The sequence below is a fragment of the Conger conger genome, chromosome 5 (genome assembly GCF_963514075.1).
Source record: "Conger conger chromosome 5, fConCon1.1, whole genome shotgun sequence".
NCBI classification, from domain to species: domain Eukaryota; kingdom Metazoa; phylum Chordata; class Actinopteri; order Anguilliformes; family Congridae; genus Conger; species Conger conger.
In genome coordinates, this window is record NC_083764.1 from 20566018 (window position 1) to 20637575 (window position 71558).

General features: G+C 40.4%; 4 protein-coding genes across 5 annotated transcripts in view; 3 read left to right on the top strand and 1 right to left on the bottom strand.

Annotated features, from left to right (window-relative positions):
* Positions 1-1314: 1314 nt before the first annotated feature.
* LOC133128818 (apolipoprotein B-100-like) lies at positions 1315-34521 on the bottom strand. The gene is made up of 33 exons (XM_061242626.1): positions 34467-34521; positions 32583-32627; positions 32226-32338; positions 31946-32091; positions 31568-31715; positions 31153-31305; positions 29816-29940; positions 29056-29141; positions 28409-28859; positions 28128-28242; positions 27878-28024; positions 27351-27562; positions 27055-27253; positions 26742-26918; positions 26400-26603; positions 25997-26161; positions 25673-25875; positions 25391-25567; positions 24578-24705; positions 24273-24474; positions 23990-24162; positions 23365-23528; positions 23128-23231; positions 22619-22974; positions 20193-21858; positions 16691-19769; positions 16273-16414; positions 16073-16184; positions 15625-15651; positions 15295-15463; positions 14241-15098; positions 13941-14155; positions 1315-1372 (listed from the first exon to the last, which is right to left on the bottom strand). The coding sequence occupies exons 1-33, from the start codon at positions 34519-34521 to the stop codon at positions 1315-1317; spliced, it is 10374 nt and encodes a 3457-aa protein (XP_061098610.1).
* A 10080-nt stretch (positions 34522-44601) lies between these two features.
* On the top strand, positions 44602-49935 carry mbip (MAP3K12 binding inhibitory protein 1). 2 transcript variants are annotated; one of them, XM_061243334.1, is made up of 9 exons: positions 44603-44783; positions 45238-45354; positions 45520-45675; positions 46657-46753; positions 47469-47534; positions 47828-47977; positions 48663-48760; positions 48888-48926; positions 49047-49935. In XM_061243334.1, exons 1-9 carry the CDS (start codon positions 44634-44636, stop codon positions 49152-49154), a joined length of 981 nt encoding a protein of 326 aa, XP_061099318.1. In that variant the 5' UTR covers positions 44603-44633; the 3' UTR covers positions 49155-49935. The 2 variants fall into 2 exon arrangements, with proteins under 2 accessions (XP_061099319.1, XP_061099318.1); XM_061243335.1 differs by lacking the exon at positions 47828-47977 and having other exon boundaries at positions 44602-44783.
* Positions 49936-50383: 448 nt separating this feature from the next.
* Positions 50384-53324, top strand: churc1 (churchill domain containing 1). Its single transcript, XM_061243258.1, has 4 exons — positions 50384-50561; positions 51453-51588; positions 51676-51746; positions 52820-53324. The coding sequence occupies exons 1-4, from the start codon at positions 50523-50525 to the stop codon at positions 52910-52912; spliced, it is 339 nt and encodes a 112-aa protein (XP_061099242.1). The 5' UTR covers positions 50384-50522; the 3' UTR covers positions 52913-53324.
* Positions 53325-56680: 3356 nt separating this feature from the next.
* The window catches only part of LOC133128005 (calpain-3-like), a 19125-nt gene continuing 4247 nt past the window's right edge, over positions 56681-71558 (top strand). Inside the window, exons 1-14 of the mRNA XM_061241183.1 lie at positions 56681-57262; positions 59596-59665; positions 65741-65859; positions 65983-66116; positions 66398-66566; positions 67540-67641; positions 68129-68212; positions 68385-68479; positions 69138-69215; positions 69322-69482; positions 69779-69948; positions 70046-70057; positions 70753-70961; positions 71459-71495. Coding sequence (XP_061097167.1) covers positions 56948-57262; positions 59596-59665; positions 65741-65859; positions 65983-66116; positions 66398-66566; positions 67540-67641; positions 68129-68212; positions 68385-68479; positions 69138-69215; positions 69322-69482; positions 69779-69948; positions 70046-70057; positions 70753-70961; positions 71459-71495 — 1755 coding nt within the window. The 5' untranslated portion in view covers positions 56681-56947. The remainder of the gene's footprint in view (positions 57263-59595; positions 59666-65740; positions 65860-65982; positions 66117-66397; positions 66567-67539; positions 67642-68128; positions 68213-68384; positions 68480-69137; positions 69216-69321; positions 69483-69778; positions 69949-70045; positions 70058-70752; positions 70962-71458; positions 71496-71558) is intronic.

Consider the following 71558-nt stretch of genomic DNA (forward strand, 5'->3'; position numbering starts at 1 on the left):
GGCCATGTTGAAGGCTGAGAGGTCAAGGAAGATCAGGACAGAGGAGAGAGAGGCTGCTCATGCAGCCGGAAGGGATTCATTGACAGAGAGGAGCACGGTCTCTGTCGAGTGGCTAGGTCTGAAGACTGGTGGGGGTGCAGCAGGTGATTCTGTGAGAAAAAGGGAGAGAGTTGGTTGGAGGCAGCTTGTTCAATGGATTTGGATAGAAAAGTCTGCATACAGACAGTAGTTCTGTATACAGGAGGGGTCCAGAGTGGGTTTCTTTAGGAGTGGGATGATGGAGGCCCTCTTGAAGGATGAGGGAAAGTGGCCAGAGGACAGGGAGGAGTTAACAAGGGAGATGATAAAATCTTAATGGATATATAGTTGAATCACTAGGGTATTCTTTCCTTCCCACAGTTAATACCATCTAACCTCTATTTGGTAAGGCATATACCTTAACTGCTCATGGATCTTATCGCACCTCTCTTGTGTAAAAATGCCAGTCTGTACTCTGTACTGCACATGTGAGAAAGATAGTTGACACCAAACTGCCTGCTCCTCTAGTGTTGTGTAAGGGCTCTTTCTGAGAAACCGCAGTTTCACTTTACATTCTGGGCAACTACGCAGTTGCACATGCACATGCACACAGTGCGCACTTTATTAGGTATTTATTACTTATTAGACTTCTACTACTGTAGCCTATCCACTTAGAGTTATGATGCGTTGTGTGTTCAGAGATGCTCTTCTGCATACCACTGTTGTAATGTGTTATTTGTGTTCCTGTCACCTTCTTGTCAGCTTTGACCAATCTGGCCATTCTCCTCTGACGTCTCTCATTAAGCTCTCTGGCAGCAGAACTGCTGCTCACTGCATATATATATTTTTTGTCTTTTGCACCATTCTTTGCAAACTCTATAGACTAGTGTGCGTGAAAATCCGCAGAGATCAGCAGTTTCTGAGATACTCAAACCACCCTGTCTGCCACCAACAATCGTTCCACGGTCAAAGTCACTTAGATCATATTGAAGTGCAAGTGTGGGGAGGGGGAGGTGCCAGGCATCCCGAAGTAGCGGAACGGAGGGGTCTTGCTGGTGCATATGTCTTCATAAGTGATTGAATACAGGGGCTGATCCCTTAACTGCCTGGTATGCAAGCACAAAAGTTTTACATTTGATGCGAGCCATAACAGGCAGCCAGTGGAGGTCGCTGATCAAGGGGATGACATGTGAATGTCTGGGGACATTGAGTACCAGACAGGCTGCGGCTTTCTGGATCAGTTATAGGGGTCTGATGGCAGATGCTGAAAGGCCAGCCAGCAGAGAATTGCAATAGTCAGGCGGGGTCCTGTAACAAGGAGGCCAGGGGTTGACACTCTTCCAGCCCAGGTCGCCTGGGAGGACCGATCAGAGAGATAGGATTTAATCCAGTCTAAGGCTGTGCCACAGATCCCTGTAGATGCCAGGGAGGATAGGAGGATGGAGTGGTTGGCCATGTTGAAGGCTGAGAGGTCAAGGAAGATCAGGACAGAGGAGAGAGAGGCTGCTCATGCAGCCGGAAGGGATTCATTGACAGAGAGGAGCACGGTCTCTGTCGAGTGGCTAGGTCTGAAGACTGGTGGGGGTGCAGCAGGTGATTCTGTGAGAAAAAGGGAGAGAGTTGGTTGGAGGCAGCTTGTTCAATGGATTTGGATAGAAAAGTCTGCATACAGACAGTAGTTCTGTATACAGGAGGGGTCCAGAGTGGGTTTCTTTAGGAGTGGGATGATGGAGGCCCTCTTGAAGGATGAGGGAAAGTGGCCAGAGGACAGGGAGGAGTTAACAAGGGAGATGATGGGTGTCTCGGTGGGGCAGCCTGTAGAGCACTGACCGCATGCTCATTGCGAGCCGCGACGTCGGCGGTTCGAATCCGACTGTCTGACATTTGTTGCATGTCTTCCCCTCTCTCTCGCTACCATTCTTCCTGTCTCTCTATACTATATACTGTCCAATAAAGCTGAAAAAGGCCTAAAAAATATCTTTAAAAAAAACAAGGGACATGACAAACGGGAGGATGTCAGGTGTGATTGCCTGAAGGAGGTTTGAGGGGATAGGGTTGAGGGCACCATGCTATATCCAGGTAAACATTGAGCTGTATTGGGGTTAAGCTAGTCCATCTATGTGTTGTATTTCCACCCCCTAGATGTCTAGATTCCAGTTTTGCTCAACGCAGTTACGTTAAAGGTACAATAGGTAAGATTTTCGTGTTCAAACATTGTTACAAGTCAATTGTAAATCCCTTCCTATCATTGAAAAAGGCCCACTGACATGTTGACTCACCCTCTGCCTGTGTTTATAGTCCTTAAATTTGGGTTTCAAAGTGTACATTTGTCGGGCATCACTCTGTATCAAAACATTGTGCAGCTGTACAACAATTCAAGTTCATTGGTTGAAAATTGGCCACAGCCAATGGCGTATTCTGATTGTTCGTGTAGCTGCCCAAATTAAACTCCAGGTAAGTGATCACTGAAACTCTGTACACTATTGCTTATTATCCAAGCAAAGACTACATATCTAGTTATAAAACAATACCAGTTTGTTATCGGTAGCAACAAACAAATTAGCTATAGTTAGCTTGACGAATTTACAAATATCCATTTGGGATAAAATATAGGCAATACAAAGATAGTAGCGATTGCACAGGCGTTCAGGTGGATATCCGTAAATTTGGGAAGTAATAGCTAATTTTCTTGTTGTTACTGATAGCTAACTGGTATTGTTTTCTAACTAGAAAAGCAATTGTATACAAAGTTTCAGTGATCACTTGTCTGGAGTGCAATTTGGGCAGCTACACATTCCTTTTATCTATTTACATGTTCAATCATCTGTGTTTAGCTAAACCTTTCCAACTGTAAGTTGCAGTTGCATCGTTCGTGGTAGACTATCATATCTTAGTTATATAGCCAGCTAGTCACGTAACCAAATAACTTGCTTCCTCACAATATATTTGGTTTGCTAAAGTGAAAACTTATATAAATGTAAATAGTGTTGTGTAGCACACCAAAGCCAAGATTTCATAAAGTCACCTGTTTGGCAAACATTTTCATTTCAGCTTTCCAAAACACAAGAACACTGAACTGTATAATTTAAGTTGTTGTTGCAATTCCTCTCTTGACAGTTAGGAGTCCGATATTACCTATTGTACCTTTAATGTGAGCTAACTTCATTCTTACATTGCTCGTAATCATTAATTAACGTTAGTCATAATCTGTAAATGTACTTAACTCGCATTGCATTCAAATTAGCCAAGGAAGCTGCTAATTCTCCCAGCAGTTACTGTGAATTTGATTTGTTTGTTCAATTGCTGGCTGTTTTTTTTAGTTTTATCAACTGGAGGAGGAGTTGTGTCCATAATAGGAATAACTACCTGTAATAAATAGCAATAATTGCAAATTGAGAGATAAAACAAAAGGTAAGAAAGTAACTGATTTTCATACATTAATTCATATTTTATTGTACAAAAATGCATTCTTTGAATTACGCATTAAGAACACAGTGAACAATACATTCAGTGAATTTATTGTGTTGTGCTTTTCCTCTGATACTGACATGAGCAGCATAGGCCTAAGCTTAATTATGTAAATATCCCAACTATCATTAGGTTATTTGTTGACTTGTTGATTTGATTCTATGACCATCCACGTTGGTCCGTGGTTCTGACTTGATTCATAAAAATGTTCTAAAGTATCGCAAACAATGTGTCCCAATAATTAAAGTTACTCATGAGCCAAATAAAAGTATTGTCTCTAAAATATCTGTGCTGTGCTGTGTGTGTATGTGTGTGTTTGTGTGCGAGCGTAGGTTATATGCATTTACATACGCAAGCCTGCATCAGGTGAAAGAAACAATCAGACATCTTTTATGTAATTGTTATTATTTTGAATGCTCTGACACCAACCTAAGGCTTTATTGCAGGGATCAGCAACTCATGATCCTAAAGGGATGAGACCTGCTGGTTTCCCACCCTCACTTTACCTGAGAGGGTAAAGTGAGGGTAGGAACTTTGTGATGACAGTCTGGCCAATTAGCAACATTTTAATGCAAAATTGTGTGATGCTACTATTTATAAGCAATGATATCTCGGCAATGAGTCAAATATCCAAGACTAGAAATTCTGGAAATGTTTTTTTTTTTTCTACTTTTGACTCATCGGTCCATAAAATATTATCTGATATCTGATATATTTCAACAACTTTTTTTCTCATCTCTTCTGGACTTTCCTTTGATCATGGCATAACAAACCTATGAATTTGTCTGAATTAATGCAGTTCTGCAAAGAAAAATGGGGTAAAATACCAATTTCAATTTACAGAGCAACCAGTCCTATGCTATGTCAGTTCCATGCCGTTGGGATGCTTGAATGTGAATAGCATTCTGGTATAGAGCTCATCCTTGAGTGTGAAACTCAATGGAAAGCTTTCACATCTTGAGGCTTCATTTTTGCTTCATGTTGAAAATGGCTCTGCTGCTGCGGTTTGCCAAAATGGTTATGTAGAGCTAGCAGAGCTAGCATAGCAACAGAGTGGGGCTGAATAAGCTTCTGCAATTAGTCATGCATCCTCCAGAGTGAGGTGAATGAAATAATTATAGTGTTTAAACAAAATACATTGAATCTTTTCTCATAGTTATCCAATCAATGTATTTTGTCAGTTATTGTCAGTATTTAGCAAATGTCACACACTTTATTTTCAAGTAAGTTGGGCTATAGTGATTTAAACTAATGTCATTTTGGTGAAAACCACCAAAATTATGCTTTTTAACCCTACAATCAAAGTAAATGAATTATGATGTGCATTTTGGAGGGCCGACAGTATGCAGGTTTTCATTCCAACCAATAAGTACACCAGCTCATTTCACAGATTTCACGATCTCCTTCAACCAGAGAGGAGGGAGCTGGTTAGTGAAGTCAGCTGGTGTAGAGATTGGTTGGAATAAAAACCTGCATACTCTTGGCCCTCCTTTGCACATGATTGGACACCCCTGTTCTATGGCAACATCACAAAAGGATGCAGTTCAACTTATTTTCCGCCAGGAGGCCCCAAAGCCCTGCCAAACATTCAATCAAAGAAGAGGATTACAAGCTTATTTAAATTTTCCATCCATTAAAATGTTAATAAAAACACAATTGGAGAAGAAACCATAGTGGTGAACTGAATGTCTTTTTCAAGTTTTGGAGAAACCATTTCAGAGTCCTTTGCCTGTTCAGTACCTTAAAGGTCATTCATAAATTAAGTGCAAATACAGATAGCAATTTTGTGCAATACTGGTTGCCTCTAAAAGCTCCAAAAGCTTTTTGATTGTGTCAACCAGTATTATGTGTTTCATTCACATTAATTCATTTTTCAGATTTTATGTCATAAAAAATCCACATTTCACCAGTTAATGGCCAAAACTGTCAAACAGCTGGGTTTTCTTCGGTGTAAAGTAAACTGCTTATCTCATGTAGCAGGATACTTTGCAATGTGCACTAAGATGTTGAGTCCAGAACAGAGTGTGAGTATCATGTTAAGATAACGAGTTCTAAGTAGAGCTTATTTAAGGATAAGGGTCCATGACTTGACAATCCATGATTACAGTAGGTGTGTGCTGTTTATCAGCCAGTTTTTGGCAAAATAAATTGCTTCATAAATATATTGTTACATTCAAGGAAGTACATTCAATGTCCTGATTTAAAATAAATAAATAAAATTACAATGTTTGTATTTTGCCTATACTGCAAAAACAGCAATATTCACAGAATCATATTTTATCCTTGATTTCTTTTGCTTTTTTTTCAATTTAGAAATAAGGATGACTGTTTAGAATTGTTTTTAAGAAATAATGCTTTCAATTTTTAAAAAGGGATTTTGTTTTCCGAAACATTTCTTTGTGCTTCTTCAACAGAGCTTGGACAGCACACCTGGAAACCCCTGTCTGCCTTGAAATTTCAGTCTTGCCATGGTGTATGAATTCTGACATTAAACTGTCTTCAGCAACCTCACCTTGTAAGCAGAGTTTGGCTGTTCCTCACCCTGTTTTAACCCTCCTACACAGCTGTTTCTGTTTCAGTTAATGATTGTGAAGTAGAATATAAATTCCATAAAACAAGTATGGGGCATGGCGTAGCCTATTATGCCCAAGAAACAACAAACGAAGAAACAACAATGTGAAACCATTTTCTTTTTGCCTGTTGCATAGTGCATGTTACTTGAGAAAGAGTTTACAACAGCTAGGCTATATTGCCCGCCTTTAGTTTTCCACAGCTCTGACAATTCATTGCTTACACTAAGGAAATTAAATACACCGATCAGCCAACCTGCTTTAACCAGTTTTTCATGATAAAAAACGCTTTAAACTATACACTTGTCTACTTAATATTTAATTATATAATATGTGTACTTATATAATCAGATTATCATAAGTGAATTGCATTCAAAAGTTTCTTTCTTAAATGAAAATGGAAGTCTTGTAAGCTCATTGGGAGGGCAGGGTGGTGTGCATGGTTTTGTTATTTAAATATCTTGGTACGTACTGGTATTCGCGATGACGTCTATCTTAACAAATGCTCCAGGACCAGTATAATTGTTCATATTTAAAAAGAAATAAAGATCACCTGCCGTATTTAAAAATGCATGGTATCTAATCTTACATCAGTTTCACCCTTCTTCCCTTGAACTACTTGGGATTGCATGGTACTGCATGTGGTGAAATTTATGTCAGAGTAGATTTGACATAATAGTATTTTTAAATATGGCGGGCCTTTATTAAATATGAAAAAATGTCCTGGCGCACTTGTTAAGACAGACGTGATAATTAACACCAGTCCGTACGAAGATATTGAAATAATGCACTATTATGCACTATTAAATGTATACAAAGCATTTTTAATCATGAAAAAACTGGTTTAACCAGGTGGTTTTAATGTTATAGCTGATCGGTGTATGCTTTTGGCTTGTTTTACTTCCATTAACAGAACTTCAATCTCCACTTCAGAGATGCTTTTTTTTTTCTCTCGACTATCTCTTTAAAAATTCCATATGTGGTGTTTTAGCGGCATCAATTTATGCTAATCACAAATTTTGTGCACGTGCCTTTGTTTTACGATTACTTGCTATTTATCAGCATACACAGGTGGATACAAAAAAAACTATGCGTCTTTCATGAATATGGCGAAAGTTTTTAGTTCGTTTCAGATCACACATACATTTGCACACGGATTTACGAAAATATTGATAAATGAGACCCAATGATTTCAAATTTAGAAACAAGGATTTAAATTCGGAAATAAGGATTTATTTTTTAGAAACAAGGATTGTTTCTTTAGAAATAAGGATTTCTTTTTAGAAACAAGGCTTTTAAATTTATAAACAAGAATTTTAATGAGAAATTAACTATATGCAACTTGTTCTTCTTTGCAGAGAACAGGACTACAAGTACTTTGGTCAAGAATTGGTCCTAAGCCAACTGATCAAGGATCTAAAAGATCTTGAAGTAAATGGCATCCAGATGGTAAGCCTGATGGCAAGATTCTCAGAGGGTCTGAATGGGCCATTTCTGGGCATAGTCTTGGCTCACATGGCATTGGTGGTTTCGTTGGGAACTTTAGCAAGAGTATGTATTTTTGCAGATACTGTGAAATAGACCGAGATATATTTCAGTCAGATCCACTTGTCAAAACTCAAAAACAGTACTGAGCAGTCATATAAAGACAATGCACAGAGGCATTATGCACACTTATTTGATTAATTGTTTAATAACTTCTCACTACCAATGCCTTGCCCTGATGCCTTGGTCATGATCTTTTTGAGGGTGTGGTATACCTTGATGTGGCATTATATATTACACATCCCATTTCAGTGGCGAAACATTTCACATACACAGAGGATAAGTCAATTCAACCATCTTGGCAATGATAAGAGTTAAATCCTAGAAATGATAAACTTGGGGGTCATTCAGCACAGAACTGGTGTCTCCTTTAACTGTCCTGATAGGCGAGAAGATTGAGAGTCCAGCTCATAAAGCTGTGTGGCAACTTCTGTTGCAACTTAGGCAGATAGTTGAGTATATCTGCGCACCTGCAATTTCAATTTCAGGTAGCCTACTTCAGGGTGCTGATAGATTAAGATTGTCTCCTTTCAAGCCAAAGCACAATTACGTGAATCATTACCCAGAGCTTATTGTCATATTTGGTGCTCTTATCCTTCCCTGGACTCTGGAGATTCCTTGCAGTATGCAAGGAAGTTGCATAACTTTAAGAATTTCTGCTCCACTCTTGCTGAGAGGCATCAGCTTCTTCAAGCATATTTAAGCCCTGCTAGTATATTTCCTCCACACATTGTGGTAGAAAGGGGGACTGACTTTTACCCTAGGTATTATAATGTGGATATTGCAATTGGCCACATAAACATTCAATCCAATACCATAATTATTCATGAGGTGATGGTAAAAGGAACTGAATACAGAAAGAACATATTTGCTGTGCATGACAGACATGAGGAGGGATCATTTTTGGCCAAATCAAGTTTATCCTTATTCAAGGGAACTTTATTTCACAATGTTATCAATCTGAAATTGTTATTGATCAGGGCCTTCATTGCCTGCAAGAAACCTGTGCATAAAATGTTGTGCTGTATTGGTCATGAAGGTTTACTTAATTATTATCCCTAACATATAAGTATAAGCTGGGTGGCTTGACAGTGCCGTTCATCACACGAATGATAGCAGAGGTGGGGGAGAAGATAAGGCAGGTCCTCGCCAAAGCTTTGCCAAATCTTCCTCGAGATAAGACGGACCAAATGTTGCAGAGGCTTCTTATTTGGGGAATGGAAAGTACAGAATTGGTACCAATAACATTATTTATAAATTTGAAATTTCATGCGGTTTCTGTTACTCTGCCGTGCAAACTGTTTATTATTGTTGTTTATCGCCCCCCGGGTCCTCTGGGGAACTTCTTGGATGACACCCCCCTGAACTTCTTCAATGACACCCCCCTGATCCTCCTGGGTGACTTCAACCTCAACTCAGAGTCCACCCAGTCTACCTTTTCTCTCCCTCCTCTCTTCTTTTGACCTTACTCTCACTCTTACCCCTCCCACCCACAAAGCAGGCAACCTTCTTGACCTCATCTTCACAAGGAGCTGCACAACAACCAACCTCTCTGTAACACCACTCCATATATCTGACCACTCCTTCATCTCTTTCTCTCTTCCACTCTCCTCTTACACCCATCCATCTCTCCCACCATCCACTGTCACCTGTCGACGGAACCTACGCCACCTGTCTTCCTCCACCCTCTCATCTACAATCCTCTCCTCCCTACCATCCGCGGAGTCTTTCTCTCGACTGTCTCCCGACGATGCGGCTACAACTCTCATGTCCTCCCTCTCATCTTCCTTTGACTCTCTGTGTCCCCTCACCACCAAACTAGCTCGGGCCTCCCCCCCCCAGTCCTTGGCTTTCTGATGCTCTACGAGCTGTCCGAACCGAACTGCAGGCGGCGGAGAGAAAATGGAAAAGGTCCTGTCTCCCCAGTGATATGGCTTCCTTCCATGCCCTCTTATCATCTTTCCATTCCTCTGTCTCTCTAGCTAAATCTTCCTTCTTTCATTCGAAAATTAACACGCCCGCCTCTAATCCCCGCAAACTGTTTTCAACTTTCTCCTCTCTTCTGGCCCCCCCTCCCTCCCCACCCCCCTCATCACTCACACCTGATGACTTTGTCTCCTTCTTTGAAAAGAAGGTCGATGCTATTCGCAATTCCTTCTCCCAACCCTCCACCCCTGCTGACCCTCCTACCCTCCCCAACTCCCTAACCTCCTTTTCTCCCCTCTCTGACGCCGACACACTGAAACTTCCCACCGCCCAACCACCTGTCCTCTTGACCCCATCCCCTCTCCCCTCCTACAATCTATATCTGATGACATTCTCCCTTTTCTCTCCTCTCTAATCAACACCTCCCTCTCTTCCGGCACCATGTCCTCTTCCCTGAAGACGGCCAGAGTCACTCCCCTGCTCAAAAAACCTACTCTTGACCCCTCTGCCCTGAACAACTACCGGCCTGTCTCTCTTCTTCCCTTTCTCGCTAAAACTCTGGAAAGGGCGGTCTGCTCCCAACTGTCCACTTATCTTCTCCAGAACAATCTCCATGACCCCAACCAGTCTGGCTTCAAGAGTGGCCACTCCACTGAAACCGCCCTGCTCGCGGTCACTGAGGCACTCCACTCTGCTAAAGCAAAATCCCTCTCCTCTGTCCTCATCTTCCTTTACCTGTTGGCCGCCTTCGATACAGTCAACCATGAGATTCTGCTCTCATCGCTGTCTGAGATGGGTGTCACAGGTTCTGCACTCGCTTGGTTTTCCGCCTACCTCTCTGGTCGCTCCTACCAGGTGACTTGGAGGGGCTCAGTCTCCGACCCTCACCCCCTACGAACTGGAGTCCCGCAGGGCTCGGTTCTTGGGCCTCTCCTCTTCTCGCTATACACCATGTCTCTTGGTTCTGTGATCTCTTCCCACGGCTTTTCTTATCATTCCTACGCTGATGACACCCAACTCTTCATTTCCTTCCCCCCCGACACCCAAATCACCACACGGATCTCTGCCTGCTTGGCTGATATCTCTGCGTGGATGACTTCCCATCACCTGAAGCTCAACCTTGCCAAAACTGAGCTTCTCTACATCCCTGCTAAGTCCTCTCCGTCAATCGACCTCTCATTCACTGTTGAGGACTTTGTAGTTTCCTCCTCCCGTACGGCAAAGAATCTTGGGGTGACTCTTGATAACTGCCTCACCCTGGCTCCGCAAGTATCCTCCATTGCCAGAACCTGCAGGTTCTTTCTGTATAATATACGCCGTATCCGTCATCTCCTGACTGAGAAAGCCACCCAGCTCCTAGTCCAGGCGCTCGTCATTTCCCGCCTGGATCACTGCAACTCCCTCCTAGCCGGTCTCCCAGCGTGTGCCATCAAGCCCCTCCAGCTGGTCCAGAATGCTGCAGCCCGCCTGATCACCAGTCAGCCCAGGTCGGCTCATGTCACCCCGCTTCTCATTGGCCTCCACTGGCTTCCTATTGCCGCACGCATCCGTTTCAAGGCCCTAGTGTTGGCATTTCAGGCTGCTAAGGGGACTGCCCCACCTTACATACAATCCCTGATCACTCCCTACTCCCCAGCTAGACCACTCCGGTCTGCCAGCTCTGGTCGCCTTACGGTTCCCTCTCTACGTGCACCTGGCGGTCGAGCTGCACGTTCACGCCTGTTTTCCGTTCTGGTTCCTCAGTGGTGGAATGACTTGCCTACCACTGTCAGAACAGCAGAATCCCTCCCCCTATTTAGACGCAGACTCAAAACCCACCTTTTCAAACTCTACTTTAGTCCTCCCTCCTGATTTCCCCTGCCCCTCCTTTCTGATATCCCTATCCTTGTCTAACCCCCCCCAAAAAAAAAAAAAAAAAAAAAAAAAAAATTCACTTATGATGACAACTATGTTTAAAACAGCATTTCATGTGTATTTTGCTAGTTTCTGGATGTGATGCTTTGACTTATGGTAGAGCCTATGCACTTGTAAGTCGCTTTGGATTAAAAGCGTCTGCCAAATGACTAAAATGTAAATGTAATAAATTTGGTTGGACTGGTTTGTTTCATATCATCATCATATTTAATGACAAAGACTATCCCTTGATTGGTATATGTTAGGGTTAATCCACTCCCTAAATGGTGGACGCAGTTCCCATTTCACCCACCCCTCAAAAAAGCACAAGAAATCAAGGATAAAATATGATTCTGTACATACTGCTGTCTTTGCACAGTATAGCCAAAATACGATCATTGTGACTTTTTTGTAGTGCTCTTTTTTCACTCTGATGTAAAAGGGACAGTAGTGTTTGTTGTGGTTGGATGACATCATGATGACATCACACTTGGCCAAATTCAAACACTTTAAGTCTCTTTGGCTATAAGGGGGTGTCACTCGCCTTGCCACACCCCTGAGAGGGTAGTTGAGCTGACACAGGGAGATCTCGAAAGTACGGATTGCACCCGCATTTTATTCAGTCTTATCAGATTGGGGAGTGGAGAGAGGTGCGACAGCGATCTTGTATATAACCACAAAGGTCTTCACCCGACACCCTCACAGGATCACGGGTTGGAACAACAAACAAAAATAATTAATGTAAACAAAACAAACTGTAGCTTTTGCTCTGTCGCTTGTCAGCTCTGTCTCTCTCGCACAACAGCTCTCTCATCCGTGGTTCCCCAAACTCACATGCCTACTGCACAAAAGAGCACATATTTAACAGCTTGGGCTAATTCGAATCCAGGTATGGAATTACTTAGTTCGGTTCAGATCACATATACATTTTCACGGTTTTCCAAAAATATTGAAGGATTTGCAACAAAATATTGAATATGATCTATGATGACTATTTCAGTTTGTGTTAATTTGTCCAATTAATTAGGCCCCTAAAATTGGCGGGACTATGTGTAAAAATATGTAATTCCTTCATGGTTTGTAAAAAAACATTTTTTACCCTCAAATTCAAGCTGGAAGTCTGCACTTTAACAACATAGTGATTGTTTTATTTCAACTGAGAACTGTTTATTGTACACTTTAACCACATATTGATTGTTTTACTGTCGAGGACTTTGCAGTATCCTCCTCCTGCAAAGCCAAGAATCTTGGGGTGACCCTTAATGACAGTCTCAGCCTTGCGCCACACATATCCTCTCCTGCCAGATCCTGCAGGTTCTTCCTCAATAATGTACACCGTATTTGTCATCTCCTGGCGGAGAAAGCCACCTGGCAGACCTGGATTACTGCAACTCCCTCCTGCCTGGTCTCCCAGCTTGTGCCATTAATCCCCTCCAGCTAGTCTAGAATGTTGCAGCCTGCTGGACCACCAGTCAGCCCAGGTCGGCTCATGTCACTCCACTTTTCATTGCCCTCCACTGGCTGCCAATTGCTGCACATCCACTTCCAGGAGCTAGTGTTGACATTCCAGGTTGCTAAGGGTACTGCCCCACTTTACATCCAGACTGCAATTGCTCCCTACACCTCAGCAAGACCACTCCAGTCTGCCCAATCTAGTCCGGCTGCACATCACTGGAGGTATTTGGCATCATTCTAGAGACGTTTTTACCCATTCTGATGGTTGATGTGAACATTAACTGAAGCTCCTGACCCATATCTGCATGATTTTATGCATTGCACTGTTGCCACACGATCGGCTTTACTGTATGTCATTGTATACATGTTCGATATGTTATTCCCTTTACCTTATTGGCAAATCTGGATAGTGGAGTTGGATTGACAATTGAAGATCAATCTTGAATTGTCACTAATTGCCTGATGTTGGTTGCATGCACCTGAGAGATTCAGCCTTGCTTTTAATTTATTTGATTGATAACCTATTTATATGGTTCCTTGGCAGTATGTATGAACCTGATGAAACAATATTTGGTTCTGAGCTTGTCAATAAACTCTGCTTTTTTTTTCTTTTTTTTTCTTCCAAATATGCAGTTTACTATATGCCCCTTGAAGTCAGCTTTATTTTATGTTTAATAATCTTAATCTTAAATATCTCCTACACACTATTTTAGCAAATTAGTGGTTATGTAGCTGGGGAAAAAATAATCATATTTCATGCTGAAGAAATAGTCTTTATTGATACTCATAATTGAGTACATCTTAAAGGATGAAGATATAAAGAAAACTCAGTAAATAATTTCCACTTCTTACAACATGACAAACAGAATTAGTGCAGCAGCTATTTATTGAATACATAAAAAAGAGATTCAATAATGCGCATGCAGTATGATAACGACCATTTTAAATACACGTTGAAGAATTTGAAAAAAGTTAATCTGAGCAAATATTTCCGTTCATGTAGCAGTGTTTAATAGACTCAGTGTTCATCTAGACATGTTAATCATTTCACACATATCAGCCAACCAGTTCCTCAGCTTCAGGCACTTCTTCAGCTGCTGGCACTTCCTCAGCTGCTGGTACTTCCTCAGCTGCTGGTACTTCCTCAGGTGCAGGTACTTCCTCTGCAGCAGGTACTTCCTCAGGTGCAGGTACTTCCTCAGCTGCTGGTGCTTCCTCAGCTTCAGGTACTTCCTCAGGTGCAGGTACTTCCTCACCAGCTGGTGCTTCTTCAGGGGCCTCTACATCCACAGGGGCTGGCACATACTCAGCTGCTGCCACCAACTCGGTTGAAGTGCTGGTCATCTTACTCAAAGGGGTTCTGACTGTTTCAATCAAGTACTGAAGGGAGTCATTCAGCTGTTCCAGGGTAAGGTTGACATGGACCTTCTCAAATATTGTCTTGAGAAGATTGAGAACTTCAGAGAGGATGGTATTTATATGGGCAGCAACTGCATCAATCGTGTCTGACTTGAAGGAGCCTATTAGCTCATCAGCCTTCTTGGCACAGTGTTCAGCCAAATCAGCCAGCTTCTGGAGTATAACATCAGGGCTCTCAAGATTCCTCACCATACCTACAATTTCACTCTGGGTTTTCTTTATGGAGGATTTGAGATTTTCTAGGACTTGGCTTGCAGGTAACTCCTCATCAGAACCAGGAATGATTACCTTTATGTTGCTGAAGTAGGTAATGATGGCATCAATGTAGGGCTCCAGGTAATCATTGATCCTTTGTACAACTTGGTTAATTACTGTAGCAACAGAATTCATGATTTTGTGACTGAGCTCTGGCAAAGTGAGCTTTTCTTCAAGCCCTGGAACATGAAACTGCAGGTTCCTCAGGAATTCAATTACTGCATCCACTGCAATCTTCATGGTGGCCTGATACCGGTCAAGAAGATTCCTGAAAAGAGTGGCAAACTCACTAATTTCTGGGAAGTCAGTGGCAATGCTATAAAACTTCTCAGAAGTGGTAGAGAGGATGTTCCTCAGCTCATATAAGGCACTCTTGATGTCCATGTCAAAGAGGGCACTGTGGTACTTATCAACAGTGTTGTACAGGGAGGCAGTGATGGCTGGCACTCTCTCCTTTACACCCAGCAATATATCATTGACAGCCTCCTTGTTCAAGGCAGTCTTAGACTTTTTGAAAATTAGGATCTGTACATCCTTCTCAGGTTCAGACTGAAATGTAAGAGAAACACACTTAGGAGCTTAATCATGAACAGAAGAATGTAGAAGATTTAGTCATGAGCTAAAGACTAACCTCCGTCAAAAAATACACATGTTGGAATGATAACATTTTGTTTCAGTATGTCATATGTTTACTCTCAGGTGTTAATTTAATAACAGAATTGCGGAAAGAAAAAATAAGTCTTACAGGATATCTGGCATAGATCCGTGCAGATGACTGCGACAACTGCAATCCAAGGAATCCAGAGGTTGGTACAGAAATGGTAGTGCTAATTCTGTCCTTTCCAGATGCATATCGAATGGTCATGTCACTGATTGGGCTGGTAATATCAACAATGATAGTGTGACGGGAGGGGCTGGAAAAAAACATTTAATTAATACATTTAATTGCTTGTATAATGAAACAATACAAATCGCATCTACAATATTGTGTGCATTGTGTTATTGGCTTTAAATGAACTTGTAAAAGTGAGTGAGTGAGTGAGTGAGTGAGGCCAATAATATTTGGTATAGTTACCTATCAGGAGAGTCTTGGCTTCTTTTTCTGAAAATAATATCAAATGAGGTTCAGATTTAAACACTATGTTCATCATAGATATATAATCATAAAATCTCACCCGCCTTTTTAAACGCGTTGTTAAGATGTATACAGATGTAATGATTTTCCATACATTTAAATGCTCTTTCATGGAAGTTACCAGTGATCATGTCTGATAATCATCAATGATTATAAGAGTAACATCATCTCTGGCAAAGAAGGATATTCTTTGAAAATTAGTCACAAATTAAATGTAGTTAGTCACAAGGTCCTCCAAACAATGTGAAAAACTGATATCAAATATCAAAAATAATTATAGAAAGTGTTTGAATGAATTAAATGGTGATTTAAAAAATGTTTTGTGTTTACTCGGGTTCCCTTTGGTAAATACTTCTTCCGTGCAATGTGCATAGGAAATAATAGATACCTCAAAATGTTGGAGAAGATGTGCTGGAAGTCCATTTTCAAGTCGCTGTGGCTGAAGGTACCCTTATTATTCAGGCTCAGGGCACCATTGTCAATGCTTGCATTTACAGTGGCTGGATCATAAAAAGTTGAATGAGTACAGATGAAAATTGATAAGTGAACTTCACATGTATTGTAAGTAGGAGGAAAGTCAGAACTTACCATCAAGATCGTATGCCAGGAAAGCCAAAGTAGAAGTGCAAGAGGACGTAAGTGAAGCAATGTAAGCAGATGCACTGTTCTCCAGGCTTGCGGTCAGTGTTGTGCTGTAAATGGGAGAGGAGACCTTCACAGTGGTGGACAGAGCAGCAGGTATGTATCCATCCTGGTTCTTGCTGCACACTGCAATAATTGCGCCATTGACAGACTGTAGTTCTTCTTCACTGGTGGCCTGGTCAAATTTCAGCACGTCCCAAAGGCTTTTCTGGTAGATGGGAAGCGTGATAGCTTTCAGGACTGCAGCAGCATGACCGTCAATGGATTCACTGACCTCCATTCGAATTTCTGGCAGATCATTGGACAGCAGCAAGTCGTATGTGTGCAGAACAGATACAAGTTGTTCTTTGCCTTTCAGGCTGAGCTTCTGCTTCTCTGTAGTAATTTCAAGGGCAATGTTCTGAAGAATGCTAGCCTCTCCCAGGCTGCTTGGCTGTGACATGTCAATATCCAAATTTGCAGTCAGCTCTGCAAAAGGACCTAAATTAAATGTTCCTTTAGCAACATGCTTGCCTTTAGTGTTTAATGATTCCATATTAACTTCATTGTTGCAAATTAAGTTCAGTCCAACATCCACACCGTTTGGAGATACCTCAAGGGCCAGGTGCTCATTCATATCTATACTCCAGATATTAGTCTCTCCAAAATGACCATCGCCATTGGCATCAGTCTTCACAGAAGAGCGCAGGCCATTGGCATCAAAATGGATATTAGCCTCGTTGTTCACAGCTCCAGCAAAATTGCCACTTGCCAGGATGGTTCCCTCAATCTTTCCTTTATTAGATGTGTCTAAATATATGTGGCCAGAAAAACCATCCAGGACCAGGTTCTGTTCAATATCTCCTTTACCATTAGCATCAATCAGTGGAAGGTTGAAGCTGTATTTCAGCTTTGTCTTCCAGTCCACGTTAACCTTAGCCTTAGTGCTTCCAAGGAGTTCTTGATTGAATTCCAGGTTCAGGATGGGGAGAGTAATCTTAGCAACAGTTCCCATGGAGGCATCCATTGCTCTCCTGTTAGGACTAATAGTAAAATCATGGGCTACTTGAACATTTGTGTGTTCCAAGAACAAAGCTGTGGCAACTTTTATGCCCCTCTTCTTTCTAGACATGGTAGTAGTTCCATCAAGTTTACCTTTTAAAATGTCAAACAGAGAGGATGATGAAACACCTAATCGGGCTATGATTTCTTCCTGGTTTTGTAAGGCTGCATTAGCATTGAAAGAGAACACAGGGGACTTCAGTGAAAGATCAAATATCAGATTGCCTAAAGTTGGAATTGTGAAAGGATCAATGCCAATAGAAATTATATTTGGGTTCTTCTCATACTGAAGCTTGAGATTAATGTCAATTGTCTGTTCAGTGGTTGTCAAGAGGGCCTTCAGACCAGTGTTTTCCCACAGAGATACCTCATGGAGAGCTGGGGTTTGCACACCAATAAATGGAACAGTTACCTCAGGAATGTCTACTGGGAAGGTCAAAATGTTGAGATTAGCCTCACCATTCACTGTTGCAAAAATGGAAGTTTCCTTATTATTGTTATCCATTGTAAGATTGTGGAAGTATTTGTACTGGTTGAATCGAGACAAAGCCACCCAGTTAATCTGCTGCACTTCAGCATTTACAGTAATGGCATAATCATTCTGCAGATCAACCTTTCCACTCAATGAAAAGGGGAGAGTAGCCTTAGCATTTCCCTTGTTCTGGAAGTCTAAAATAATTTCAGAGGGATTAGCTAGAAGGTTGACTGAGTTAGAAATTGTTCCACTTACTTCCCCATCAAGCTCGGTGTCATGAGAACCTTTCAGTTCAATTTTCAGGTCCCCCGTCTCAATATTCCCACTCACAACCACAAGACTGCTCTTAATTAAGGGAGCTTCTGTCTCAGCACGGCCGTTAAAAGTGAGGTACCTAAATAAAACGCCATCAGCATTTAGGGTTTGTTTCATTTTTAGGCTTTCGCCATCTGTGTTTCCTGTAAAGGTCAATTTAGCAGAATTGATACTGATAGTGAAGTCCAGGTCACTCTTGTGGGTCAGTTCGTCTGTGTACTCCCGGAAGGTCCACTTCCCATTTCCTGTAATTCCATGTGTCACATGAATGGTGCCAGCTTCCAAACGACAAACTACTTTCTGTGTCAAGGTGGCTTCACTCAAAAGTCTAACAAGCTCAAGGGTCAAATTGTGGTTGTAGCTAGTTTCCAGAGAAGCAGAGAATCCACTTTCCAAAGCAAAGAATGCATTGTTGATGAGTTCTGCAGTATATATTGCAGTTGTTGCTTTAGCTGTGGTCTTGGCTGAGGCCTGAGCTGAGAGACCATAGATAGTGACTGAACCTTGATGCTCAACTGACACAGCAGAGTGGGTAAATTTAATCGTCTCAGAAACAATAATACGGCTCAGCTTTGGGAAGCCAACACGTGCAGTGACATCTAGCACATAGTTTAAAATATTTGCAGTTGATGTTGCCTGTGATGTGAGGTAAGCTGTTAATTGTGGAGTCATTGGGTTGGTTGTGGAGTTCTGGAGCTCAGCAGCGGCCCTGAGGCTATAGTTTGGAGACTTTAATCTGATCTCTCCACGTAGCTTACCAAAAGTAGGGACGATTATCTCACTGGGGATTGGGGGCATTGTGATCTCAGGGATCTGAAGTGTTGTAATGTCAAAGTTCTCCAGATTGAGTTTTTGGATTGTGATGTCAGGGAGGCTGATTTCAGGAAGACTGATTTCTGTAAGTGTGAAGTCAAGCAGGGAGGCCTGAATCCATCTTACAAATTTTAGAATTGCTTCAATTTTCTGTAGAATCTCATATTCTTGAATCTGCTCATTCACATTACTTGTCATTTCGCTGATTTTTGGGTTTGCTTCATCAACAAAGGTATTATAGTCAAATGACATCAATTTCTTGACAATAATGTCAATGTATTCATTGAGCAGGTCAACTATTTGCTTGAAATCTAGTGTATTCAAGTGGTTTATTGCATTATCGAGTAGTTGCATTGCTTTCTCAGACAAAGCTGGAAGATCAATGGATTTCATAGTGTTAACTACTGCCTGTACTGTGTCTTCAATTTTGAATTGCTTGATAAGATCTACAACCTTTTCTAAAAGCATTTCTAACTTCTTTTCAATTTCATACTCAACAATTATTTCTCTCACTTTTGTGTAGACAGCATTGACCTGGTCTGTGATTTTCAGTTCCTGAATACAAGTAATTATGACATGTTTGATGGAGTCAGCTAATCTAATTATTGTTTCTATGGGAATTTCTGAAACAAGATATTCAATATACCTTGCAATATTGAAAGAAGAGGTGAAGTTTTTAAGATCCTGAATGAATACTTGTAGGTCAAAGCTTTCAATTACCTGTTTCAGTTCACTTACTTTCTCCTGAAGCTTAGCTCTGATGTCATACTTCACATCAAGCTCCTGCAACCAAGCAAGGCTACTGTCCTTCAGTTTCTCCAGATCTACCTGCCCAATGATATCCTCAATAGTAGTGATGATACTGACAATAGTTGAACTGATCTCAAACCTCTCATCAATTGCATGCAGTTCATTTAAAACAGTTGCAATAATGTCTGTCAAGACATCAGACCTGACTCCATTCTCAATTGTTTCCTTGATGATAGCAACGATGCCTTTAAGTCTGCTTTCCACATCATTCATGATTGTTTCAATGGCAATTTTTATGTTCTCCAGAAAAGCTTCAAAGTTTTCTGGGGTGGCAGCATACTCTTGAAGTATGGCAACAATTTTCTCCTTAACCTGAACAACCTTGTTCTCCAGATCTTGCTCTTTAACAAAGTCACTCACAGCCTGAGGCAAATTTTCAAGCCAGGTTCGGATTTCCTCCCTGTTGATATACTGTTTCAGGGACTCTAGAACATGAACAGAGGATGCTTTGAGCTGTTCAAAAATGGCAGGCAAGTTCTCAATGAATGGCAGCATGAGGACATGGCTGTCACTGTTCTTGTCATACTTCAAGAAACAGGAAATGCTGAATTCTTGGTTCTCATTTTCAGGCTTGTTCAAAACGTCTGTGAGAACTATTCCAGATAACTCCACTCCAAGCCTCTCAGGTTGGTTGTAAATGCTAATTTCTTGGTTGTATTCATGATTGTTCAGCTTGGATTTCATCCTCCATGCTCCCCTCTGCTCCTGAGGAGTCAGAAGACTGTCTATCTTGTTGTCAAATTGTGTCTCAACAGAAGCTTCAATGTCCAGTTGGTTCATGGTGGAAGCTCGATAGTCATGAGAAAAGGCAACAGCCAGGGGCTGTACGTTCAAGAGGAGTTTACTATATAACTGACCAGTATGCTTTCCAAAAAATGTGATCTCGCCATCAGCATTGAAAATTGAGTCAACACTAAGGCTAAAAGGTGCAGCAAGTGTGCGCAGAGTACTGTCAAGATGGAATGCCTCGGTGTTGAAGCGGACTACATTGTTGAATTTTGAGGACAGTCCAGCAACATCTAAATCAGTGTTTTGTATCAGATGAGCTCCGAGAATCTTGCCAGTTGTACTGCTCTTTATTGCAGCTAAGAAGGACTTTATGTCAACTGTGATGTCATGTTTAAAAGATGTACTATCGCTGAACACACTGTCAGTCTGTGAGCGGAAGGCTAAGGATGAAAATGTAAGAGCCAGGGTGTTTGTGTTTTCTATTTTCATTTCCAGCAGGGATCCCTTGGATATAATTGACAGGGAGGTACCTGTCTCATCAATTCCTCCTGTGAAGATATTCTCAAAAATCAAGGGGCTGCTCTGCAGGGTTGTTGTTCCGCTTGTGGCCAGGTTATAATTCCTGAAAGTCAAGGTCGCCTTATGGGAGCCACGGCTTGCTCCAGAAATTAGAGAGCCTTCAGTGTTCATCTCCAGGCTACTGGTACTCAGGGATCCAGAGAGCAATGAAAAAGCACGGTTAGATGTATGGTCAGCATGGGACTCCACTCTGATGGAGGCTGAATCCACAGTGGCAGCAAGTTCTATCTGATTTCGTAATGTTCCTCCAAGCACCATAGAGATGGCATCAGATTTCACTGAGAGTCGAGCATCCTTGAAACTAACCTCACCTACGTGTTTCAGAATGTCATTGTACAAGTTGGTGCTGGACATGATAGACAGCTGACCATTAGCAAAGGTACCTTTGATCCTGTTGTTAGCCTGGAAGATTGTTGAGTCTAGCCTCAGTGTTGACTCTCCTCTTACCTCTCTGCTGAAAGGGTAGATCATGTAGGACTGAGAGCAGGTGGCATTTGCATACAGAGAACCCATTTTGATGGTTCCATCCAGGTTTCCATCGCCAGCAAGTTCATCAGAGGCAATAGTAGACTGGGTATTGTAATGCAGTGCTGTCTCCAGACCCAGTGGACTTGAAGCTTCTATTTTGCTGTTGGTTATTATTTGTGCTTTGTCTGTGATACTTCCGACTCCCTCAAAACTGACACTGGCATCAATGAACTTATGGCTCAGGGAGCTGCTCACTATGGCCTTCAATGATTCTTCAGATGTTGTGCTGAGTTCTCCAGTGCCTAAGTAAAAATAAGTCAATGTGTTAGTGTCAAAATAATCCAGAGTGTGACAAAGATACACCATCGTAAACATATACTTGTATATATTGGCATCAGCATACATTCTTTGCATTGAAGAAAAGCTCAATCAAAAGTGCACTTTATTAGGAACACCTGTACACTTACTCATTCACGCAATTATGTAATCAGCCGATTGTGTGGCAGCAGTTTAGTGCATACATTAATGCAGCTATGGATCAGGAGCTTCAGTTAATTACATCAAGCATCAGAATGGGGGAAAAATATGATCTAAGTCAATTGACTGTGGAATGATTGTTGGTGGCAGACAGGGTGGTTGGAGTATCTCAAAAACTGCTGATCTCCTGAGATTTTCATGCACCAGTCTCTAGTTTGCAGAGAGTGGTGCAAAAACCAAAAAAAAACATCAAGTGAGCAACAGTTCTGCAGGCAGAAACGCCTTGTTAATGAGAGAGGTCCAAGGAGAATGGTCACTGAGTGTGTATGTGTGTGTGTGTATATATATATATATACATATATATATAGCTCCTGACCCGTATCTACATGATTGTATGCACTGCTGCCACACAAATGGTTGATTAGATAATCATCATATATATATATATATATATATATATATATATATATATATATATATATATATGTGTCACAGGAAACACAAGTCAATTTTATTATTTCATTACAGCACATTATCATGAATTCTGGATTAAAGAGAACTGTAGGGAAATACAAGAAAATGTACCTTCAATTGTGTAAGACAGGATTTCCATAGGACAGTCACCCACAACTTTGTATTTTGCCATTTTGGCAGGGGCATCAATTGAAGCCAAACCCTCCCAGTTGTAGAAGTTGCTGCTCACTTTAGTGGACACTTCCATTTCAACAAGGGGTAGTGATAGCTCATAGGTTGGAGGTAGGAAGAAGGTGGGGATGCTGACCTCTGTAGAAGGAATCACCACACCAATCTGGGGCAGAGCCAGGTTGGGGGTGATCAGGGTTCGGGGGATATTCAAATCCTCTGAGGATTTTCCACCCAGAGGCACAGAAATATGGAAGCTGACGTGTTCCTGGTTGAACTTGTATCTGAGTGCACTTTCACTGTTGGAGAAAAATGTTATGGTAACTACCATTGAACTACTAAATCTTGAATATGACTAAATCTTGATTAATTGACAATGCATATATAATGTTAGATTACGCAGTACTGATATGATCAGTATTTCAATGCAATAATTATTAAAGGCCTCTTACGATTTCAGGAACAGTTTCTCAGGCAGATATAATTCTGGTATTTGTCTGAAACTGAAGGGAGCAGGGGCATCAGCAACAGCCCTGTTTAGCCAGATATTGGTTGCCTGAAGAAATATATTATTTGTGAGGTCTTTAATCGGGTAGAGCAGTTCATGTTATAAAAGTTAAGGAGGAGCCTTGAAAAATACTACATACACTGTAAATGGTTCTGTTAAAAAAAAAAGAAATTTTAATTACCTCAATGGACTTGGACACAATATGACGCACTGTCATGTCAGTCTGGGTCACTGTCAGATCCAAAATATTCTGGATGATCTTTTCGTATTCATCAATATTTTGAAGCAGTTTACGGACCTCTGAGTTAAAATCAGATTTCAACTCAACCTCAATCTGATTCTCATCTGCAATTAAAATGCATTTCCATCATCAGCTCATTAGATTGCATATCTGTATAAAAACGTACACATTTACCCTTTCCAGACCTGGATCAAATACGTCCAAAACAAGACTTGCCTGGTGCAACTGAGCCAACCAAGTGAACCTGAAGCAGAAAGGGGCATCATAGTGGGGGGAAAAGTGGAACTGGGCATGGTGGGGGGGGGGTTGGGGGTTGGTTGTAGTTACTTCTTTCAATTAATCCTCCTATTGCTAGAGAGGAACTTGGTAAGTACTGCAGGTTCAGTATTTCATAGGTTCCAATACACCAGACAAGGTCAGCAAACTGGAGGACAGTATCTGAATCTAAAAAAAATTATGTATTTGACCCAGGCCTGACCCTTTATATAATTGTAAAAAGAAGCAATGTAAAGAGAAACTAATTTGACTCTTTTTGGGAGTAACATTGTGAAAAATAGGGATATACCATATCTGAAAATGACTTTCTGCAGTGAGGAAGTCTCAGGGATGTTGATGATGCTCTCGATCTCCAGAATTAGGTCCTCAGCTCTCTTCAGGGCAGCAGTGACAGTAGCATCGGTCTTCAGTGAGGGTATGGCCAGCTGGACCTGCAGCATACCATCCTTCATTGCCTCAAGTCTGTAGGAAGGAAAAAAATGACTGAACATGGCTACAGATTCCTGGACAAACTGCATTCTAATACAAGATTGTACAAAAAGAAGGGATTGAGGGGATCAGGGTTAGCTTACTTTGCATGTCCAATCAGAGAAACCTGAGGGATGTTCTTGTGGGTGATGTCAATCATGATCCCCTTTCCATTGGCACTATCATCAGTGATGCCAAGTCTGACTCCAGCCTCGATGTCACAATCAGGAATTTGGACATCAGTGGTGAGAACATTTGTGTTCCTGTTGTACTTCATAACTGCTCTTGCTTCCGTGGGCTCTGCACCTGAGACCAAGAGAAAAGGATTTCTGTTACTGTTAGTAACAAAAAAGAAACACTATGTTAATTCAGATACATTCTTAACATCATTCCCCTTTAGATGACATACCCTCTGCCATGAGTGTAACCTTCAGGGCATCCACCTTTTCTGGAACCTCTCCCTCCATTAGGTGTTCATAGGCAATGGTGGCAGTGTATTCAGTCACCTGACCAGTGGGCTCAATCTCCACAGCAACCCTAGGAATAAGTAACCAAGTTTGTAAATGTTTGTATATATACATTTGTACAGATTTTGCAATCAAAATAATCAATAAAGCAAATACTATGACATTTAAGATGTATTATGTGGAGTTTTTCTTTTAAATGGATTCTCTGACAAGTATTTGGGACAGTATTGCCCTTAGAATTCCATGTTTATATTGGTACAAGCTGATAGACTTAAATGCTTTTTTTTATAAAGTGATGCTGATTGAAAAGCAGCTTATTATATACTACTTGTCATTTTACCATAATAATTGCACAATAATTGCAAGAGTCTGTGAAGGCATGTCATAATGTAAAAGTATTGTAAAAAATAAAATATAACTGTGCAGTTAGGAACATATGCTGGTTAATGTTATGCAGTGTAAATTATGATAATAGGGAGATCAGATTTGTTTCTGACCAGCCAAATATCAATCTACATATAACTGTCTATAAAATGAACTTGTGACTATGTATAACAGAGGAAACATTATGCCTGCCTTGTCTAGTGTCTTGTTTAGAAATATTTGAAATCAATTGAAAAGGACATTTCAGTTTTACTTATTTTCTATTAAAAGCTTAAAGGGTTAAAAGTTTAAAAAGTGGCAGCACATTCATTGTTTAAGTAATGAAAATGTAAATAAGATGATAATACACACTACAGAAATGTAACACTTACTCAGAATCTCCAGTGAGTGGGAAATAGGGAGCAGCATCAGTCGAGCCAGGGTATTTTAGGGTGATACAGGACTTCATGCCAGGTAAGACTGGGATGCACTTCACTAAGTCAGTTCTGTCCTCTGATATCGGTGGCGGGCTCTTGGACTTGGTGGTGGTCACTGACAGCAGTCTGTTGCTGTAATTGGAAAAGGACAGGGGTTATTTTATTTCAACACAAGAGAAACTCAAAAGAGAATTGTCAGTAACAAAAATTGTAACCTCAGTAATGATTGAGTCCTACCTAATTTCAAAGAGACGGGAGGTACCCTGAGGAGCTGGGACAGTAATCTTGAACTGGCTGTTGCTTATGGCAACCTTGGCATTGAGGGCACTCTCATGGTAGATGTTGGTGTGCATGGCAATACTGGAGATGAGAAGCTCAGGAATGTGAACACCCATCTCTGTCACAAATTCCACACCAATGGAAGGCATGAAAGCAATGTCCTGGTGTAGATAAATTGAGGGCAGAGTTAATGGCATGTTGCTTAAAAGAATAGCATTCCATGTATCTACATTGGTAATATCTTCATTATAATGGATTGTGGAACACAACTATGATACTTACCAGCCCAGGGGTTAGGTGCAGTCCGCCTTTGACTCCAGGGGCAAAGGTACCAGAAAGAGAGACTTTCAGAGGCATACCAGAACCAGTTGGCAGGAAGAACTCATTGTCCATGAACATGTAGTGAACAAATAACTCATTTTCAGTGCTGGAAAGAAGCTTCATGATCTGAAAAAGAGAAATGAAAAGAAATTAAATTGTATAATTGTAATCTGATTTCGACAGTTATGTATCATGTTGAAGTATGGGTGACAAAATATGAATATTAACAGTTACTGACACATTTTAGTTTGCCTCCTTGCTATATAAACAATTTCATGTGTAAATGTATTTATGTTACATCTGAATATATCTGACCTGAATTTCATAGTGTTTTTACAGGTTTTCTGTGAAATACCATACATACATCAGTAGGAAACATCTTGAGGAGATTATCAGCTAACAGGGCAGCAGAGTACGCCATCTCTTCCATTTCTGAAGTCTTGATGAATCCAAGCTCAGATCCCAAGAGTTTCAGATAAACCAGGGCATCGGGAGACTGCTGGGTCTTAAGTTCGCTCATCAGTTTGTTGACATTGTGACTAATTTCTCTCAGGATGTTCTGAGGCACCTGCAGGGAAGGCATAGCAAAATAATCATTTGAAAATGTTTTTAAATTGAACAAAGATGCCTCCCATAAGATGTATGAACCTTACATTCTATCTTAAAGCCTCAGCTGAGACCAACAGAGAATGGCTGCACAAAATACCTGTCTCCTCATTCTCCCATTCTCAGGTGGAATCATCTTCTGTAAAAGTGTGTTCACTGAGGCTGGCATCTTGCCTCCAGCCCAGTAAAGGGCCTTTGACAAGGTGTCAGGGAAGAATCCATCCTGTCCAAATAGGGCCTCAAAGGTTGGTTCTAATCCTTTTCCATCCAATCCAACCTTAAGTAAGAGAAGAGATAACACAGTTTCTTGAATTCAAATAGTTTACTGAAAAACATGCTCTAAAATTATTTTTGCCAGGTTGTTTGACCTGCACTGATAAACATAATCATACTTGTGTTGACATGATCTATACCTCCAATACATCAAAATCGTATCCGAAAGCCTTCAGTGTAGTCTCCAGCATCATTTCCTTAGGGAGGTAGCCAGTGGAGTCAAAGATCACATTTCCTTCCAGGTTGTTACTCATCTTGTAGTTTCGGGAGATCTTGCTGAATTCCATGACAGCTGGCACCTCATTTCCCTGAAGAGCCTCTGCGATCTTGTCTTTCATCCTGCAGGGATAATTGTGTGAAGAACATGGTCTTGAGGTCACGATGAAAACTATGTAGACTTTTGGGGTTCTGATCGAGGTATGAAGTTTCTACTTACAGGGCAGATGCAGGGTCTGTGGAACTGAGAATGTTGGCCAGGTGGGATGCAACAAAGTTCTTGGCCTGAAGATCCTCCTCATCTGCTAGAGTGCTTATCACCTCGGCCAAGTCAGAAGGCTCAGGGTTCTTCATCAGCACCAGGTAGGCAGCCACACGTTTCTGAATGGGGCTTTCCCCATCCAGCACAGTCTGCAGGAGTACACCACGAGCCTGGAGGGATAGGCATTGTTTAGTCCACTGTGCAGTAGTCCAGGCGGGACAGAACCATCGCTTGGACCAGGAGCTGGGTCGAGTAGGGGGTGAGAAAGGGGCGGATTCTCCGTATGTTTTATAGTACATTCCTGTTACACTGTATCTTTGAAGCAGTATGGATTAGGAATAACACTACAGTAACAATTGCTCTGTTTCATTTCAAGGTACAGCTTATCTGAACTATGTTAGTCACCCTAAGCAAGTCTGTTAAACACACAGTGTGTACAGTCAGATCATATTTTGAGTACAATAGGATGATGGTACTCCAGTTACCTCCTCAGTAATGGTCAGCTTTCTGAAGGCCTGGATGGCAGCTTTCTGGACAGTTGACGTGGCGGCAGGCTCTGTCATACACTGCAGCAAGGCAGACTTCAGAGCAGGGTTAGCAGCCTCCATTGCCTCTCCCATGTTACCAATAACCTGGAAAAAGAAAGATGCAAATTTGCAGCTTCACAGAGATCTCAGAAAAAGAAATTGAATTGTCAAATACATTATCCTCCTCATTGACAGTTAAGAGGCATACCCTCAGGGTCAAGAAGGTCTGATCTTTGTCACCAGAGCAATCACCCAGCAGGGAGGCCATGTACTCAGATACTGCAGTGATCTCAGGGGTGACCTTGCCCTCAATCTTGTAAACTCTGGAGGTGAATTAGGAAGGGAAGACAAATAACAAGGAAGAGTCACTCCTCTGCAGACTGGTCCACAATTTGACAGTCTTATTCGTGATTATTCCCAGGCAAACATCTTCAACAATCTTCTTATAATAGAGAGCATTACTTGATTTGAGAGGGAAATTGCACTTACCTCCGAACAATGTTGCTAAGGCCATATAGAATAGGCTTGCTCTGTTTGTACTGGGCCATGCTCAACATGTCTTGGACCAAGTGGTTGGTGGGGTTGGGCAGGAGCCCCATAGCATAAACGGCAGCATCAACCTCCGGAGCAGTTTTATCCATGGTAAGCAGGATCTGTAGGATGGCACTGCTGCATTCGGGTGTTCCACACTGGGCCAAAGCCTGCCAAGTCAGGAGTCCAGACACCTCCACCATCTCTGGGACAGCTGGGCTCAGGGCTTCACTCTTCAGCCCTCGGATCTCAGTCACCAGCTTCTGGAACAGGTGTGCCCGCCGGTTACCCTGGCTTGTCTGAGACAGGGTGCTTAGTTCCCTCAGAGTGGCCAGAATAACATCCTTAGTTTGAGCAGGGGATTTATCTTCAACAGCCTCCATAGGTAGGGCCTTCAGGTTAGCCTCATCTGCACAAGGATAAACAAAGGGCTATGTTATACAGATATAATAAAAGAGTATACTCTTGCTGTTGCTTTGGAGAAGTTGTCTGGAAATCAAACCACTACATATATAGTCTAGATAAGTGGATCTCTACTATGTCATGCCTTCATTCAGAATTCATCACAATCATGAATCATGAAGTTGTGTATGTGAAGTACTTACTGTGGTCAAATACTCTATTGTTGATCTTGCTCGTCTCCTGCAGGGCCAAGGTCTGTTTGACCATGGTTAAAACTCCACTCTGCTCTCTGAGTAGAAAGAACAGAAGATAACTGGTGAGAATATGATACTGCTAATAGCCAGAAACCTATATGCAGTTACACTTTAAGAGAAAATGAGCAGAGACATTTGTAATTGATTAACACTGGTGAGACACTGGTGTGGAAAGGCAGGAAGAAACTGGTAGTAAAATGACCTCTAATTACAAAACTTAAATTGAGCTGGAGGGTGTACAAGTTAAAATGTGTAGAATTATATTGAAATGTGTATGTGATTCTTCTAATATATCTAATAATAATCGTGTACTAAATATTCAATAATTGTAATTGATAACAATTAATAATAATTTGAACTAATAGCTAATACTGTAGTCTGAGGGGAGAGGGCCTTGACATTGTAAGGAAATTCTGAACAAGCTTTCACAGAAGAAGTAAATCTAACCTTATTCACCTTATTTGTAAATGAGCAGGGTGTATTGTAACAAAGTGATGATTTGCTTGTTACTGGACTGCTTAATGTAAATATGAATGATGCAAATGCTCAGAGGGACTGCCCCTCCGTTGGATTTAGACAACAACTGGATTGTGAGGACTGACTCTCCTTCAGGATAATAAAGAACACTCTCATTTACTATCTTACTTTGTGTCATTTTTTCTACCTACATTTGTGTACAACGAGGTCACTTCTGGAGCATGGGACTAACCGGTGAGAGAAAGGCACCAAGATGTGTTTCTCAGTGCAGGTTCCTTCAGTCATGTGCTTCTTCTCATTGTCAAATTTGTAGTTGCAGATCTGGGAGCTGCTGATCAGTTTGGAGAGTGGAATGTGCTACGGACAAGGAGTCACAGACATGTTAAGAATTTTTAACAAAATACAAATACATTATATAATGTCAAAATATCGGCTACGGGTTTGCTGTTTTATGAACTATTTTATTAGCAGTTTTACGTAGCAAGTAAATTACATTACATTATTGGCATTTGGCAGACGCTCTTATCCAGAGCGACGTACAACAAAGTGCATACCCATAACCAGGGGTAAGTGCACTGAACGACCCTAGAGGGAAGTACAATTTCAATTGCTACCCGTACAACAAAGATAAGGAGCAGGGCCAATTTTTTTTTTTTCTTTTTTTTTTTTTAAATCAACAAATTAACAAACAAACAACAAAGCAACAGTGACCAAATACTGCTTACCTAGCCAACTAAAAATACTAAAACACAAAGTAATTCACAAAGACAACAATTAAGGTTCACAGGGAGGTAGGGAGGGATGGGGAGAGGTGCTGCTTGAAGAGGTGCGTCTTCAGTTTGCAGTTTGAAGGTGGGGAGAGATTCTACAGTTCTGACCTCAACGGGGAGTTTGTTCCACCACCGTGGAACCAGAACAGACAGTAGTCGTGAGCGTGAGGTGGAGGTTCGGAGAGGGGGAGGTGCCAAGCGGCATGTGGAGGCTGAACGAAGAGGTCTGGCAGGGGTGTAGGGTCTGATCATTTTTTGTAAGTAAGCTGGGGAAGACCCCTTAACTGCTTGGAAGGCTAGCACCAATGTTTTGAATTTGATGCGAGCCATGACAGGCAGCCAGTGGAGGGAAGTAAGCAGTGGGGTGACGTGTGAGTATTTGGGAAGGTTGAAGACCAGACGAGCTGCTGCATTCTGGATGAGTTGGAGGGGTCTGATGGCAGACGCTGGGAGGCCAGCCAAGAGGGAATTGCAGTAGTCCAGGCGGGACAGAACCATCGCTTGGACCAGGAGCTGGGTCGAGTAGGGGGTGGGAAAGGGACGGATTCTCCGTATATTTTATAGTACATTACTTTACATTAATGGCATTTGGCAGACGATCTTATCCAAAGTGACGTACAGTTGATTAGACTAAGCAGGAGACAATCCTCCCCTGGAGTAATGCAGGGTTAAGGGCCTTGCACAATTCATGTACCTTAACCACTATGCTACAGGCCACCCACAAGTACAGCTGTAAAACTAATTGCACAAATTTCCTGGGGATCTGCTGCTCAAGTTCCCTATAGGCTGGAGGTCTTACCAGGCCAGAGATGAGTGCCAGGGGGCTGGCAACATCTTTCTTGGGAGTGAAAGCATCACAACGGGACAGGTCTCTTGTGACAGTGACATCAGTAGCAATGTCCTCCCTGGTGTTGACAGCAAAGTCGGTCTTGCAGATACCGTGCAGAGTGGCCTGAAGGAAGGGGGAAAAACAGTCAGAAACATCATACTTACATATTAAATCCACATATAGTTCTCACCACTTGGTTACTGTTCTGGTATTGGCTGACTAACCATTGCTACGAAGGCCTCATATGTTGCACAGTTGTGACTAGTAGAGTACTGATAACTTGGTTGAGTTTGAACACAGTAATTATAATCACTGTCATCGGACAATTCTCATGATATCAATTTGTTAGTTGCTATTGTTATTGTCATTTTACATGCTTCCATACCATGTTTTTGTTTTTCTCCTCCTCCAGCACAGGCACAAGGAGGGCAGAGATGATTCCTCTCTTGATGTTCAGGACATTGATAGGCTCATCCTCTTCAGGGAACAGGCTGACCTTGGATTCCCTTTCCACAGTCAACTTCAATGGGTTCCTAGTCCATGAGGAGAGATCATCAGCGTGACACACTCAATACACAGAGACACAGTACTAAATAAGATATTTGTAAATGTTGTCCTTTTTTGAAAGACAGTGATTTTGTTACTTGTCTGCCAGTATTTTCCCATCATTATTTTGACATTTTGTTTGCTTTGGGCATATGGGCAGATGAATTATGTGCTAATGAGAAGCAATGGGCCTTTGAGTGCTGAAAGCTGTACGTACTTTGCCATGGCAGCCTGGAAGGCATCAGCTCCAGCAGCAGGTCCATATACAGGCAGCCCCTCTGGGTCGATGTCAGACACCTCGCTCAGTGTGCACTCCAGGGTGCGCACGATGTAGCTACATGTCTGAGGCACATCGATCTCGACCTGTCGTAGAAAGAGAAGGAGTTAGAGAAATGCTCGCTAGAGATGCTAACTGCAGCTAGATAAGCATTGCTTTATGTGACATTAATATTTCTTTATGTTCACCTATAGGGCCCAGAGTGAGGCATCATACTTACCTTACAAGTTGCTTTGGCGCCGTTCCTGTGGTTTGACGTTCCACTCACTCCATTGAGGGCTTCGGTTTCATACTGGTAAACATAGTTCCTAAAGCTTTTAAACCTTTTTGCCACTGAAAAAGATAATTTTTATTTTACCAGTCAGGAAAGCTTTTGACTCCAAACAATGCATTTAGTTGCTGCCACATGACTGGCTGATTAAATATTTGCTTTAACAAGCTGGTGTACAGGTCTACCTAATAAAGCGGCCATTGAGTGTATTTTCTCTTTTCTGTCTGCATAGTACATTGCCATTTTTGTCAAACAATGTCCTCTCCTAATGATGGTGAGAGTCAGTTTTGCTTGGAAGTGACTTACACAAGCAAGGCGCAGATTCTTCTTCAGCACTCCCAATGTTCTCTTCTAGAGAAAAAAATATAAACACAAAACTGCAAGCATGCCAAACTATGACCTATGAAAATGATTAATTATCAACTATGAACCATGAAAATTGCAGAAACAAAAAAACATATTTTCTGCAACTTTTATCTGTGAAAATACTGAAAACTAACAAAGTCATGACAAACTTTATCTGATATTTTATTTTAATGGGGTCCCGTATGAAACAATAATTGTTCTCAAGGGCGAAATTTCAATTCTAAGCTACTGCCACCAGAAATTGGTAATGGTAAGATACGTATGTAATGTTGAATAACAATATTATTTATTCAATTTTCAATCATACTTATCAAGAGTGATTTCTTCAAATTCATCACTACTAGAAATGTATGTCTTTAACCAGACAATAAATAAAAGCAGCATTAATTGCAGTCTGTAAGTATTTGGACAATGATACAATCATTTGTTGTTTTGGTTCTGTTATGTAACACATTGGGTTTGAAATGAAATTAAGGTTAGAGTGCAGACTGTCAGCTCTAATTTGAGGGTATTTTCATCCATATGGGATGAACCGTGTAGGAATTACAACCTTTTTTGTATGTAGTCCCCCCCATTTTAGCGGACCAAAGGTAATTGGACTGCTCCTAAGCTGTTTCTGATTAGTCTGGTGTAGTCAATTGCTTCCTTACTGCAGGTAAAATACAATTTCAGTATTTAGTCTTGATTCTAGGCTTTAGATTATCGTTGGAGTCAGGTATTGACAATCGTCAACATGAGGAACAGTGCCAATGAAAGTCAAGGAAGCTATTCTGATGGTAAGAAATAAAGAAGAAACTGTCTGATTCAGGGGGCAAACAATAGGCTTACTGAACAAACTATTTTTAGAAAGTATATGTTTGGGATCATTGCCTTGCTGCGGGATGAAGCAATGTCTAATGCGTTTGCAGGCACTTGATTGAACTTGACTAGATGCTTGGGCACACTTCTGAATTCATTCTTCTGCTGCTGTCAGCTGTTACATCATCAATTAAGCCAATATCTGTGGCAGTCATATATGCCCGAAGTACAACACCCCCACCACTATGTTTCACAGATGAGGGGGGCAGAGGGTTAGAATTAAGGTTTGGTTTCCCCCAATTGATTAGTATCTTGCAGTGTAGCCTCTGTAGATCTGTTTTTGAAGTCTTATGTGGAGACTAGAGTAGTCACTGACAGATCCACACCTGCCTCCTGAAGAGTTTTCTTACAGTCAGACAGGTGTTTAGGGGTCTTTCATAACAACTGTAGGTCTTCCTTGGCCTATCTGCCCCCTAGCAATTACTGAGCTCACCAGTGCTCTCTTTCTTCTTAATGATGTTCCCAACAGTTTATTTTGGTAATCCTATTGTTTGGACTATGTCTTTGACTGTTCTTTTTTTATTTCTCAGCCTCATCAAGACTTCCTTGACAGTCAATGGCACAACCCTGGTCCCCATATTGAGAAACACCAATAACAGACTCCAAAGGTGATAAAGCCTAGAATCAAGACTAGATGCTGAAAGCTTTGTTAAATGCACTAGGGAAGTGAATCAATACACTTGACTAATTAGAAACAGCTCCGAAGCCAACTGTCCAATTACAATTTGGTCCCAGAAAATGGGGGGACTATGTATAAAAAGGGATGTAAGGATCACCTAATACGGATGTAAATACCCTCAAATTAACGGCAACAGTCTGTACCTTAACCTCATCTTCATTGTTTAATTTCAAATAGAGCACAGAGCCAAAAGAACATACATAAATTTACTGACGTACTGCACTGTATTTCAAATGTTTTAGGCAAAATAAATCTCCTGAGCTGACCGCAAGTGCTCAAGTACTTACGGGCAAAGGCAAAGGTGCACAGAAGCAGCAGAAGGCAGAGCTTTGTGTCCCCCATGATGGGTTCGATGAAGCTCTGTTCCTCCGGTATAGCGAGTCTTCTTTGAGTCAAGACTGGTTCCACAGCTCCTACTCCTGTCTTTTATAACTCAAGCAGTACAGCCCATCCAAGTTGCAAAAGCCCTGCTGCAGCTCCAAAGGTCAGACCATATGTGTGGCAGGACAAAAGCCAACTCATTTCATAAAAAATAAAAAAAGGGAAAAAAGCACTGGATTTTATGGATTGTACAGCTTTTTTGACCGAATAATTATCTCCTTGCAAGTGATTTTAAGATGATGGATGGCTTTTGGAATACATGCAGTCAATTATTTTCATTATTTTATTTTAATAACTGGTTGTTTAATATTGTTTTACTTTACTTTAAAGCATTTCCATTCTAAGGTTTGACAGATATTGTCTTGTTTTTATAGTGATAAAATATAATTATAGCATATAATTGTTATTGCCTTGATCAGCTACCCCTACTGTACACATTTATTAAAATCTTAACTGACTCTAACTCAATAGACACCTCATGAGAATGCTCATTTGGGAATAACATCTTTAAGGATTGTTAAACACTGTGGATAATGATTGATTTCGTGATATTTTAAAAGAATTAATATTAAATTAGCTAACAATTCTTTCATTTGTAAATTGGCCGATGGAAGGCCCAAATCTTTCTGTGCCTGACAACATAGCTTGGACTGTTGTAACACTCCACCCCATACAACCCCATTACCTCCCACCACACTACAGTGTCTGGCCATTTGTTGAGGATCAGCCAATTGATGCAGAAGTGTCCATTTTAAACTTTTTACATCATGTTCTGTCATTGAGTACCATGAGGAGCTGGGACAGTAATCTTGAACTGGCTGTTGCTTATGGCAACCTTGGCATTGAGGGCACTTTCATGGTAGATGTTGGTGTGCAATACCGGAGATGACAAATTCAGGAATGTGGACACCCATCTCTGTCACAAATTCCACTCCAATGGAAGGCATGAAAGATATGTCTGGGCACAGTTAATGGCATGTTGTTTAAAAGAATAGCATTCAATTTATCTCCATTGATAATACCTTCATAATGGATTGTGGAACACAACTGTGATACTTACCAGCCCAGGAGTTATGTGCAGTCCGCCTTTGGCTCCAGGGGCAAAGGTACCAGAAAGAGAGACTTTCAGAGGGACACCAGAAGCAGTTGGCATGGAGAACTCATTGTCCATGAAGATGTAGTGCATAAATAACTCATTATCAATGCTGGAAAGAAGCTTCATGATCTGAAAAAGAGAAATGAACATACATTAAATTGTATTTGAATTTCAATTAGTATAACTGTAGTCTGCTTTCTACAATTATGTATCATGTTGAAGTATGGGTGACATAATATCAATAGTAATTTAGAAATAAGTTTTAATGACATGTTTTAGTTTGCCTCTTCAGTATGTATTTTATGTGTACATTTATTTATGTCTGGCCTGATTTTCATAGTGTTTTTACAGGTTTTCTGTGCAATACCATACATACATCAGTAGGAAACATCTTGAGGAGATTATCAGCTAACAGGGCAGCAGAGTACGCCATCTCTTCCATTTCAGTAGTCTTGATGAATCCAAGCTCAGATCCCAAGAGTTTCAGATAAACCAGGGCATCGGGAGACTGCTGGGTCTTAAGCTCGCTCATCAGTTTGTTGACATTGTGACTTATTTCTCTCAAGATGTTCTGAGGCACCTGCAGGGAAGGTATAGCAAAATAATCATTTGAAAATTGTAAAAAATTTAACAAAGATGCCTCCCATAAGGTGTATTAACCTTACATTCTATCTTAGCTGAAACAATGGAGAATGGCTGCACAAAATACCTGTCTCCTCATTCTCCCATTCTCAGGTGGAATCATCTTCTGTAAAAGTGTGTTCACTGAGGCTGGCATCTTGCCTCCAGCCCAGTAAAGAACAGGAAGATGAGGCTGAGTAATGGAGTCTATTAATGGAGATTATTGGAGACACTTCATTTATCTCAAACAAAGAAATTTAGTGAAACTTGATCCCATGATATTGTATTCTATGGAAGCTATTCTGTGCCATATTTCCAATTATCAAATAACCACGACTAATAATGAAAACTCAACACAAAAATTAACAAAAGGCCACATCGTTTATCATGAAAATTCAACATGTAAACTCAATACATTAATTAACATAACACCGAATGTGATTTGATTAAGGTGGTGTTTATTTAAAGGGACAATAGGTAAGATACTTGCGTTAAAACATTGTTACAAGACCATTATAAATCCCTTCCTATTGTTGAAAAGGGCTCACTGATGTTGACTCTCCCTGTGTTCCTAGTCCTTAAATTCTGGTTTCAAAATATACAGTTGATGGGCCATCACTCGGTACCATAACATTGCACAACTGTAAAATAATTCGAGCTCATTGGTTGAAAAATGGTTCTAATTGCCACAGCCAATGGTGTGAATGCGAAGACTACATATCTAGTTATAAAACAATACCAGTTCTCTATCGGTAGCAACAAGAAAATTAGCCATAGTAGCCGACAAATTTATAAATAGCCACCTGAGGCAATATGAACACAGTAGCGAGCGTTGCGAGCATTGTTGCACACGCGTTGTGTCTCAGGTGTTTATTTGTACATTCGGCAAGCTAACGAATAGCTAATTTGCTTGTTGCTACTGATAATGACCTGGTATCATTTTATAACTAGATATGTATTCTTCGCTTGGATAATAAGCAATAGTATACAGAGTTTCAGTGATCGCTTGTCTGGAATGCAATTTGGGCAGCTACACGTTGATTTTATCTCTTTTCTTTCTTGAATCAAGTGTGTTTAGCGGTTCTAAGTATTTTCTTTGTAGCTGGAAGAAAATATGATAGGCATGCATTTGTTTAAATTCAGCCACACAGATTTCAAGTTTATTTTCTTTAAAACTGTAGCTGTAGCAGTAAGAAAGTGCCTAGACTACTGAACGAGCAGGCGGGTGAGACTAGCTCTGCAGCTTGCTCAACCAAAGTGATACTGAGACGTGCGATAGGCCTAGCTATTGGCTCAAGGTTCAGCCACTCTATTTTCCTAACCTAGCTGCTAACAGTAATTGTATTTTTTTAGTTATTGTAATAATCAATATTATGACAATGTGTAGTTATGCACTGTCATGCACTACCCTGCTGAGAAAAACTGTTCAAGTTAGGCTAATTTTGGAACAGCTAAAAGCTGGTTGACCAGTTCACACCAGCTCCATAATCAACAGTTAGCTGGTCATAAATTTACTGGAACTAGTTTCTAATTAATTTGCTTGTCAATGACTCCTGGTTGGCCGTTCCGAGGTTTCTGGACTACAGTTTCTACTTTCTGGAATGGACCTCTGGTGTAGCCTATGTGTTGTGTTTTTGGGCAGTGCTATAAAGCCACAATCTTCCAACTATGAAAAAGAGCAGCCCCACCACTAAGATTTGGGTGGACAAATATTTTCAAAGGAACAATTGCAAAAAAAGAATCATGAAGTATCTTGGGCTCACTGGAAAACTAACTCTAAAGAATGCCCCTTTATGGGCTCTGTACAATTTGGCTTATATTTAACAGTAATCTATTATATGGCGTAGGGCAATATTTGTGGTGACAGGATTAATGTTGACCAAATGGGGAAGAAATGTGATCTAAGTGACTTTGACCGTGAAATAATTGTTGGTGCCAGACAGGGTGGTTTGACTATCTCAGAAACTGCTGATCTCTCTAAAGCTTGCAGAGAATGGTGTGAAAATCTTACGACAGAGACTTGCTCAGACAGAGACTGCTTGACAGAGACTGCTCTCCTGGCTATGATAGATGTGCTTACAACTAGATTACTGCAACTCCATACTTGCAAGTCTGCCAGCCTACACCATCCAAGTGCTTCCATGTTTTCAGATGTCAAGCCCCTGCTAAAGTCAATCCACTGACTCTGACCCACGCTGCAGCCAACATGAGGGCAGCTCCCTACCTACAGGACATAATTCAGCTCTACATACCAGCTCGACCACTCCGCTCTGCTACCACAGGGCGACTTGCGCATCCTGCCAGCCGTGTGAATGGCTCATGGACTGTTAAGGGTCACTCTCAGCTAGTGGTTCAGCACTCAAACCCAGAATAATTGGAGATCGCTCAGTTTATTGACCTTAACATGTAACATAATTTAGAGGGAATTCTCCCTACACATTTATGAATTCAGATGTCTAGTTAACTTTGTTGGTGGATCCTATCGTCACATGAGAGAGGAACCACAAAAAAATCATGTATACAAAAATATAAGCTTTAATGTGAAATGTAGTTGCAGGCTACTGAGTAGATACTGACACAATATAATTCTACACATATAAGGTTACATGCAGCGTGGTATTATTATTGGTATAATCGGTTACACTCAACTGATAACACAGATGGTTACAGTAGGTATCATATAGACTAGCTTGTCTCACACTGAGGTATGCTCAGGTAAAATTGGCTGAACTTGGGAATACAGTGTTACTTACGAGTCTAGTGTAAATAAGAGGAAAAGGATGAGAATAGAAGGGATGATCCCCGAGACCCGGTAATTGTAGGATGTGCAAGATTCAAAATGGCCGAATACAGCTCTGTGTAGTTTGATGACAACGAAATTCTCCACGGATGTCAGAGTTAGAGCAAACACTGTAGCATCCCAGGCACAGGTGACAGGAATCAATGCTTGCAGGTCCAGCAGCACGGCAATCCAATCTATAGGTGAAGGCGTTGAAGTCTGGGACTCACCCAAAACAGTTCACCAAAGTTCACGTAGAAAGAAGAAAAAGTAAAAAGCAGAAAAGCAAGCCCCTGGGGTTGTTTACATAAACTGCCTGGCCAAGTGGGTGGGAGGTCAAGGCTGTTATTGGTTGCTTGGAGTACAAGAAACTGTCTAGCCACTCTTCCAGATAATCGTCCTTCCGGCAGGTCCTCCCATCTCTGCATACCAATGACACTGACAAAGCTGACAGGAATTACTGTCACCTTCCTGTCAGCTTTGACCTGTCTGGCCCTTCTCCTCTGACCTCTTTCATTAACAATGCATTTTTGCCCACAGAACTGCTGCTCACCGGATCTTTTTTTCACCATTCTCGCACCATTCTCTGGAGACTGTTGTGCATGAAAATCTCAGGAGATCAGCAATTTCTGAGATACTCAAATCTGAGATACTTGTCTGGCACGAACAATCATTCCATGATCAAAATCACTTAGATCACATTTCTGATCACAAAAATAGCTGAACTTCTTAACCAAGTCTTCATGCTTTTATGCATTTAGTTGCGGCCACATTATTGGCTGATTAAATATTTTCATTAACAAGCTGGTGTACAGGTCTACTTAATAAAGTGCTCACTAAGTGTACACAAGTGTGTGCCTTCCTAAACTCCTTAACCACATTTGAATTGTGTAATTACAAATCTAAAATTGTGGAGTACAGAGCCAAATCAAGAAAAAATATGTCTTTGTCTAAAACATTATGGAACTCACTGTATATACACATAACATGTATCCAAGAGTTCAATCAGTACAGCAAAACATTGTGTCTTCAATGTATATAATTTGTATTATTGATTGAGTGTACTGCACATTGGTCTCTTATAGCCAACAATGCAACGATTCACGTGGCTCAATATGTAAAGCATGCTATATAAAGCATCCAGACATGGTGAAGACTTCGTTTTTTGAAAGAATATAAGACTGGGAAAAATGCATGCATGATCTAAGCAACTTTAACCATGGTATGATTGTTGCGGCCAGAAATAGAGGTTCCAGCATCTCAGAAACAGCTGCCCTCCTGGGATTTTCATGTACTGCAGTTGCTAGAGTTTACAGAGAATGATGTGAAATAGAAAAAACAAAACCAATGAGTGGCAGTTCAGTGGTTGAAAACACCCTGTTGATGGGAGAGGTCAGAGTCATTCAGAAACAGAAAGGCCAGGAATACTCAAATAACATCTATTGTGTGGTGTGCAGAGGGCAGCTCTGAACATTGAACTTTGAAGCAGATGGAAAACAACAGCAGAAGACCACACTGGGTTCTACTCCTGTCATCTAAGAACAGGAAGATGAGGCTACAGTGGGCATGCAATCACCAAAAATAGAAAAGCATTTCTAGGTCTGATGAATCTCGATTCCTGCTGTGACAGGCAGGGACAGAATTTGTCACAAACAGTATGAATTCAAGGATCTATCCTGCCTTGTGTCAACAATATTGGTGTAATGGTGCAGGTTTTCTCATTTGAATCTACTTTTCATTTACTTTTACAATATGTATAGGTGCAGAGAACAGAGTTTCAGTTACAGTAGGTTACCCTATTTTAACCTGTAATAATTTTTTCCTCTTCAGTTTATAACATTTTCAGTAGTGATAAGCCAGTTGCAACAGTCCATCCTATCTGAGACAATAGCCGGCTGTGCCATTGTGCAAGTCGCAGTTTGCTCTACCTCTCAGTTACAGAGGTGGGCAACATTGTGGTAGCCTAGGCTTTCGATGCACTTAAGTTAAATCTTTTTAACCATCTAAGATCTAGAACTATTCCAAAAGAAATAGAGATTTTGAAACAAAAACTATGTACATTCCTTATAATCATGCTGATTTTTTTTCTTACGACCTTTGTCCCTGTTACAATTTTTGTAATCCTAATACCTTCCATTGCTGTAATTATAATTATCAAAGTTATTATTATGCCAACTTGGTAGTTGCCTTGGTAGTGCCTTCGTACATGTATGTGGGTGCATGTATGTGTGTGTGATTACCTCTGTGTGTATGTGGTGCTGAGCATGTAATCCAGATACAGATATAATAAAAGACTATCATACAGTGCACAATAACATCCCCTACAGGGCACCTGCAAGTCCACCTGTTATGCTGCACATTAACTGTTTTTCTACACATGTCCATGGTGAGCGTGACTCGCAAAATGCATTGGGAGTTAAAGCTACTGCTGACATCACATGCTTTTGCAGAGAGCACATATTTGCCTGCACTCTCACAAATTGATCATGGAGGTTGCAGCAGTGCTGGTAAATCAATGGGATAATCTGAATTTGTGAGAAAATTAGGGAAGGACATACTAATATAAAAATGAGTGTGAACAATGAGTGACACAAAAATTCAAGTAAGAAAACTTTTACTTATAGTTTAAGAGAAATCATGTCACAATTTGAATAGTTTGAGAATTTGTCAAGTAATACATATAATTACATGTGGTAATTTTCTATTGCAAAATAATCTTTATTAATGTCTTTGAGGTATAAAATTATATATAAAATAAAGAGATTCAGAGAAGGACACAGACTTTTAAAATGTAATGCTTGTTTCATTATCGTTACATAATGATTCAAATAACGACACATTCTGACTTAAGTATTAGCTTACATGCATGGCCACTGCCTGACTTTAAGTCAAAAGGTGCCATGTCCTGCTTGCATGACCACAAAACAGTTGATGGAGACAAAACAAGAGGTCAGTACAAAAACAAAATGGTCATAATTCATATATATAATTAATATATATAATTAATAATTAATATAGAGTTCTCTGAAACTGATGAGTTCCAATACATTCCAGTACAGTGTGTATCATTGATTTAAAATTTTACAATACCATTAACAGCCATAAAACTGTGGTTTCAAGTAGAGACAATAGTAGCTCTACGCATCTTATCAGTGCAGCTGCAATGGAGCCAGCAATCAAGAATACTGATTCGTCTGTCTGATAAGTGTTAGAGGGAACAGAAAGACCTCTGTGAAACACATTTCATACCACATATTTAACCCACATACACACATGCATGCACACATGCTTACACATACATACACATGTTAGCGGACTTTGGTCAGCTGCCCTCAGTGTTGGATCCAACCTTTGCTCAGTCATAAAAATGACCTCATACTGTCTGAGATTTCGCCTACAGGAGTGCGAGACTGAGCAGATAATGTTTTAAAATCCCTTAAAGTGTAATTCTCCTTGACAATGATATTCCTGAAGGCGTGTTTACACTCGTGACTGATATTTTGTTAAGAAAAATACGCACTTGGGAAGTGTGAAATGCAGTTAATTGAACACATTTTTTAAGCAATACTTGAAAGCGTAAAACCAAAGATGAGAAATCGAGGGCCTGTTCCACAAAACACAGGATCAGTAAGTTAGCCGGATAACTGTTCTGAGTAAAACCAAGAACCTGCCCAAATCTGGAACATGGACTGAAACAAAAAGTGCTGTTCCAGGTTTTACTTTGTGCACTTATCCAGCTAACTCAGTAATCCTGCTTTGTGGCCCCAGGTTTCATCATTTAGCCTGGATTCAGGTGTAAGTTTCGATGTGCTTAAGTTAAATCTTTTTAACCATCTAAGATCTAGAACTATATATATTTTAAAAAAGTATAATCTTTCCCATTTATAGATTTTGAAACAAAAACTATGTACATTCATTATAATCATGCTGATTTTTTTTTCTTACTACCTTTGTCCCTATTACCATTTTTTGTTGTCCTAATACCTTCCATTGCTGTAATTATAATTATCAAAGTAATTATTATGCCTATTTGGTAGTTGCCTTCCAGAGGGTCCCTTGTCTTCCTGCAAATATATCATTGAAATATTGCCACACCACTTTATCAATACTGGGGCAATTAGGTATCAATCATTTACAGCACACAGGGGATAAGACCCTGAAAGCATACATGTGCTGAAGCCTCACATTTTTTACCAATAATTATGTAACCATAGGTAACGGATACCCTTAAGCTAAAGCATGAAACCAATATGTCTTATTTTTATTAAACGATGCTATTAGAGCCCAAACATTTACAGTGCATTTATACAATTTTTTATGTAGGTATTTGTCACCTACAATCACTGCATTCCTGTAAAGTATTTGAAATAGGAGTGATTACTGTATTATAATTTTTAAACAGACCCCTAATGTTTTTTGAAGCATCGATATTAACTCCTTTGAATGTCCGTCTAGATTTCATTACCTTCTGTAGATAAATGGAAATTGTATGTGCACAAGCAGGCACTGCCTGTTACCCTCTCCCTATATTCTTGCACATGGGTAAAAGTGGCCCCCATCACTCTCTGTCAGACAACTGGGCAGGATCAAGGAGTTTACCAAACTCATCACCCCATTAGTCTGACAGATAGCAGGGGTCACTTACCCAACCTCTATATGCTTCCTATTGAATGTGTATTCCTTACCCTTTTAACGGTGTTTTATCTAACACTGCTCTCTGGTGGACAATAATGGATATAACAGAGCCTAAAATTATTAGGAAGACAAATGATCTTGAGTTCGACGGTTCTGTGTGTCGGGAAAGTTAGGATTTATGAAAATACATTTAAAACAGCAAATATGTCAACAGTTAAAACACCACATAAAATATATTAATTCGACCATTATTATCAAAGATATGAATTATCAATTAAATCGCCAGATTCAGTGATAGGCGGAGCAACCTGTTGGATCAACCTTGCAACAGGGGTAAAAATAGTGGAGGTTTATTAAGTTACAAATATGCACATACGTTATTGCAGTGTGTTAAGCAATTAAAATGTTGTTTATAAAGTATAACTAAAACAAAATGTCGAGCTCTTTTCACTTGTAGACAAGCTCTTTTACAGTTCTTTGTGAATCCCGCCACTGCTTTCATCCGCCCTTAATTTAACAGAAGTAAGATCCATACAGTTAATCGCAAATGACTGTATGACCGTAGCCTCTGCGTAGATTCGAGGCAGAAGTATACATCAGGCTTTAAGACCTGGGTTGAGCAGGTGGTTGGCAAAAGGGCGAAATGCGGACCTGTCTGGCCAGAAAATTGCAATAAACTAGACCAAATTGGCAATGAGCTGCTCACTCTAGATTGACACACCACGAGTAGCGGCTCACCTCACACTGCGAAATCAACAGCACGCCAGCGCGCAAAAAGGCAGACGCCGGCCGGAAAATATGGCCATAATTATGTTTTTAATTTGCCTTGACAGTTCTGTGTGCAAATGACTACTGCCTCCACAGTAGGTGGCAGTATTGCCCATTTCAATTGGTCGCACGTCGCCATTAAACATCATTAAAGGAGCAGAAGAAGAACTCACAATGATGGCTGATCTTGTGGAGCTAGATATGGTTGGTGGAGTTGAGATGGAGCATGAGCGCACTGGAGGAATAATTTTAAATGAGGGAACGTCCACACTTCGAGATTTCATTTGCGATATCCTCAAGTCAATGACACGCCTGAGCACAGAGGTTCGTCTAATGTCTACATGTTACGCTCACCTGGCAAATTCTTCTTTCCACTGGCTAATGTTAGCGAGTTAGCTAACTTAAATGGATAGACTAGCCGCCTGATACTTCAACGCCAATGTTGTTTAAATCTGTCTCTGAGTTTCATAACTTCTGTCCCTTCAATCAAACTAACCAAATTATTTTAAATCGTAGCATAATTAGTGGTGTTCTACGAAACATTACCTGTCCTTTTGAAATTTTGTGTTATACCTTGCATCCTTGTTAGGATAGTTTGGGTGCTAGGCACGTTAAACAATGATCGTCTCTCTCCCACCACAGAGCATCTTACAACGTACCTACTGCCGTAGTCTGACGTGCTTCTCCTCAGATGAGCGAAAAAATGCTATCAGTTTCATTTCTAGGGGGACAGATAAATGAGTGAAGGGTAGTGACCCGTTTTTCCTTTTCCTTAAAGCTGAATTTAGGTGAAGCAGCTTTAAAAATTGAAGCCAATCCGACCAATGTCGGCGTATCAGCTCTTCAAGCAAAGGACGTACTTGCCTCCCTGCACGATCACATCTCCACACTGCAGGTAATAAATAAATAAGAGGAAATGTATTTTGTGCAGGTAAATGTAGTGTGTATTATTTTGATATTAATTTGGTTTGATATATTTGTCCGGTCTGTATTTGGTTGAATTAGTTTATTTGTAATACTGCTAAAAAGCTAATTTTACTTTGTGCTTCTTGTCATTCAGTCAATATCTGTAAACCTGAAGCTGCTGATGAAGCCAGATGCAAGTGAGGTACAGAAGAACGATGCAGGTGCTATTCAGCTAGAGGAGATGGGGAGTGTTTCTGCTTTCTCACAACAAGAGGAGGTCAATGTGCAGATCAGAGCAAGCAAGTCAGAGGTAAAATAATCAAGCATCTGACCACCTGGGTTGCCAATGTGTATTTTAGTGGTTATCCTCTGGGTCAGTGGCTGCAAGCCGTGATGGCCATTGTTGCTACACAGCACTTAATTGATCAATTAAAGCAGTTAATTACAGTTAACTTGCCTCACCTGGTTTATTGGGTCTGAATTGGTTGCTTGATGTGTAAGGAAAAAAACAAAAATCAGCACACCCTGCAGCTCTCCAGGACCAGGAGTGAGGACCACTGCTCTAGATGTTCCTTTGCGGAACACGCAGTGAGGCACCTAAGTGGAGCGTCCTGCTAAAAGACTGGCTCTCTGTGCTGTGATGCTCACTTAGCTATGCACCAAATCCTAGCTTGGCCAGTGCCCACTGTGGCAGGAGTTCTGCAGGGCTATGAATAATTGACCTAGCAGTGTCTTTACTTGGGGAGGGAGAGATTTAGTGGGGAGGGTCTGTTTGTGCAAGAGATTTTTGTGGCTGCTTCAGTGCTTGCAGTCTGCCTATGTTAGCTGGCTGGAACAATGATTGTGTATCTCAGTTGGTGGGCTTTAGAAAGGGGAAGCAGAAGCTTCACAGTTGTTCGGGGCAGCCTGTAGCGTAGTGGTTAAGGTAAATGACTGGGACACGCAAGGTTGGTGGTTCGATCCCCGGTGTAGCCGCAATAAGATCCGCACAGCCGTTGGGCCCTTGAGCAAGGCCCTTAACCCTGCATTGCTCCAGGGGAGGATTGTCTCCTGCTTAGTCTACTCAACTATACATCGCTCTGGATAAGAGCGTCTGCCAAAGTGCCAATAATGTAATGTAACCCACCAGAGCATTTCAGGGCTTACGTTGGCACTGTGTTGTACTGAGTTGATGGCCTACAATTGCTGTCGGAAATTCCAAATTACCTACAGAAAAATTATGACGTTGGTTGAGGTAATATAATCGTTTGTTGGTAACTGATTTATTTCATTTTTTTTCTCCCACTTGCAGATTGACAGAAGAATATCAGCATTTATTGAGCGCAAACAGTTGGAGATCAATGAAAACAATGTGAGGGAGTTTTGCAATGTGATCGACTGCAATCAAGGTGAGACGGGCAAATGGTTGCAGTATATTAGTTTATTATTATTATTATTATTATTATTATTATTATTATTAATATGAATCTTATCTAGTTGTGTTTGAAAGAGGAATACTTGCAGAGGGGAAGCATCCCCTGTTATGGAATCTTCAATTAGAATTATAATCATCCAAAATTATTTACTTTTCCCCCAGCTTTGAATGTCCATTTGTATTTGCAAGTCAGTTCTATTGATGCAGTAGCCTTAGGTTGAGTGCATGCAGCAAGCACATCCTCCTACATGCATGTAGCCAGACACTGGTTACACTTTTGTTACATTACATTTATTTAGCAGACACTCTTAATCAAAGCAACATATAATGTAGTTTGAACTCTTCAAGCACCTGTAGTATGCTTATGCCAGTTGCACATGAAGTCGTCCATTTCATGAAATGCTCAGGTCAGCTGGTGGACTAAAGGGTGAAACTGGAAAATATCACAGTACCTGTATCAGAAAATGAGCTTATGCGCTCAAAGTGATGGCTTCCTCAAATACATTAAAAATGTATTCAGTTTTTAATCCATTTAGATCCATGTAGTATTTTGGACATTTTTACAGGTTGCATGTATTACTGGGTTGGTATCATAAAATGATGGTTCTATTGTTCATGTATTGGCAAAATTGTATGCACTGTTTTGATGGACAGATGAGCTGAAATTGGAATTTTTTTTTGTGATGTAGAAAACAGCTGTGCCAGAACTGATGCTGTTTTTACACCTTTCCCTGGGTTCAAAAGCCATGTTAAAGGTAAGCTACTTAACCTCCTTTGTTATTTAACATCAGTTTGAACATTGGTTTCCTCCCTGGTAAATGCGTGGCATTTATATAGCGCCTTTATCCAAAGCGCTGTGCAATTGATGCTTCTCATTCACCCATTCATACACACACTAACACACCAACAGCGATTTGCTGCCATGCAAGGTACACCAACCAGCTCATCAGGAGAATTCAGGGGTTAGTTGTCTTGCTCAGGGACACTTCGACACACCCAGGGTTTATATATATATATATATATATATATATATATTGGTCTGGTACAGTGACGAGGGTGGTGAACCGGTATGGACCACAGACGTGGGTGGGTGGACACCGAGACCTCTCTGGACTGAAGCAGAGCATCGCTCCGTGTGGAAACCCAGCCATCGAGGAGCGACTTCAAAACATTGAGGCACACCTGAATCTGACTGCAAGTGAGGCATATCTACATTTCTTTTTTCTTTTTACAAACCTAAAAACCTAAAAAGATTGGGATAGGACTGGATAAGCTTTGCTTCTTCCTATTCCATTTCGGACTTATTATCATTGTTATTTTGTTCTTTATTTTTTGTTTTGTTTTTTATTTTAATTGTACGAAATAAAGTTTAGAAAAAAATAAATAAATTTATTTGTTCAATCCAGCTTTTATGATATATGGCAAGTGCATATTTTAAATTATGCATGTATGATTTTATCAATGGCAAATAACGTGGTGATGTGCTGTAGATGACTACTTTTGCAAATGGTTACTGACAGTTCTTGGCATCCTTATTTTTGGCGTTAATAGTTCACACTTATAGCCGATAAAAGTTCATGGTAATAATAGTGTAAGCATTTGTAAATTAATTAAAGTACTTAATGTACTTAAAGTACATTAAATACTTTAATTAAAGTACATTAAATACTTTAATTAATTTCTACAAGTTCTTTGCATAGAAAATCTCATGAATGGTGATTATGGTTGCAAGGAAAACTGAGCTCTTTAGTAAATTTACCCTCCAGCGCCATACAGAAATTCAAGACCAGTACTGCATATGATTGTTTCTAACCCTTTGAGATGGTGCCATTAAAATGTACAGCAAAATTATGTATGTGATCTTGATATTTTTTCCCCTTTAGACAGACCAGTACCCCAGAATATTTACCAGAGGCTGAAATGCATGGAGGACCGGATCTTGGAGCTAGAAGGCCTCTCTCCTGAGTATTTCCAGTCCACAGTGAGTCTGAATGCTGTCAAACAGAAGAATTACAATTGTTGATATGACCATGGAAATCAAATGCAACTACATTTTGTTTTGGAAATATTTCAAGTGAAAGATTGTAAATACCATTCTTTAATTTAAGGGAAATCTGCACAAGCGGTCTAAAGCAACACCTTCACAGGTAAGTGGTTCCTCTGAATGCCTTTTCATCACTTTGGCTCATTTACAGTAGTATTAGGGAACCAACTCTTACACAAACGTGTCTGTCTGCATGTGTGTGCATTTATGTGTTGTGAGACAGGCTTGCAGCCTGACAGAGCTGGATAGAAAGATCAACGCACTCAAGGCCTCTCTTCTAAAGAAAGTGAATGAGACACAACCTACAGATACAGAAGACCTCCCCTTTTGACTGGTGGATGCCAATGACTCCACGTTGTGAAAGGTGGTGTCCGGAGGCCAAAGAGGTGATTCAGTGACGAGTAGCAATGACCAGATCCTGCTTAAGTCATAATTTACCCTGAAGTACTGTGCTGGTATACAGTACTGAAAATGACTGGACAAAATAAATGAAGGGATTTATCTGGCCAGGAGAATTAACCATCGCAGGGGGATAATTTTATTGAGGCAAATAACTAAATATTCATAAGAATGTCATTTTTGTAATTAATTTCCAAAACCAATGAGTTGTGAGATTTTCAGATGGTTCTAAATGGAAATACTTAACCATGAAGTATTCACTGGTGTTGACTTTGTCAATTAAATACGCACAAATGATGAGTCTAGATGGGCTGAAAGGTCTATTTTTGTCATCAAACATTCTTGTGTCCTCATGAAATCAACACTTATCAATAAATATATAAATACCGAATGTATCCGGACTTATTTTAATTAAATACATACAAGGCAGACAACGCTTAATATTGTACAGTAGTCTGCCGTTTCATCTGTGGTTTCATTGTTGAAAGTGGAAGACGATGGGGTTTTTTCCCCCCCTGCTATTTATAGTCTTTTGTTTAGTCTTGATAGAATTTCAACTAGATGTTAAAGTAATCATTTACATTGTGTTTTTATTTTGAAATGTAATAAGAGAAATTCCAAAAGTTTTCATTCTTCCTGGGACTGGGAACTTGAGTGCTCCCTGCTCTTAAGTTGTGTGTAAGTGGTAGCAATAAAACTGCTTTTATTTTCTATGTTTCTATGTATTTTCTAACAGTTTCTACTGATACCATGATGTGATTTTAATTTTTTTTCATTTTTTTATTCTTTCTCACATGCAACATGTTTTCTTTTGTGTTTCTTGGTATTTCGCATAATGTATGGAAGATGCACAATACACAATCTAGTTTCAGTATTCAGATTTAGCGCAGCTCATGCAGCTCCCAAGATGCACTTCACCCTCCAGATCGTAAGGTGACCCCATCACACTTGTAGTGACTTGTATCGTATATATATTTCTGCTAAACGTACACCATGTGAATATATAAGTCAATTAATAATTTGGCTTTTCAATTAAGTGAAATGTGATTCATTTATTTTTTAAGCAAAACCCGCGCGCTATTGATGTATGACAGCACATACATTCATTTTTTAAACTCATAAAACGTGATTTTATTTTGAAATGAGGTACGACACAATCCACCGGACCGGAAGTTCGATTCTTATTGGGGTTAGGTTTAGACTGAGTGGGTGGCTGGTTCAGACTGTGCTGTCACAAATACGAATATAGTGTGATATTTCATATTTAAGCTGAAACTACATCTGATAAAGCAAGTGGAGTATGTGTAACAGCTGCGTACAGAAAGAGTATCCTGATCGGGTATGTGTTCTTCGTGTTTGTTGTGACTGACACTGCTCTTGACGCTGCAAATACGTTCAGTTTACCCATGTCTGGCATGCATCATGTATGAGATAGCTAATGTTCAGAACAGAGCGTGAAGTAGCCTGCGGTTCCGCTACACATTTTAGTCCAAAGTTTTAAAGGGTGGCGGTTATATTTAAGTTCAATGGTGGCGGCCAGTGCTGAACTTGTTCCGCTTTTCCTGTATATTGCCGCTTCTAGTGCGCATGTGCCAAAAGCCCAGGCGCAACGTGTGTACGTCACATTCTTGAATCTTTTTGTCATGTCCACAATGTAGAACAGAAAAACACATGTCCATCCCTGATTCCCTGCCCATGGCAAGCAGCTTCATGGCCTGGGGCCTCATGCGTAGAATTGGCGTGGATTTCGCCGTACTTTTTATCGTTACTAAATCGTGCGCACACATGATTCATAAAATGGGCATACGGATGGGAAAAAAATGTCGTAAATCACTCATACTTTTATTTATGAATATCCGTAAAAGTGTGCAGACAAGAAGGCGCTTTATGATGACTCCACCCAGCCAACGCCTTCAATTATCCTTATGGTAGCTCAGTGAATCTTATTTCGCTACTTAAGTTTCTTTCAAATTGCAGTAAAACTGTGCCAAGTAACGCACTTGTAAGTGTAGTAAGCCTAAGGGAACATAATTGCAGAATTGGCATAGTAAATAAACATAGTAAATAGTAATAGTAAAAAAAGAATTATCTGCGACATTGAAGTGCTGTTAACGGAGGTGCAGGCAAGAGCACAACTATTGTTTGGTCCCATCAATAGTATTGTATCCAGAAAAACGAAATAAAACAAAATCACGATAATTGCTGTTTGTGCCTCTGATGTCCTTTGCAGGGGAACACCTGTCTGGAGAATGGCTCCTACCTTATTAACTACGTGGGCTGTGCCAAGTGCCACCAGAGGGACTTTGTGTTGATCAGCAACAAAGCCACGGAAGATGAGGATGGAGAAGAGATCGTCACTTACGACCGTGAGTCATAACGGCATCTGATTGATCTACACTAATAGCGCCTAATCTCAATATATAATTTTGTCCTCCTCGTTTTTTGTTTTGTAGATGTGTGCAAAAATTGTGATCATATCATAGCAAGACATGAGTATACCTTCTCTGTGGTGGACGATTATCAGGTAAGGATCTTGGTGTTATCTTCTTTTGAAGTTGACAGAATATGTACTGTGGAGGATTGAAGCGGTCTGACCTGGGAATGTGTATTGTTAATGAGGGCGATATATATGATTTAAAAGAAAATGTCAGTATGATAAACAGTTAAAAATATAATGTGCAGTATGGAGTATTTTTGCGAAAAGAAATAAAAAAAAATTGATCACAAATTGTTGGGAATTTTGCTAAGGTATGTATAGTACAGCCCTCATCGGCTACCACAGTTATACACAGCTGAGAATCAGCAGCGTAGACATTGGAGTTAATTGTATTTTTGCCAATTATATTAACCAGTAGGTGGCTCAAAATGGTGCTCTGTGTTAGTTCATGAGTAATATTATCAACAAACACATTCGATAGTCTTCCAACCCTGAACTCAGATACAAAACATGGTCTCCAAATCAACAAAATATATGCAGGTTCAACTTTTCCCACTAGGGGTCACACTAGCATTCTGTATCAGCATTGAACTATAGTACTGTATGTAGTATTTTGATATCATGTGTTCATCAGAGCATATTTTTTCATCAATATACCAAACTGGGGGTGCGCAGTATTGAAATTTTATGTATAATTCTAAAATTTAGCCAATTTTATTTTTATTTTGTTATTTGTATCAAAACATTTAAGTTTCTTATTTTACTATTATGCAGAGAGTCTAGAGAGATACGAACCACATCATTGTCTATCCCGAACCCAAACTATAATATTAATTTTCATTTGAACTTGGATGAATAATTTATAGCAGTAGCTTGTGAGGTACTCTATTTAACTGTAATTGCTTATCAATTGCTTATTCATCAGTAGAAAATCAGTGCTAATTTTGTGGTTGGCCCCCAGTCCTCACCATTGTAATTTGAGAACCTCTAATATAATTTCAGTAATGTTTTTATTGCATATAATAAAGGCAAAGATTGATTGGCTAAGTAATATCTGATGTATTTAAACATTGCCATGAACCCATGAAATCCATAAATTATGAGTTTGGGTGGTAATACATTTTAAAAGATTGCTGAGAACTTGTGTGTTTGTGTTGCAGGAGTACACCATGCTGTGTCTGCTTTGTGGGAAAGCTGAGGACTCCATTAGCGTTCTACCCGACGACCCCAGGCAAACGGCCCCTCTCTTTTAGGTCACCGACCATTCCAACCACCTCTGTGTCCACATGTATTACTGTGTTTTTGGACTGTTCTCATCTGAGATCTGTCCTAAACATTTAAAAATCAACCCTGTCCCATATTGACAGCTGTGACATTTATTCATGCTGAGAATCTTGTCAAACAAACTCCAGCTCATTTCGATTTATGAAACAAAATTCTCCTGGAATTCCCTTGAGTAAAAAAACACAGAAAGTGTGCGTTTTGGAATATGACTGGTCTGAATATGCCCTGAAAAATTACTGAAAAAACAAATCCCACTGCTCTACAACATAGAGCATATGCTTTGTATGTGTTTTTGTAACTGAATGATTCTTTCAAAATATATATGTGTTCTTTTCAAAATATATGTTTATGGAATGACAGAAATAAATATAACCTATGGAATTCTTTGGAGACACTTTTAGTATAGTATTTGTATGTAAAACAGATTATCTTATGAGGGGCAGCATATAGCCTGATTCACTGTCTACTTGCTGCTCAATACTTTCTGGTACTGATCAAATATATATACTACTTACAGTTCTTATTCATATGTAAAGATCCGAACAGAGCATTGTGATTGCATCGGACCCTTGCAGTGTTGACAATGTAAAATCTGTAACCCATAAATATAATGACATTTCTACTGATGAAAACAAGTACGGCAGTAATGTCTCACCGCAGATCGAATCCTTCGTGTCATCCATTATGTTAACTGCAGAAATCATGGAGAATATAGAAATTGCCTTCTAGCACTATAATGGGTAATCTTACAATGTCACAGCAATTGGAAATGCTGACCTAGGCTTCTGAAACAGGTCAAACAAGAAGCTGTGAGTGATGGATTTCCACTGCTTATGTATACCTGATGAAAAGTATAAAAGTCCTGTGACTACCTAGGCCATGTTGGCTGAAGACATATCGAATGATATTTGTTGTCTCACTTATCACAGCATAGCTAGTCATAAGGCCATTCAAAAGAAATGGGAATGTAAAATTCTGGCTGGTAAACCCCCTGACTAGCTTCTTACCAGCCATTGAATAGACTAAGCATGCAAGCTAATGTGGAAGCCCCTTTTCAATAGACATATTATTCAAAACCTAAAAATTGAAAAACTTTTGGATGAGATAGTTGATAATATACATATGTATCATATAATGATACATATCTGCTGAGCTAACTTTCTCTTCAGCAAATTATCTTCTAAATTGTGTACCGTCTATATCCCTTGATGATTATTTTTTTGTAACTTGTTGATTTTGGTATGTTCTTAGTCCATAATATTTATTTTGGTAAATAAAATGGTGATCCTCATCAACAAAAAGGCTGCCCTTAGGTGTCATAACAGAAGTTGAATTCAGTGTTAAAAACAAATGCATTTTCAAATAATAAATGCTGTATTGGGAACAGTCAGTGAGAATACACTCCAGTTCAATTTCTATTATCCTCTCATTCAGGAAGACACACAGAGAGGTAATGAACGAATATAATGTAAATACCATCTATTCTAAGGAATCACATTCACGTATTCATATTTCCTGAATGTATGTTTTTGTGAATTTATATGTGATTACAGTGGATTATGGACAGACGATGGTTTTGGCAAAATATATATATATATATATATTTAATTCCAGTCCTCTTAATATTTAAAAACTTGGTTAATTACATATTTGTAACGCATCATTTGTAATGTGCAACATTGTGGTAGAATGTTTTTGTGACATGTAAATGTCCTTTTAGTGCGGAAAGCCAAGGAAAGTCATTCTATCTAAAGCAAAACATTGTGGCCTCGCACAGGGTTGAAGAGGAACGGCCATAGGGGCACTAAGGGAGGGAATGTCAAGTATGTGTTAACACATCTGTGGAATATTTCCATAGTTGCTTTCGTGTACTTGAGTTGTCAGACAGTACTTGAGATGTCAGCCTCGAATCAGCATCCAGGTATGCATTTTGGAGCCCAGCCCAGGGGATACGGGCCACCGACGTGCCTTTTGCAGTCACAGTGCAGGGACAGGTGTGACCGGCACTACGGACTGGTGACAACCAGGGCAGCTTTACGTTAGCCCTGCACATCATCTGGACTAACAACTGCAGGTGTTTCTGAATGACATGTAAAGAGAAACATGAGGTGCCTGAGCCCAGTTACTCTAGCAGGAATAACATGTATGCGTACACAGAAATGGATGACTGCAAGTATATGCAAAGTAGAGTCATCTAGGTTGTTCTGGCTGCCCTACACCCTACAGGGCTTAAAGTTCTGAGGCACCATACCTGATTTCAGGTATAGAGCGTTTTTAAATTCATATAATACTTAGTTAAATACATTGTACACATTTCCTCCTGGACAAGTTTTCAGGCTCACAAATCTTAATCCCTCACCATATGCTGTTTCCATTCTTGGGTCACTATGTTTATCACGTATGTTTTATCACGTATAAATTCAGTTATCTATATATATATATATTATATATATATAAAATATTGAGTGAGGTGACCATATCAGATGAGTGTTCTATATTTTATACCCAAGGTGCTGTGGAATTATGTAACAACATTGGCAAAGACAGTCGAACCTGCAGTTCAGTTTCCCAAGAGTTGCTTGCTTTCTCTTTCAGCTTTCTCAAGGGTCGCTTTTGTGAATAGCTTAATTAACTGGCTGACATGAGTAAATATTACAGAACAACGTTTTCTTTTCCTCAGTGTGACAAAACATAGGTAATATACTTATTGTATTAATGTGTTTCATGCATTTCAGTGCTGTGATTTCTTACAACTGTTTCATCTATGGAGCTGGGGTAAGCAACTGGGTATTTTTTGCTGACCCCTGGAATCCCTGCTAAGAACTATATTTAGTACTACAATTACATTGCCAAAACCATAGAAGGACCTTCTAAACTGCTAGTCTTTCAATAGTATGATATATTCCCATTGCTGCGTAAAAAGGGACCAAATGGACAGTGAATATTGAGAAAAACTGCTTTATTGTATGGCTATAATACAGCTTGTCTTCCAACCCACAGAGATTCAGAGAGCTTTGCCAGTGTAATATTGCTTGTCTGATCCACAATCTGCAGAAGCTGCTATCTGCATTGTGCTGCAGTGAGATATCTATGCTGTGAGATCTGACTTCTGCTCATCTTTTAAAAGACAGATAAATTGCTTTATTGTCATACAGCCCCTGAATAATATGGGGAGATTTATTTTGTTAGCAGTAGGTTAAACATTTTGCAGTTTCCCTTTTTAACATTTGTGCAGATTCATGTAACCATATTGCGTGTGTGTAGTGTGTGAGGAGAGGGGTGTTATTATTTTAATTTTAGAATATCCCTACACACACAAGGAGTATGGCAGCTGATATGTGTGCACTTCACCAAACAGTGACTGTTTTCTCTAGGACAAGGCCTTCACATTTACACAGCCTGGGCTCTATACTGTGGCTGTAGGGCCAACACTGCTCTTATTAGGTTACTTTTCCAATTGAGCTGCTAACAATTATAGTATGTAAGCCACATACAGTATGTATTCTAATCTCTGGAATTAAAACTGCTGCAGTTCAGGTACAATAATAATACAATACAGTAATCAGCCATACCTTCGTTGCATGCTCCTGCAGACTGGCACCATTCCTTCATCTCTACACTGTGTAACACAACTCAGAGCAACAGGGGACGCCCTTTTTAGAAGTTGCACTCTTCACTTTCTAACTAGGCTATATTTAGAGCGAGTAGCATAGAAGCACCCATTAGTGCACAAAGAACATTAATGCAGAGGGTTCAGTGGAAGAGTTGGAGAAGACACTGGTGGAAAACCCAAGAATAAAAAGTATTTGTGACAAGGCTTGAGTAGACATTGCATCTGAAGAGCCAATTGTGTGTACATGGTTGCAGAGAGTTTTGGTCTGAGTGTAAAAAAAAAAAGGATTGGATTAACCACTGAATCCCCTAACTTGGAGTTCTTTTTTTGAATCTTTTGTTAATATTTTGTTTTTGCTTTCTTGTGAATACTACTTTCTCGTACAACAACAATGTTGAAGGTGGAGGAAACCATTAAGAGAAAGGATGAGAGTGGAGAGGAGAACATGCCATTGCCCATGGGAGCCTCTCCCATGCCGCCGGGAAGGATTGGTCTTCCAAGCGCTACACCCGGCGGCATCTATGCGGCCATTTTGAATCGTAACCACACAGTCCTTGACGCTAAGCGGCTGAAGAACTTTATAGAGCTGAGGGATAAGTACTTTCACAAAAAAGTGCTGTTTGAAGACCCCCTGTTCCCTGCTGATGATTCCTCCCTGTTCTACAGCCGCAGGTTCCCCATCGAGTTCCAGTGGAAACGTCCACCTGTGAGTAACACCCTGTTCCGGTTCCAGACTCACACCCAAACATGCAGTGATTATGAAGGAAGTCATAAGCAATGCATTTGTAAGAACATAGTCTACATGACGACTGAAAACACTTTCTTGAAAATTAATACAGTGACAAGGTCTTTGATATTCAGTTTTACTATGTGTTTTGCTTGACCGAGACACTCCAAAAAAGCAGCTTGTGCCACAAAATTATGTTCATATGAACCGATTATCTATTTTATTGCGTTTACTCACAGAAAAATGTGTATCAGTTTTAATTGTGCCAGTTATTCGCTCTGGCTGTGTTGTGTTGCTATCAAGCGGCACATGCTCATCACTCCCAAGGATCGATGTAGTAATGTTGCTACAGAGCTGTGCCACAATTTCCATGAAGGCAGCCGTCTGCGGTTGCATGAGCCATAGCAGGGCAACAAAAGTAATTCATGGATTATGGTCATAGATCGCGAAAATCTGATTAAATATTTAGCCACGCCTACAGCTTATAAATATATCTACTCCCTAAAGTGCTGCAGTACAGCTGGGATAGGCTAGATGTAGCCACTCCAGTTTCGTATGACATCTCTGAGTGTCGGGTGGTGAAGGACAGAGGCATTCAATCTCTGCGTACAGTATTAGGACCCGATACATTATCAGCTGGACAATGCAGGAGAAGGTCCCAAAGACTCATCCAATGCAACCACTGTTCTGGGACAGTAGCTCTGGGCATTAGATTGATCTGTATCTTTGCATATAACATCTCACCTAGGGTCCAGGTGTGACATTCACTTCAAGAAGAGGTGCAGACAATATACTGTGTTGTATATCACCAGCTAGCCTTTGAATCATGTGTTCTTATAATGAAAATAGAATCCCTTGCCCAAATACCAAATATATACATAGTCGGCAGTAACTGGTTTTACCATATTAGACAGGCTTTCTTTTCCACATTTCTCAGGTTACGAAAACTATATTTAGCAACACTGCGCAATTAAATATTGATTTTCAGGCTGATGTCAGGACTGATTTATTAATGTAAATAATGACGATGCTGGGCTGCCCATGGCAGAATGAGGACACACGTCCATCCTTCTGTTTCTGTTTTGAAGATCACATGGCAGGAAATTTAAAATGAGACTAGGAGGGAATAAAGTCCAGGCAAACAGCCACTGTCTGTATTGCTTTATAAGGTATTAACTTTAACAGCTGTTCTCTGGGTTTTTCCCCAACTACAGAGAAGAATCAGATCTCTCTGGAGATTATCGAATAATTTTCTTTGAAAATAGCTTCTGCGACATCTTCAGGGGAAACATTTAATCACAAAAAAACCAGTAAGTTCTGCACACCTGTGTCAAATACATCATTGTTTTGGATTCAATTACCCAGCTTGTCTGGTGTACTGGAACCAATGAAATACTCTCAAAAAGTGCAAGCCCGGCCTTCTGGTCGTCTTGGATGGTTCAGTTGCGGCAGGCAAGATCAACTGAACACAGAAACGTATTTGAATCCAAAACATTTTCATATTTGTCCTATGTGCAGATGAGCTTACCCACAGCCCGACTGTGTTTATGGGGTTGGCACAGCCACAGTAACAGGGGATGGAGTTTGGAAGATCATTATTCCACATTCTCTGCAGCATGTGATTATATGACAAAGTGTTTATGTGATCCCATTCTGGTTTCAGTTCATAATCCTTTCCACAGATGGCCTTCACCTGATCGTTGCTGAAGTTGAGATATGATTGAAATAACATCTGGAGCAATTTTCTGTTTATTTCAATTTTTTCACCTTTAACATTTAACAATATCTTAGCCTATGCCTTTAAATATTTAGTAAACCTGAACCCAGTCTAGATTACATATAATATCTTTAATTTAATTTAATTTTAATTTAATCATGAACATTTAAAATGATAAGCCCTTGAGCTGGAGGTGGATCTACACAGTGGTCACTTGTAGTGCTGCAGTACAGTACATCTGTAAAGCAAACCCCATACAGAGTAGTACAAATTATATTTAGTGTGTATTGCCTCTAGTTTGTGAGATAAAGTATGAATTAACTCTTGTTGGTCTGGTAACCCTTTCCCAATAACTAAAATGTGTAATACCTCCAACCACACACACACACACACTCTCAAGAACTCAAGTTTACAGTATTTTCAATTTATCAGTTATGCCAAGATTCAGCAGACTAACATACATCCGTGCTGTAAAATCAGTCTTTTAATACTTGGCAGGCAATAGGTGGTCATGGTCATCTACTTCAGTCTGCTTCTGACCATGTTCATTTAATTGTCCATACTAGCCATGCTAATTTTTCTCTATGTACTGCAGGAAATCTGTGAAAACCCCCAGTTCATTGTGGGAGGAGCCAACCGGACAGACATCTGTCAGGGAGTCCTGGGTGAGCCACACCTTCTGTATACTGGATTTAAAGGCCTACATGCATCAACGTTCTCTTCCTGGTTTTAGTATTTAAAATGCCCACATGCATCAACGTTCTCTTCCTGGTTTCAATATTTAAAACACCCACACGCATCAGCGCCCTCTTCCTGGTTTTAATATTTAACATGCCCACATGCATCAGCGCTCTCTTCCTGGTTTTAATATTTAAAACACCCACACGCATCAATGTTCTCTTCCTGGTTTTAGTATATAAAACACCAACATGCATTAATGCTCTCTTCCTGGTTTTAGTGTTTAAAGGCCCACATGCATCAGCACTCTCTTCCTGGTTTTAGTATTTAAAATGGCCACATGCATCAACGTTCTCTTCCTGGTTTCAATATTTAAAACACCCACACGCATCAGCACCCTCTTCCTGGTTTTAATATTTAACATGCCCACATGCATCAGCGCTCTCTTCCTGGTTTTAATATTTAAAACACCCACACGCATCAATGTTCTCTTCCTGGTTTTAGTATATAAAACACCAACATGCATTAATGCTCTCTTCCTGGTTTTAGTGTTTAAAGGCCCACATGCATCAGCACTCTCTTCCTGGTTTTAGTATTTAAGATGCCTGCAAAATGTTTGCAAAGAGCAGTGACAAGTCCCTAATCCCCTCCCCCTCCCCATCCTATGGTCAGCTCTGTGTGTTAACATGGGCAGTGGTGAATGTGTAGCTTAAGTGGAGAGAATATAATAGTGAATGAAAGGGAGACGGATTGAGGAGAAAAATAAACGGTAAATACAGTAGGGTTCTCAAAAGGTGTCAAAAAGCTTTCAGTCTCAAAGAGGCTGATTATGAGGGTGTATATATAGCAACGTCATCTGATAATTATCATGCGTAATGTCACATGGGAAATCGTTTTTGAGAACAGCTCTGGAAAACAGCACTTGAATATGCATATTTAGACAATTGTTTGTTTTATTTAATCATTATGGAACACACATCAAAAGCTCAAAAACATGAAAACTAAAAAACTTGATGCACTTTTGTTATCACAATAATATGCCACATCAGTTTACATTTTTCATTCACAGTGAGTTCACAGTGGTTGTTCACTAAATTATGGTACACAATATTTATATCCAGACAGGCCACACAGTAGATATTTTTAAGCTGGTTCGCCCTCGGAACACCCTAGGGAAGGGCTTGGTGGTTGAGGGTTTGACATTTCAATTAGGCGATATTTTAGACATTTCAGCAGAAATTTCCACCAAACTGTTTACTCTAAAAATATGCTGAGCAGTGTTCAATCAGGGACAAATGATTACTAACTCCAAACCTAGCCCTGCATCCTCAAATGAACACTGTGGTTCATCCTCTCATTTAAATGTTCAGTCCTGAAGCAACAATCTAGCTTCTAAAGTTCCTATGTTACAGGACAGTAGAGTCTGCTGTATATCTTTATATTGATACTACAGTAATTAATTGGAGTGCTTTTAAACCTTGATACTGGCACACTCCTCTGTGTGCCTGTTCAAGTCTTTCTAATCTTAACTGAAATTCAAGCAGTAGAAATGTATAATAAATGTTTGATGAGACACCTTTATTTACCACATTATGTCAAAAACCACAAAGCATGCACATTTTATATAGTTTGCCTGCAATTTTCCATAGTCTTTATTAATATAATTCCATGTGCATGTCAGCATACTTAATACAAGAAATACAAAAATGAATTAATAATTAATTTAATATTAGAATATATTGTTTATTCTTTTTATATGTGTTATTTGTGCATTAATGCATTTGTGATAATGTATTCATTTCCACACTTATTTTCACATTAGATTGAATGACTCATCAATAAATGCATGATTGTTTGTTTCTGCTCTGCATTTTGCAAAGAGCTTACACAATGCTGTATGCTTTCCCGTAAATAACCCACAAAGCAAACCAGAGGCAACAGTGCCAAGGGAAAATTCCCTAAAAGACAACCGTGGGGGGGGGGGGGGTCCCCATCCTCCTCCAGGTGGATCAGAGTGTGGGTAACTGAGGATGGGTTGTATGATGGTCCTGGGGTGGATTGGCAGGCTAGCGCAGCGGATAAGCGTGAGGCCTTTGCCCCATTGGTAGGAGTGGGAAACAAAGACTAGGCGGTAGAGAAACTGAGGGTAGAGTGGGGAAGAGTGGGTTACATTACAGTGAGTAACATAAGACCTCTGTTGGGAGTTTCCTATGGCAGCGTAGCTACTAGCACAGAGCCAGAGAACCCACACAGGCATGAGAAAGGCAAAAAACCTACCCACCCCCCAAGCTTGCTGCCCGTGAAAATCCGGTCACAGCTGTTGAGAGGTGACAGTAAGTAAAGTTTGCTTCCCCATAATATACTATCCCAGCATGCTTCTCAAGCTCTCTTAGGGCGACATTGGCTCAGGCAGAAAGAGCAGTTGTCTGGAAGTTGGAGGGTTGCCGGTTTGATCCCGCCCTGGGTGTGTCGAAGTGCCCCTGAGCAAGACACCTAACCCTCAAATGCTCCTGATGAGCTGGTTGGTGCCTTGCATGGCAGTCAATCGCTGTTGGTGTATGAGTGTGTGTAACAATAGGTGACTGAGAAGCATGAATTGTACAGTGCTTTGGATAAAGGTGCTATATAAATGCCAGCCATTTACCATTTAGAATTAATTGATCATTATAATTATAGGAATTAATGCAAATCAATATCAATCAGTGTTGTCAGAATTCTTCACCGTTTGGTTGAGTTTCTGGTTCCTGCTCCTTGTCATTCACTATAATTCTATCACACCTATATTAGCCATTGCCAGCCATCATCCATCATGGAACACCAGATCGGGAAAGATCTTCGCCATGACCCACAAACTATGAACATTGGCAGTACTCTCTAGACAGCCCTCACTGGCAAGGGAGTGAAGAGTCCTCCTGGTAGTCATAAATCTAATCTGGGCTCAGTTTGGGATGATGTATGCAGGTTTATTCACAGTGATATTAGTCCTGACCCCTAATTACTGTGAGGGGAAATTGCACACTTTACTTTCACTATCACTGGTACCTGCAGTACTGTAGTACCCTGTCACCACAACCTTTCCCTTAGTTCTGCAGCGAAATGAATAGTTCCCCTGAACGTATGAACTCCCTTCCAATAAGTAAGATTTGATCATTAAAATAATCAAAAAGATGTCAGAAACCCCAATTCACATACATGAATTGAGCTGTGTTTCTTTTAATTGTCATTATATTTGGGTGCAAAGTCAACATACGGAGGTAGAAATGGGGCTAGAGTGTGCGTCAGTTTGACCCTACTCCTGCCATCTGACCTTCCCACCTTCCACCGAGGTCACCAATCTGAAGGTAGATCAACCCAGGGCACATTAAGTCATAGACAGATAAACACAGGGTACGGTTCCTAAATCACTGTCACTGCAGCTACTGTGGATTAGCTAGGGAAGTGTTTATATCCACGTATAAGAGCAGGGACACCTGTGCTGAGAGTGAACGCTGCCTATCAGGCGCTCCAGGGAAGGATGCTGGGAAGCTGTGGCATGTTCCACACGGAACAGCCGTCACTGGATACGAGTCGCTGTGGCCTGCCTGCATTTCTCTCTGGCAGCGCTAACACTAGGGCCAGAGGGCTGACTGAAACCTTACCCTCGCTCCGACTGCCTTCAACCTTCCCGGAGTCAACTGTTAATGCATGTACCTTCCGGCCAAGAAATTGTCAACATTTATGCATACACACTGCACTTCATGGGCCAGGCCTGGCACAGCTGTTGTAGCTGTTGTATGACATATTGTAATCATTTTTTTACAACAGTAATAATGTATTAATAATGGTAATAATAAACTGCGATCCTTGGGTTACTTACGGCCTCCTTCACAATCTTCCTTACTGTCCGTGGGGATAATATGCACTTGCATCCTCTTCCTGGCAAGTTTGCAACCATTCCATATTTTTTAAACCATTTTGTTATTGCCCTTACAGTGCTCAGTGGTATGTTTAACCATTTATGTAATTTGTTTTTACCCATTACCCAACTTGTGATGGTCAATTACCATCTGAGTCTTCTGAATTGACTGTTCTTTGGCTTGATGGTTGGCAAAGGGATTTTGCATGCCTGTTACCAAATTTGTTATACTCTACTGATACAGGAAATGATGGCACAACATAGTTTCTTTAGACTGAGATTAACTAAATTAAAGTAAAATTGTGTTGCCAATTTCACCTTTTGTTTGATTTTATCTACAATAATTTTTAAGGTTGCCAATCATTTTGGCACCTGTGATTTTCTGAAAAAAGTAGTGTACTAAATAAAAAACATTGAAATATGAGATTAAATGCATTGCACATTTTTTAAAAGGTTGTAAGGTTGTTTCAGCACACCTCAAGGTTACCATCAACAGAAGCTATTTATTCCCCATATTAGTCATTATTAATGTTAATGTTACTGTTATGAGAAGTAATGATACTGTAAAAATACCTAGCAACTTGTTTGTCTTACAAAATATTGTAGCGATTGATTGCACTGTAACTTGTCAAGCTAGCTACCTAGCTAGCTCATGAGTACTGGCACATTGCTGTTGTTGATATTTGCATAATTCCCAGCAGGTGGTTTGTGATTTTACAGTGTGTGCATATGTGAATGTAGATATCTGTTACCATTACTGTGTCAATCTGTGAGGGAAAGAACTTTACTGACTGTTGTATCTGAAGTCAGATATTTGCTGTGCTTGCTTGAAAGCTAAACATAGCTCTCTCATGCAGCAGGTGGTAAAATGATTGGTCCTTGGCTCATCATTCTGTAGTGTATATTACAACATCATCCAAGGAATAAGTTCTCATGGAGTCTAGAGAGGTAAACAAAATATTTTTGGAAAAATAAAAGCTTGTTATACATGAAACTGGAATTAATGCAACATTTTTGAGTTATCACATTTTTCTCCACATTACTCCACTGAAAAACCCATACCTGACATTATGGATACATGGAGACAAAGTACACAGTATTAGGTTATGCTGAATTATATTACATTATTGGCATTTGGCAGACGCTCTTATCCAGAGCGACGTACAGTTGATTAGACTAAGTAGGAGAAAATCCTCCCCTGGAGCAATGCAGCTGTGCGGATCTTATTGTGGCTACACTGGGATTCAAACCACCAACATTGCCTCTCCCAGTCATTTACCTTAACCACTACGCTACAGGCCGCCCAATTATATAATGTTGCAAATCGTTATGACACTGACATTGGTTGCATCCACTGCTGAACATCCATTATATTGTAGTGGTGTCACTATCTGTGTCTATATCAACAGCAAAAGTGCTTGTATTTACTTGTATGCTTCAGTATTCAATGAGAAACTTAATTAAGAGTAAATAGCTATATAAAACACAGTATCTGCGCATTTTTGAGACTGATGTTCAGGTTCAGAAGCATCCTCAATTTCTATATGGATTATGTCATGGATTGTGAATAGGAAAAGTTAACATCTGACCTTTGATAAGTACATTGCTCTGATATGTTCTCACTTTTTTTAAGATTTGGCAGTTGATTAGTTGAATAATCCATGCATATAAGTTTTCCTTCTATCTTCCCTATGTTATGATAGCATAGTAATCTTCTGTAATTTATGGAGAAAGGTACTCTTTGTAATTTGTTCTGAATGATAGCAATGTTTGATGGAAGCACACTGTCAGAAAAATTGGGTTGTGTAAACATGAGTATAGCTGCTTAGCTCCTAGCCTGCTCTGAATCCCGCTATGGCCTTTATTGCTTTCTTATAATCAGATACCTCTGAATGATCGTCCAAGAAATCAGAGAATGTCTAGATGTTGCCTGCATTGAATTATACAGATTTAAATGATAAATGATTGTAATGGATACCAGAAATAAATCTCCAAATATGTCTCTTTTGATGTATTTTGGTGAATGGTAACCTGGTGGAATCTTCTTAAATGTTAAAACTTTAAGTCATACTCGCAATTTAATATGTTTAATAAAATTTCTACGAACAAGACAGTATACTGCATAGTAAACAAAATAATAAATAAATTAATACATATGCCTGTGTAGGTGATTGTTGGTTGCTGGCCGCCATGGCCTCCCTGACTCTGAATGAGAAGCTGCTTTACAGAGTCATTCCTCCTGACCAGAGCTTCACAGAAAACTATGCTGGAATCTTCCACTTCCAGGTGAGGAGCACATTCCCCCACACATGTTGAAAACATAATAGTATTTGCCTTTGTTGCAATTACATTTGATGCATACTCTGAAACAAGTATGCTTCAGCCTCTGACCACTCCGTGTCTTCTCAGTTCTGGCGTTATGGTTCCTGGGTGGACGTTGTTGTTGATGACCGCCTCCCCACATACAATAACCAGCCGGTTTTCACCAAGTCGGCCAAAAATAATGAGTTCTGGAGTGCTTTGTTGGAGAAGGCTTATGCCAAGTGAGTACCTACTCGTCCCCACATTACAAACTTATGCTTTTATCCATCTGTAAGTAGAAGTGCATTTAAAATGTAACTATACATACGCTCCAACATGTCATTGAGATATTAGCTTGTAACCATTCAGCACATGACTATGCCCATGTTTACACAAGCAATGCATATACTGTACAGTATTTAACAACTGAGTGCATGTTTTAGCATGTTGCTGCACATCTTTAAGTGATGATGAGCCTTCATGTGTGGGTGCATTGCCTCACAAAAGGTATGTTCTTGGCCAGGCTGCATGGTTCCTATGAGGCCCTGAAAGGGGGGAATAGTACGGAGGCCATGGAGGACTTCACAGGAGGAGTGACTGAGTTCTATGAGACAAAGGATGCACCCAAGAACCTCTACAGTATCATGAAGAAAGCTCTGGACAGAGGATCGCTCATGGGCTGTGCTATTGATGTGGGTCTCTGCTTTTCTCCCTATTACACCTTAGAGTATATTACAGTGACGATATGTTTACGTTGGTTGGATCTCCCATTGACAACAGCAAAATTTTAACCTCAATATCTCACCCATTTCAAAATCTCAATGCCATTTCTCAGGTCTATTACAACAGCAACAGGCTTTCCAACTACTGATTTTGGTATATTTGGTATATTTTCACCATTTTTGTGTGTTATGGCTACCCCTAAAAATGATCATAAACTAACTTTTTTGTGCAAAGATCACTTTATATCCAACGCATCCAGACAAAGGACCATTCATTCTATCAGTAATTTTGGACATACAGACATACATGCTTTTTATAATTTCATGCATAGTTAATAGTTTTTTGTTTTTTTTTCATTTCTTTTTATTAAATGCGTCATGAAAAACACTTGGGTAGTTGCCAAAGGAGAGTGCAAATAAATAATCTGCATGTTTTAATTGTTTGTTTGTTTTTACAATGTTCAGTGTTGAGGTGCATTTGACCATCCTGTTTTAAAATAATTAAAATGTTATAATTAAAAGTTAAGTGAGCTGTAATTATGAAAACATTTTTTTATAATTACAGCTCACACATGGACTAAATTGGTTGAGATACTTTGCTCTTTATTTATTATTATTATTATTTTTATTTGCTTACTTGCTCTGTTACTGTAGTTTGACAATGAGTCATAGCAATTATGCATCTCTGACCCTCATATATATCAATCAATCAATCAATCAATTTTTATTTGTACAGTGCTTTTAATAAACGGCCTTTGTCACAAAGCAGCTTTACAGAGAAACCGGGCCCCAAGAGTACGCCTAGGGCAACAGTGGCAAGGAAAAACTCCCTGGCAACAGGAAGAAACCTTGAGCAGAACCTGACTCAGTAGGGGAACTCATCTGCCGCTGGTTGACACCAGTTTGTATATCAATTATATATTATTACTTGGACTGTTTGCAGGAATCCCTGGGCTTCACTGCCCCTCCCAATGTGTTGGACCCCATTATTGAAAAGATGCTTGCTGCTGCCCAGGCAAGCAAACCTGAGGAAGCTCAGTCAGGGGTACGTATCAGCATTCATCTCTCTACTGCACCCTGCCAATCAGTCAATGATTTTCTGTCATACAGAGCCTCTGTCAGTCCGATCTCATGCAATGCACAGTCACAATCTACTACATTATCTGATTCCTCATGTTGTACTCAACTATTGATCCCACTACACTGACTGAATGCATTCATTTGATTCTCATTACTTAGTTTAGTGAATTCCGAAGTTGACAAGTTCCATGTTCAATCAACTACGTAATTATAGTAAAGCCCAAATCACTATGAATGTTTACCCTGAAGCAGCAGCCTGTGTATACATGCATGAACAGTTTCTGGAATTATGATTATGCTGCAACCATTCTGTATCTTTTCAGTACATCTCAGTGGTAGCACCTATTCACAGTGGAAATAGCAATGTGTGACTGTGTTTCTTTCACTACTGTTATTATTGAATTCATAAAAAATATGAAACAATTTAGTTTCAATTTTGTGTATACTTACAGGTGATCATTACAATTCGGCAAGAACCCAAAACTCCCTTGGGACTTGTCCTTGGCCATGCCTACTCTGTTACTGGAGTCGATGAGGTGAGTTGACTAATTGGATTGGCTTGGTGGGTTGAGAGGGTCATGCAAAAGCTGTACTGTAAATTATGGTTGAACGGTTTCTGTCTAAGGGTAATACTCAGTCCACTTTTTAATAATGGGTATGAGGATGTGTCATATTGCATTTGACAGTATTACTGTTTTGTGATGGCAGTGCACAATGACTGACAGCAAGAAGACGAAGGTGCGTCTCGTACGCCTTAGGAACCCATGGGGCAATGTGGAGTGGTGCGGTCCATGGAGTGACAAGTAAGACGCACACACTCCCAGGGGGTATATCACGAAGCAGGATTACTGAGCTAGCTGGATACGTTCACCGTGTAAAACCTGGAACCCATTCCAAAACTGGAACATGGACCAAACCACTACGCTACAGGGGGTGGCCTGTAGCGTAGTGGTTAAGGTAAATGACTGGGACCCGCAAGGTCGGTGGTTCAATCCCCGGTGTAGCCACAGATCCGCACAGCCATTGGGCCCTTGAGCAAGGCCCTTAACCCTGCATTGCTCCAGGGGAGGATTGTCTCCTGCTTAATCTAATCAACTGAACTAGTCTGCCAAATGTCATTAATGTAATGTAAAAACAGCTGTTCCGGGTTTTACTTGGTGAATTTATCAAGCTCAACTCAGTAATCCTGCTTTGTGGTAATACCCGCCTGTGTGGTAACAGGGGAGACACACTATCTGGCTGCTCAGGATCAACACTAACTGCCACTAACATTGTTGTGACCCTTCCAGCCTGTTTCTCACGGCCTGGCCGACCCATTACATACAAACACATGCGCCAACCTTTATATTCATGGGTATGTTTGTGAATAAAGTTTGCTTTCAGATTTATCAGTAATTTATAAGTGTTTATTGCAGTTTAATTGAGTACAGTTTATCTTGTATCCATGTTGTATGACTCCAGGGCCAAGGAATGGGCGTCTCTCTCCACCCCAGAGAGGAAACGATTACAGCAACAGAACACCGCGGAGGGAGATTTCTGGTGAGCGATTACCGCATCGTGTTCACCGCAAGCGCAATTTTCTTTCAACAAAATGAAGAATGTAGCCTTACAAAGTCATCTGCCTGTCTCCCCTCTCTCTGCACAGGATGTCTTTCAAAGACTTCACAAGGCAATTCACCAAGGTGGAGATCTGCAACCTCACCCCTGATACCCTGGAGGAAGACACGGTCCATAAATGGACGGTATCTGTTAACGAAGGCCGCTGGGTACGAGGTTGTTCCGCTGGGGGATGCCGAAACTATCCAGGTTTGTCCGGAGTGAAGCCCACTTCTAAAAATCATGCAAACAGTGCTGAAAATACTCTCGATTCCTGGTTAGAGTTTTAATTCAAATATTCAGAGTATAACAATATTCAGTGCAGTTTTCTTTGTGCAGAATAGCTTTAAGTCGAGCAGCGGAACGGACGGCCATTTTACATGTCTGACGTTTACTGAAGGCCCCCACAGTGAATTGTATAACAGCGGAATCTGGCTCCCTGGGGCTCCAAGCTCCCTTCACATAACTAAGATGTCATGTTTGTGGTGTGACTTGCTATGCTGTAGACACATTCTGGACAAACCCGCAGTACCGGCTGCGCTTGCTAGAGGAGGATGACGACCCTGAGGACGAAGAGGTGGCGAGCAGTTTTGTTGTGGCACTGATGCAGAAGAATCGCAGAATGGAGCGCAAGGCAGGCGGGCAGCTCTTCACCATTGGATTTGCTATCTATGAGGTCTGTGCCTCTTGGTCAAAGTCAATGTCTACGACAGAGATGGCCATTCACACCTGCATCATTTTCACAGTTCGCTTTCTATCTGTTTCCCCTTCAGGTTCCTAAGGAGGTACGGGGGTGCATATGTGCTGTGCTACCTTTGTATGAGTCGACAGCTGCAGGGTCATCTTCAATGTATCCAGACCACCCACTCAATCTGACCTCTGCTGTGTCTCTGTGTCTGAGCTGCATGGAAATATGTTGAGGATGTTCAGTAATCTATTATTTCACCTCCCAGTGAGAGGATATTGTTATATCACTGATTTGATTTAGTAATAAGTGGTTTTAGTACTGGTAGTAGGGTGCAAGATGTTACTTGGGTACTTACATCCATTTGAAACGTGTGGGTTTGTAAGGTACTGACATGTTTGAACGGTAGGGGTATGTTTTTATAGTACAGATGTTTGAAAGTTACTGTATTTGTTAGCATGGTTTTGGGATATTAGCTGGGAGCAGGATGTTAGTGGCATGTAGGAATGTTTCAGAGAACAGGGGTTTTAGTAGGGTGTAGTAGAGTATGTGTTTGGTGCATGTACATAAGAGCCTCTAAATAAGTTGGCATACCTTTCATTCTGTGTATTGAACATACTGAGAAGGGGAACTATGAAACCATGAAGGGTATAGGTTTTTACTGTTGTTAAACTGTCTGCTTCGTCCTTATCATTCTCCGTTTTTTTTTATTACCCCGCATTCCTTTTTTTCATTTTGTTTTCCATTCTCCCCATTTCCATGGTCACTGGGATGATCTGTTCATATTTGCACTAGATGCTAGGCCAGGAGCAGCACCTACCGAAAGACTTCTTCCTGTACAATGCCTCAACAGCCAAATGCAAGACGTATATTAACCTGCGGGAGGTTTCTCAGCGGTTCCGTCTGAGCCCCGGAGAATATGCCATCATTCCCTCCACCTTCGAGCCCCACCGCGAGGGAGAGTTCCTCCTCAGGGTCTTCTCTGAGAAGAGAAACATATCTCAGTGAGTGCTTGTGGCTGGGAGTGGACATAGTAAAGGGTAAATGGCTGGCATTTATGTAGCGCCTTTATCCAAAGCGCTGTACAATTGGTGCTTCTCATTCACCCATTCACACACACGCTCACACTCACACACCAACGGCTGCCATGCAAGGTACCAACCAGCTTGTCAGGAGCAATTGGGGTTGGGTGTCTTGCTCAGGGACACTTTGACTCAGCAAAATCGGGATCGAACCGGCCACCCTCCAACTGCCAGACAACTGCTCTTATCTCCTGAGCTAATGTCGCCCACATATCTGGCTAAGTTTTTGTGTGGAAATGTGCATTACATAGATGTTTAGGGTAGCAGCAATTTCAATCTGAGGTAGTGGAAATGCATCATAAAGGCTACTGTAAAAGTAGCTGATGGATGTGGAGGTAGAAAAACCAGTAAATGAATGAGCAGATCCAGATATGGCATTGTGATTTACTGTTAATAGCTGTTTGCTGCTCTTTACTCAGAGAGATAGAGAACAAGATTGAAGCTGACCATCCGGTGGTGAGTGCTATCTGATACTCATCTGATACCTTCATTCTTTTACTGGCATTTAGCAAACATTGT

Excerpts from the sequence above, each read along its gene's own strand:
- LOC133128818 (XM_061242626.1), bottom strand. The coding sequence starts at position 34,521 with ATGGGGGACACAAAGCTCTGCCTTCTGCTGCTTCTGTGCACCTTTGCC. Across the intron at positions 15,464-15,624 it reads AGCCAAGACTCTCCTGATAG|CCCCTCCCGTCACACTATCA; the intron begins GTAACTATACCA and ends GTTTTTTTCCAG. Across the intron at positions 14,156-14,240 it reads TTCAGTACTTGATTGAAACA|AGGCCCCTGAAGAAGCACCA; the intron begins GTCAGAACCCCT and ends CTGTGGATGTAG.
- mbip (XM_061243334.1), top strand. The coding sequence starts at position 44,634 with ATGATGGCTGATCTTGTGGAGCTAGATATGGTTGGTGGAGTTGAGATG. Across the intron at positions 46,754-47,468 it reads TGTGATCGACTGCAATCAAG|AAAACAGCTGTGCCAGAACT; the intron begins GTGAGACGGGCA and ends TTTGTGATGTAG. Across the intron at positions 47,978-48,662 it reads ACACCTGAATCTGACTGCAA|ACAGACCAGTACCCCAGAAT; the intron begins GTGAGGCATATC and ends TTTCCCCTTTAG.
- churc1 (XM_061243258.1), top strand. The coding sequence starts at position 50,523 with ATGTGTAACAGCTGCGTACAGAAAGAGTATCCTGATCGG. Across the intron at positions 50,562-51,452 it reads AGAAAGAGTATCCTGATCGG|GGGAACACCTGTCTGGAGAA; the intron begins GTATGTGTTCTT and ends TGTCCTTTGCAG. Across the intron at positions 51,589-51,675 it reads AGAGATCGTCACTTACGACC|ATGTGTGCAAAAATTGTGAT; the intron begins GTGAGTCATAAC and ends TTTGTTTTGTAG.